This window comes from Spinacia oleracea, chromosome 3, assembly GCF_020520425.1.
Source record: "Spinacia oleracea cultivar Varoflay chromosome 3, BTI_SOV_V1, whole genome shotgun sequence".
Lineage (NCBI taxonomy): Eukaryota > Viridiplantae > Streptophyta > Magnoliopsida > Caryophyllales > Amaranthaceae > Spinacia > Spinacia oleracea.
Window position 1 is genome coordinate 56,227,156 of NC_079489.1, and position 72,089 is coordinate 56,299,244.

The following is a 72,089-nucleotide window of genomic DNA, read 5'->3' on the forward strand; positions in this document are numbered from 1 at the left end:
AGCACTCATACTCCCTATGTCCCCTTTTCTGACAATAGTTGCAGGTCACTAATTCTCCTTTGCAGTTCTTACCAGGGTGATTGTTACTGCACATCTTGCAATAATGCACTCTCTCAGATGGGTTCGAGTTGTTGTGGTGCCCCTGATTGTTTCCTCCTTGGAAATTTCCATTTCCATTCCCATTTCCGTTTCTATTCTTTTTAAAGTTTTCTTGGTTACCCCCAGCATTAAAATCTTTCCTCTTTTCCCCAATTACCACAGTTTTCTTTTCCCTTCTAGACTGCAGACCATAAATATGAGCAGCTCTCCCATACACTATGTCTAAGGAAGTAAAGGTTTCTCCACCTAATCCCAATTGAATTTCATCAGTCAGCCCTTGCTCAAACCTTTGAGCCTTTAGCTCCTCAGTAGCTACCACCTCAGGTGCAAACCTCGATAAAGCTATAAACTTGCTATAGTATTCAGCAATAGTCATATTCCCCATCCTAAGGTTGATAAACTCCTGCGCTTTCTGCTTTCTCATAAAAGGAGGATAAAACTTTCCCCTTAAGGCAACTATGAATGAATCCCAATTGAATCCCTCAACAGCACTTAGTCTATTTCCATTTTCTTTTCACCACAAATCGGCTTCATCTTTTAGATATAGGACAGCTTGACTTACTCTCATACTCTCAGGGCAACTCACAGCCTCAAACAATTTCTCAAACTCCCTAATCCAGTTTTCCAGGAAGGTAGGGTCTGCTTGTCCCTTGAAATACGGTGGCTTGACCTTAGAAAGTCTTTCAAACATTTCCCCTGCAGAATCGGGGCGCTCAGTTCTCTCCTGGGTTAGCTTTTCCGCCAAGAGGCGAATCGCAGCAGCTAGATCATTGTTGTTGGCCATTCTAGAACGCGACCTGCAATTAGTATACTCTATTTCAGGTTTGAAACACCACTTATACATTATCCCATACAATTTAATACTTGAATTGACCATAAAGATCGCCTCAACCAACAATGTTCACATTGATACACATCATTTACGAAGGCACGAAAATCGTTTATGAAGGTGCAACGATCGTCTACAAGAAGCAATAATCATTGGAAAATAATCATCCTCAATAATTCGCGAAAGACATTTACGCACTACACATAAGGCATAACATTTTGAATCATATTGGTCATGAGGGTCTAGATTGGCCCTCACTTCCTTTATGTACTCAAATCATTTAATATTTTTGTGGCAATTGAATTGATCCACAATTCACACTGAGTATGCAACCAATAAAGAATTAATCCATGACGTACTACCTAGAGGTTGGGGTATTATGGAATCCTCAAAATAGAATAAAGAACAATTCCTTGAAAACTTTAACTTTTATTGCTAACTCCATAAAGGTTTATTACATCCTTGAAAATAATAAAGAACATTTCAAACTTCAATAAAATTTAACCTTAAACTGTTGTAGCTTTGCTACTTATTCTTTAAAACATAAAGGAGCTAATAAACTATTTATGACTTCAAAATATTTGTGGCCTCTTGCCTATCCATTGCTCCTGAAACTTGCGGAGTGAAATTTAGATCTCAAGATCATCGAACTCTTCTTCAGGGTCTTCATCGGGGTCTTCCTCAGGGTTTGCATCTTCACCCATGTCTTCATTTTGATTAGGCTCACTTGTCATCTCCTGTTCACTTTCGAGCTCTGCATTCGAATCACTAGAGATCTCAATGGTTGGCTCATGAGCCGCTGAGTTAGGATTCTCTGTCTCAACACCTACATTCTCGTTCTCCACATCTACATCATTTTCCTCTAGGTTATTATTTACACTAATTCCCATAGGTTCTTCTGTAACTGAATCCCCAACATGACTCCCTACGATTTTACCGTCTCTAAACCCACTTTCTGCTGCTTCAATAATGGTGGTCAGAATTTCTGAATCATATTTCCATCTACCATCCCAAGTTCCATACTTAACCAAGTTTGGAGTTCCATTATCAGAATGCATGTCTTTAAACCTTTCCTTGAGTTCTAGGTATGGAAATTTGTTAGGTAAGCAATTAATGATAGTGGCTGCTATGATATCCTTTCTCATTAAGATAGGTTGCCCTTGAACCTTAGCATAATATTCACATCCAAACACAATTTTCTTCACATAAATATCTGGGGTTTCTATATCAAGTTTCTCGAAGGATCCTATATTGGTATACTTGGAAAGAAACATATTATCCCTGAAATAAAAAAATTCAAGGTCTCACTAACGATTTTCCAGCCAAAACATAAACAAGGTTCAGTAATCGATAAGTTTGGTGGAATCAAACAATTCTTTATGCACTTGTAAATGTAACACTTAAACAATTAGCACACGCGCGTACATAACAATCAATTTCTAATGCTAGCGTTGACTAGCCACTAATGCACATATAATTCTATCTTATATGCCCTTCTTATACTACCCATCTCTCATAAGCTAAAGCATTGAAATAATTTAAATAACAAGGTAAAAGGACGCTAATATAAGAAAATTATAACATAGAATAATAACATAAATAAAAATATAAAATAAATAAAGTAAAATAACTTAAGGAAATGCGTAGCGAATAAATTAGAAAATAAAGTTATTAATTCGAAAAAGATTTATATTTCCTAATGAACGAATTCTAAATCTTGAAACAACTTTAAAAAAAATTGAACTCCTTTTAAAAAAAAATGTATTCATATGATTTTTATTTATTTGTTTGAATAATAAATAATAAAAAATAAATGTCCAAAGTATCACTTTAACTTGGAAAAATAATTTGATTTCGAACGTAAATAAGGAATATCGTATATTTTCAAACAAGGTAAAATGAAATCGGCCCCCCAAAAAAAAAGTACCAATTTTTGAACACTATAATCCGTAGAAGCTCGATTTTTAAGAAATCTATTTTAAATAACTAGGTAGTTAGGCGCCTAAAAATTTATTAAAGTAAAACCTTAGCTTCTAGATACCACTTTGTAACACCCCGACAATTCTCTCTTTTCTAAAATAACCTTTTAATATAAAACATAGAGAATTATCAAGGCGTTATCGCCCGTGTGAAAACGTAACGGCTTATTCAGAATTTTGCAGCGGAAAACATAAAACTAACTTTAGGTTTATAAATAATCGATTACAGGTTTAGTCTCAAAAATCAACCAACGAAAATAAGGAAATATAAATAGTATGACAAGTTTAAAGTCCATTTAAACAAACCCAAGTCAACTTAGCAAATCAAAACTAAATACAAGCTCTCTATTCCCGATCCCAATGATGCAACATCTTCAAACCTGCAGATGGACAATGCTTATTGATCCTTAGAGACTGCTCACCAAAGATTGGGTCATCACAGGATCAATAAGGCATAGCCATGATCAACATGCACAAGCAAAAGCACGTAATCAGCAAAGCTGAGTACTACATACTAAATCAATAATAATCCTAACATGATTCTATTAAACGAACAACCTAACATGGTACTCAATAAAACATAAGCAAGGATAATCAAGATATATTGACTTGAAAACTATATTTGACTGAACTAGACCTTTGTATCATTAACATTATTTTAATTGAAATAGTCAACGGACTGAGTTGTCTACTAGAAACTTCTTCTTCTTCACTAAGGAAGACGAGGTACGGGCGCGACTCCGTAAACCCCAATGACCTGCGATATCGAGGGACTTTTGAATAAAATAGAACCGGTGATCAATCCGGCCCCAGAAAAAGCCATAGGCGACCCATGACCCCAACTCCTGATTGTCCGACACTTTAGACGTGCACAGTCTAAAGCTATTGCTACTCATGTTCACTTTACATGACTTAACTTTTAATACTTGGTTATGACTCATCAAACATAAATATTATATTCAACAAGTAAACGCAACTTCTTTTATCTTTGAATTAAACAAGTGATCACAGAGACGTCACACAAGACTTATTCCAATTAATTCAACCTTTCCTTTAATACTGATAAACCCCTCTATATGGGTATAAGGTTTCAACTTACTAAACAAGGTCCTCGGCCCTTATAAAGTAGTGAAAAGCTAAAAGGGAACACTGAACAATCGATCTGAATCAACATATATGATAATTTAATGTTCCCAACCAACATGTTCGCATCAATCATCCATACCAACATGCTATAATTCTCATAACGAAATATATATGCTTAACATGTCCATCCAACAATATTAAACATGCACTTTCAACATAATCTAGTTCATCAACAATTTCAACATAACCAAGTTCCTTAATCATTTCAACATAACGAAGTTCATGAATCATTTCAACATGGTTTCCACAAATCACACTCATTCCAAGCACACAGGTATGTACGTACCTTGTGTAAACAAACTGATAGGCCACTTTAACGAATTCAAAAATCGCCCACAAAGAATTCTCCGCCTAAAAACAACCAATAAAATTCCCCAATCAATATCCAACAATTTACAGCAGTACTAAAGTATTCTAAATACATCCTAAACATATTTTGAACCATCCCAAATATCGAAACTTAACTAAATAACCTCCAAGCATAATAACTATTAAACTAATGATCCCAAAACGTTCTAAACTCCAATAAAACATCCCTTTTAAAATTTCCAGCAATATAGAATAATTTCAAACGTCCACAAAACATAATCAAACGTTCTTAAAATCATAAAAATAATAGCTTTAATAATATATAATCATTCTATTATGATTTTGGAATATTAAAACCTTAAAAATCCATGCTTTAATAATTAAAAAATCTTATTTCAATTCAATTATGTAATCTGAAAATTAAATTATTAATTAAGCATAATATATAATCTGAAAATCTAATTTAATCATAAAAACTTATAATTTCATTCAATAAACATGAATTGAATTAATAAAACTTCATTAAAACCCTAACTTAAACGTAGTTAATAAATCTGAAAATAATTAAATTAATTTCAACAACATATAATCTGAAAATAATTAAATTAATTTCAACAACATATAATCTGAAATTTCATAACTTAATCATAAAAATCATAAATTTAATTCAATTCAAGGAACATAAATTAAATTAATAAACTTAATTAAAACATTTAAATAACTTAGGGTTTAAGAAAATCAACCAAACTAAAGAGGAGAGGAGAGGCTGGGCGGTGGTGCACGGCGCGGCAGCAAGGGAGGTGGTCGCGGAGAACGGGCGACGCGGCTGGAGGTGGTGACTGCGGTGGGCGCACTTGGTTGTTGCGGGTGGTTGCAAGCAACGAAAGAGGAAGGAGAGAATTGGTGTGTGCAGTGCAGCAGCGGCGCTGCAGGTGGCGGCGCAGCGTGGAGGGAACGACGAAGGTGGTTGTGCGACTGGTGGTGGGTACGGTGGCGGGCTGCGGTGGTTGCTATGGTTGCTGCGAGAAACCGAAACAAGTAAGGCAAGAAAACGAAGGGGAAGGAGAACGAACGAGTGAGAGAATGAGATGTTACCGTGCGGCGACGGAGAGGGACTACGGCGGAGGAACAGGCGGCGGTCAGGCAGGGTGGTGGCGGCTGGGCAACAAGCAAGCAATGGAGGTTGAGGGTTGAGTTTTCCTTTTTACGTGAGGAAGGAAGGGGTTTTGGGTGAGGTTGGTTTCACGTGAATTAGAAAAGAGGGGTATGGGTTTTTTTTTTGTTTTTTTTTTTTTATTTTTTATTTTGGGCTTTTCCCATGTGGGCTAGGATTAAGATTTGGATTTTAGTGTTTGAGTCAAAACCGAATAGAATTGTTTTTTTTTTTCGAATTCAACGAGTTTTCCTAATTCAAATTATTTTCAACATAAAATTCTAAAATAAATCTTGATTGCGCAAACCGTTAAAATATTTGGAATATATTTAAAAGAATTTAAATATACATTAAATATATAAATATAATAAAGTTCAAAAATCGTTAAATATTTAGAACATACTTAAGATAAAATGAATATACGTTAATTATATATTCATTACTTAAAATTCATAAATTCTATTTAAATATAAATAATATACGTTAAAATATATTAATAAAAATTATAAATTTACGGGGGATTACAGTAGAAGCCACACAAACGACTCAATCTTTTCATCTCCTATGAATGCACAACCAAACATGCAATTGTTCCAGTGGTTGTTTATTCCAACTATTGGAGCACAAATCAGGTTATACCTGTTTGTTCTATAGGTTGTGTCAAAAACCACTATATCTCCAAAAATTCCATAATCTTCCATCATCATAGAGTCCCTCCAAAACAAACTCCTCAATTTGCCTTTTTCATCCAATCTAAATCTAAAAAACAAGTTTGGGTCACCTTCAAGCTCTAAATACATTATGTCAGTTACTGCTTGTGCATCATCTCCTTCTATTTGCTTCATTTTTAACCTCGTGCAGTAATTTAGATGGTCTTTCTTCGAGTGTCCTAAATTTTCTTCACCTCCAGCTTCAATTGCCATGTAGTTAAAAGAAGCCGTGGATGACAGACCTGTCAGTTGAGCATAAAAGAATGTAAATAAAATAATAGTTTAGGCAAAAGGTTTTATTTAACTTTACACAACTTTTACTTCTTCAGACCTGACTTTTAGTACAAAAAGGCTAACTTTAACTTTTAAAACTTTAATTGTCAATAACTTAACTTTAACACCTTATAGTTAATTTCTGTGTTAAAGTTGTTGTTATGTAGGTTAAAGTTAAGGAAATTGTTGTCAAAGTTAAAGACAGTCTTCATTCTACTCTAACCTAACTTTTACTTTAAAAAGCTTAACTTTAACTGAGATGAGTGTGACTTTTATATTTCCAACTTTTTTCATCTTAGAAGGTGATTGCAGTAACACAAGGATGAGTATCAAAACAATAACTTTTACACAGAACATAAATGTTTAACTATCAAAATGTAACTATTACCAGATTTTTGCATAGTTTCAATTGCCTCCCCCTTCTCTTCCATTATTTGCCTTTCAGATCTATGCAAGTAGTGCCATTGACTTCTAGTTAAATCATGTTGTGCATTATCACGTGATTAACAACCTCATATCTGCCTTCAGAATTCATTTTCACTCTCAAGCAAGCCCTACATCGAGTTCTCGTGATCGGAACTTGCCTTGGTTTTCTCTCTTTTTTGGGCACTACAGGAACAACTGTTTGCACTTTTTTCTTTTTGTTCTTTCCATTGTTTGTTACTCCTGCTGCTGAACAAAGATATGTCTTTTCAAGCACGATTCTTGTCCCAACTTTGAATCTCGTGTTTCCTTTCCTTATGGAAAATCCAACCGCACTAGCATGTTTTTCGTAGAAACCTAGAAGTTCCTCCACTGTTTCGGCAGTGTATCCCATCAGTGTTCCAACAATATTTTGATCCGGTTTTGTTATTGCAATTACTAAAAATCAGCAAAAAATTTTATCATTAAACCCTAACTTTTACGCATAATACTATAACTTTTATTAAAATAAGACCAACTTTTACTAAAACAAGTCTAACTTCTATGCATAGAACTTTAACTTTTACTAAAACAAGCCTAACTTTTACGCATTAAACTATAACTTTTACTAAAATAAGGGTAACTTTTACTAAAATAAGTGTAACTTTTATGGATAAAATTATAACTTTTACTAAAACAAGCCTTATATCTATTTAAACAAGGCTAACTTTTATGCATCAAACTATAACTTTTATGCATAAAACCACAACTGTAAATTCTTTATTAAAATCATGTTAAAAATCTAAGCAAATATTCTAAACTTTACATTTTACATACTTAACTTTTACTCTGAAAACCTCAACTTTAACTTTGATATATGTAACTTTTTCAAACACTAATTTTTCATCCAAACCAACACATTTACATAACTTTTACAGGAATATCTCTAACTTTTACATTCATAACTATAACTTTAACTTTGAACGTATAATTAATTTTTCCAATGCATAATTATTCATAACTTTAGAATCAGAAATAATATGAAAACAAGGCTAACTTTTTTTCATCAAACTATAACATTTACGCATCAAACTATAACTTTTATGCATAACTATAACTTTACATTTCACATACTTAACTTTTACTCTGAAAACCTCAACTTTAAGTTTGATATCTGTAACTTTTTCAAACACCAATATTTCAGCCAAACCAACACATTTACATAACTTTTACAGGAATATCTCTAACTTTTACATTCATAACCATAACTTTAACTTCAAACATATAATTAATATTTCTCATGCATAATTATTCATACCTTCAGAATCAGAAATAATATGTTGTTCTTTAGCTTCGATTTCGTTAGTTGCCTCTTCTTCTTCACGTTCCTGTGCCAAAGCATTGTTTTCTATACAATTGTTGAGAACGTCCTCCATTGTTGCATCTTGAATATCAGATTCAACCGGAACTTGAATCGTTTGAGTTGATTACACTTCGAATTAGGTTTTCCATTAGATATAGATTTCTCACAATTTTGATCTCATGCGATGTTAGAGATTTCGATCTCTCATGATTTCACTCGCAATTTCACAATTTCGATCTCCTTTCTGCGTTCTTCTTCCTTCTCTTCCGTTTCGATTTCGATTTCGATCGTTGTGTTCTTTCTCTCTCCTATTTCTGCGTTCTTCTTCCTTCTCTTCTCTTTCTGCGTTTTTTTCTCTCTCCTCTTTCTTCTTTCTGCGTTTTTTTCTCTCTCCTCTTTCTTCTTTCTGCGTTTTTTTCTCTCTCCTCTTTCTGCGACTTATTTTCTCTCTTGCTTTCCGTGCGAAATTTTTTGAGCATACCTGCTTTTTTCCACACGTGTGCAACTTGATGCACATTAATATTAATGTGCACCTGTTACACCCAAGACCTTTTAGTCCTTCAAATGGAGTTGATTTTCCTTTTTAAATACTGGTTCCACTTCGGCGTGATTAAATTTGAATTTGAATTTAAATAGTCAGCTCACCCAATTTTACAATTTGCAAAACCCAGAGAATTAACCCTAACAAATTAAGGAGAAGTAACAGCAGAACGGAAGAAATGATGCTGAGAACGCCACCACCTAGGAAACGACGGGCCGATTACCGGCCTCCAGACGACGGTTCTCCAGCCGGCCGCCTTGTCATCTACGAGGATCATTCTACGCCGCTACCCGAATCATCTCCTAATCCTTCCGATCATTTGCTTTGCACCTACCAATGCCGTCAAATGGTACTTTTTTTTTTTTGCCCATTTTTGTTTGTTTTGTCAAATTAAATGGTTCTATATTTGTTTGATTGTAATATTGAAGCAAAGTAAATCTACTGTTTATTCAAACAAATAATGCATGTTGGTTTTTCCAAGTTTGTGGCCAATTTATACTTAGTAAGTGCTAAGTAGTGTGTTTTCTAACTTTTACAATGATTTTTCCATGTCAGAATACGACATTGTTCATCATTGTCTTAGATTATTAAGAAAACAATTCTTGTGGTATGGAAATAATAGTTACATATATTTGTTTCAAAAGTCTGGGATAAATGATCACATTTCGTAACGTATGAATAGATTTCCAGACCTACTCGTACTCCCATGTAAGTAGATTGGTGGAGTGTTACTGTGTTAGGATGGAAACAACGCAATTATAACGAATGGTATGTTTAGTGAGACTATGTTGAATCTGGGGGTTGAGATAATGTGACTAATTGCATAATTGACTATTAGTTCTACACTTCTAGGAGGAGGGAGCAATATAAGAAGTCCGACTTTTCTGTCGCAGTTTTGTTTGTCTTGGTCTTATGCTTCTTAAATGTAACTGTTGAATCTGAGGTTACACTTTAAATCCAATACTTGTTACGATGCCTTGCAGGTCAAAGCAGAGCTTTTGGATAATTATGCTAGTATGGAGAAATCAGCTATTGAAAATCAGTCCGAAATAGAAGAATTGAATGAGAACCTTCTAAAAGCAGGTAGTTTTCTAAACAATTTGCTTGAGAAACATCTTTCATGTATTGCTCACTTTCCATCTGCTGAATGAAAGTTGAGCTTCACAGTAGCACTCCTTTTGCCTTTGATTTTATTTATGCATTACATTAGGGATTGGTTGTTTCTTTGGACCTTTTGACCTCTCCGTTCTCTCTTCCTTTGGGATCTTGATAATAGTAATAGAGATGAAGTTGATCAATGTTTCATTCAGTTGTGCTTATGTCTGTTCATATCATTTCAGAAGCCGAAGGGAAGAAATACCGAGATCAATTTCTGTATGCTGAGCAGGAGCTTGCTGCTGCTAGAGGACGTGAGCAGTCACTGCAGGAGAAGCTTTTGAAGGAGATCAAGGAATCTCAGGAGCGACTAATGAAGCAAATACAACAATGCAATGAGCTGGAGGTGAGTACTAGTTTGGTATTAGGGGTTGAGGTTTAATGTGTTTATCTTCTTGTTTTTACTTGTTTGAGATCTGTACACGACATCAAGATATATACATTACTTTAATATTATTAACTTAGTAGCTGTTTTTTTTTTTTTCAAATTATTTTTTTGGGGTTTGTGTTTCAGGCTAAGCTCAAAAGAGAAGAAAGCATGCGCAATAGTTCAGAATCTTCAGCAGCTGCTGCTGAAGAGAAAGCTAACCATCTAGAGCGGAAACTAAACCAGCTTTTAGACATTCCAGAGAGAGAAAAGAAGAACCTGCAAGATGAACTCAAGTATTTGAAAGAAGATTCAAAGCTTTCCATCTCTAGGTTAAGGGCTGATGTGAGTAATAATTACATTTTTTTTTCTTCTAAATCAATGTTTTTGTCATGTTTCATCCTAATTTGTTTTGATTATTGTTTTGCAGCTGGAAAGAGCGCAATGCCAATCTAGTAATGCTGTAAAGGAGTCAGAGCAATTAAAGGAGAAGCTGGAAGACATTAGCATACAGCTCCATAAGGTTGAAACTTTTCTTTCTGGTCATGTCATCCCAAAGATGCCTCTCTAGGTAAAAGGCACACACCACTTTTTTTTTTTTTGCCAGGTGGCCTTTTTGGCTATATGATGTTGCTTTATCCAGACAGGGGAAAAAAGGAATTTTTGTGAGTTAGAATTTTCTTTGGTTCTTTATGAATCAGGTGGTGCTTTTAGCTATTTGGGTGTTTAGTAAACCGTCAACCATGGAGGTAAGATCTTAGTTTTAAAAAGCGCGTATGCTTAAGGCGCTGGTGCCTAGCCTAGCCATGATAGTCGCAGGCTCCCTACAAAAGGCGTGCGCCTTATGCGCCTTTTCCAGGTCAAGGCGCAACGCCCTTATGGTATAAAGCTCCGGTTGCTGACAAGTAATGATTTTATTTTATATAAAAAGGCCAAAACCACTTAACTTTAATGGCTCCACAACCATTAGAATTTACTGCATTGAAAAGAGGAGAGAGGAAACCCCAATTTTCTCCAATTTGCTTGTCTCTTTCAGCCACAAACTCCTCATTTTTCTATTTTAAAGTAAATGTTTTAGGTAAGGTGTAGCGTACTTCTATTGAGAATCTAAATTAAGGGCCAATGACTAAAAATTTACTTGAACCTTCCTTAGTCCCGTTTTTGTTCTTTTTTCTTCAAAAAGGCTTTTAACTAAAATAGAAGCCCGTGCGATGCACAGATTAACATTATTACGCTATCAATAATTTTAAATTCTTTTTGGGGGAAAGATAGCCTAGGGATCAATAATTTTAATTAACTAACATGCACCGCATAGGATATAATTGTATCATTATCTTGGTAGTAGTTTTTATTATTATAGGAGTCTATATTTTAAGCTAATTTATTAAGGAACTACATTATCTTAATGAATAATGACGATCATAGTTTATCACCTTCAAAGTTAGGTCCTACTGATCTCCATTAATCCTTTTTGTTGATCTCCATTAATCCTTTTTGTTGATCTCCATTAATTCCTTTTTGTTGTAATTTGGTTTTTGCTTCCTATAACGTGTTTGGCTTTAGTTTGACAATAGTCCAATCAAGATTACCCCTTCTGATAAGGTAAAGTTGCTAATAATTGCGGAGTATTAGTTAGATATTCATCAGTTATGTTATTGTACTTTATTCCGATTGCAAGGTTTATATGACAAATTAGAGATTTTTTCTAAAAATATTTGTCAGGAAAATAGAATATGGTCATATGCTATGATCTTCACCTGTATTGATGCCCTTAATTCATATGAAGGTCGGTCACATATTCGAATTCCCCTTATTCATTCAAAAAAAAAGTACGCACCAAAATTACAAAAAAAATAAATGTACAGTCCTATGATAAAGAGTATTGCTACAAACCAACTACGATAATTTCAAAAGTTCAAGAACAATAATTAATAGCGTAGGGGAAAATTTTCATAAAACTCTATTGCAATACATTTTCGTAACCGCACAGCCACACACTAATATCAACATGATTTAACATAATTATAATACATAATTAAATAGTATTAAAAACAAATTTATACTCCAATATAATGTGCAAAAATAATGTACGTAATTATCTATAGAAATTAACATGGTTATATTTCTCTAATGACACAACATATTGTCAAATATAAAGCACATGTTAGAACGGTTTCAACATGAAGAAGATTATATGGACGACACTGATTTTTGTTAAAATGGGTTGATTATTACCCAACGTTGATTATAGACATTGATTATAGCCAGCTGAATTTATATGAGAATTATATACGCGTAGTCTTTTAATCACAATACATAACTTATCATATGATTGATTTGATAATATTTGTAATTCTATCTTATTTTTTTAAACGGGATAATTGTATCTTTTTCTCTTATTATCTTTTACTCATTACTGGTTTATCTTTTTTACTCCTAGCAAAATTTATCTCTTATTATCTTTTATCGGGTGCTTATTTATCTATTTTTATTTTAAAAATCTGAAATATATTAGGTATATATTTGGTGACGTGGAAATCCTACGTGGCACTCCGAATGCTCTCCAAAAAAATCCCATTTATATATATACATATATATATATAAGATTTTACTATAATTACTATTTTACCCCTTTCTGACACCAAGTAATACTAGTTTGAAATTTTTTGTTGAAAATAGATACCACAAAACATTATAAATATTGTGCGCCTTTGCATACGAAAGGCGCGCACGTCCGCCTTGCGCCTAGGCTCCAACGACTCTGCTCCTTGGTGCGACTCACGCCTTTTAAAACTAAGGGCAAGATGGATATCATGGTGGGAAAGGAGGGAAGGGAAGAAAAGGAAGAGGGTGGGTGGTGCTCTAAGAGAAGGGGATATTTTTTTTGTGGAAGTAAAAATAAAGGATACCGCGTGTAATAAAATAAAAATTTGTGTACTAACTTTAACATTTTAAAGTAGGTTACTAACATTTTAAAGTATTGAAAGTTCAATAACCAAGTATAGCAACCCTCCTCTTGCTTTACTAGTTTAGGTTCAGTAAAAGATAAATATTTTTGTATGAACTGCTGCTATTTTTTTTTTTGACAGCATAGAAAGATAATCAATTAAACAAAGCTATTCCCTTCTTCTAACTTTTTGGTTAGATTATGGGCTATAGCAACGGTCATACAACATTGAAATATAAATAACAAACAATTACTAACTTGAGCAATACATGCTCTTACAAGCTGCTTGATTAGAAGACATCTAACATTTGTAGTAAGGATCTTTTTGGAGGGACCTTGGTAGTTTGACGAACTCATTATTGGAACTTGAGCTTGCAACTTGAGGTTGGTAGAGGAGCATCTGCACAAGATTAACACAAACAAACGGGACCAATCTGATGATGGAAATTGTGGAAGGAGATAACTGGTAAGCAAGTCACAAACAAATGGGATTCTTGGCTCAAGATCAAACCAAGAGTCACTTTTCTTAGTGACTCGGTACCCTCACGAGTGGGTACACGCGGAAGCTCCTCATATTGAGAGCAACCGACCAAGATTGGAGAGCTATGAACCCCCGACCCTTTCAGTTGGGGAGCCTCCTTCGGATATGAGTTTTTTAACGCAACGATTTTCATCATTGCAGAACTAAAACTAGAAGTAACCAGAAACCTCCGATTACCAAAATCAAAGGCTTCAAACTGCATCTCCACACATTCATCTTCCATCTTCAAAGGTCTCATCACCCGAGCGAAAAATCTCATCAACCTGCCAAAGCTTACTACCTAAGCATTGACACCCTTCATCTACCCTCTTTTGACTTGGACAAGCGCACAACTGAAATAAAACACACCTAGCAGTTGAACAGACATACATAGGCCAACCAATAACAAACCAACTTTGCGAAACCCACAAGGAACTACAAAAACCAAAAATACCAAACAAGAGACTCCTAATAACAGCTAATACCACACTACCCACAAACAAACACCAAATAAGCCTAAGCATTAGGAAATTAATACTAAACAACAACACCAAACACCACAAGGAGAACAGCAGGACTAGCACACGACCAACATTTAGCACCAAAGCAGAATGCTAACTCCTTCAAATTTCGGCCAAAATTAAAACCAAACAGGAAGCCCTAACCTAATCTTTACCTTTACCGTCAAGATCGGTGATTCCCGAAACAACGAGACGGCAGCGACGAGGATAGCTTTGGAATTAAAAGAGACCGAAAACCTAACAGAACCCGAACAAACAACCTGTAATCTAGCACCCAACACCCGAATTAGAAACCCTTACCCTAAACTTCACCTTTACCGGCGAAATTATCGCCGGCGGCGTTTGGGGAAGCTCCGGAATAGGCGCCAAGATTGATGAGCAGATCTGAAGGGAAACTCCTTTCAACAAACACGGCTGACGATGTTAATTTCTACACTAGCCGCAGCTAATTCGTCCGGCGAGGAAATAGGAGCAGAAGAATACTTCCTACTCCTTGGAAAAATTGGCCGGCGAGAGACCTACACTTCGACCCGAGTCTTCCAACAAACGACTAGGGAAAAGAAGTTACTGACAAGATCTCAGAGAAGTGCACACCGGCGACCTGAGATGAACGACGGGACTCAGGTCGCCGGCGGCAGGGGAAGCACACTTAGGGTTAGGGTTTTATTTTAGGGAGTGGGGGGAGGTTTTCCGGGTCTACTACTGATTTGTTTACTGCTGCTATTGAAACACTCAATTTGCAGGTGTATAATAGAGATCAGGAATAGAGGACTACAAAGATCAAATTAGGAATATGGTTCTCATGTTCTCCTTTTTTCCTACTGTTAATATAGTCTCTTTTCCTATAAAACAAAAAGTCAATAGTTTATTTTAGGAGAGCGCTTCTTATGATATTTAAGAGTATGTTGCTGTAAGTTCAACCATAATCTAAAGAGTATAATATTCTTTTAAGAATTTTTATGTTATTTTATTTTAAAAAAGGCTCCTTCTTCTCTTCTTATCTTTTTGTTAAAAGTATGCTCTGTATTTGCAGTGTTGGCAAGAGAAGAATGAATTGGAAACAAAAATAACAAGCTTCACATTTCCGGAGGAGGGTTCTACTTCTTCTCAGAATGATGTCTTAGTGAAGCATTTGCAGGAGGAGCTAAGGAATTATGTAAGTGTACTGTATTTTAAGTCATTTCTTCTAAGGCATGTATAGGAATTAAAAAACCGAGGATTCTTTTTATCAAGAAAATTAGTGGTAGGAGCGGCAGGGATGCAGGGTAGTTTGGAAGATGTGCAACTTAGTTGATTAGCAAGGCATGGCCAATGTTGGTGCCCAACTGGGAAAGAAGTTAATTTGTATACGTCAACAACCTTCAAGGAATCAAATAGTTTAAGAGTTGGTAGGACTTCCATAACGCATGCTGATGATGCTGTAGTTAAATGGTTTGGGAATAGGTAGTTTGGTGGATTACATTGGTAAAATAATATTTTTGTGGGATTTGTGTAATCTAGTAGATTGTTTGTGCAAGAGAAATTAATGAGGCATTGCTAGAAGAAAGAAATAGATAGTGTTAAACTCTCAGTCCAGGTGTAGGTGTAGCTAACAGAACACTGGGTGTGTAGGTGTAGCTAACAGAACACTGGGACCACAGTGGGGGGAGGGGCAGCAGTGGGATCGGAGGGTGGGGGTGATTTTTTTTTTTTTCTTTTTCCGTTCAGTTTTTATAGATGTTAATGTAGCTTTTATATTCCCTAAACAGAAAATTGCAAGTGAAAAGAATGTACCGAGCGTAATGCATCAATTTTCTTTTGTACCAAATCTTGAACTTGTAAAAACATTTCTGTTAAAGTTAATGAGGTTTTAAGGTTGCCTCTGGAAGGTGTACTTAACGTGGGAATATTTTAGAAAGGGCTCTTAAAACACATGGTGACAGGGTTATATGGTTTACAAACCAAAATATTTTTGTTTACAGTTTTTGTTTACTTTTCTTTTAGTTTCGAATGAAGGGCTCCTTTGAATTGTTTTGCTCTCAAACTTTTGAAGATTATATATTGTGTTTAGTAAATATCTGTTTTTAACATCTTCTTATAACCACTTCAACATTAGTCCTACTTTGACAAATTGATTCTCTGAGATCTTCACACTTTCTCCTTAATCTTTGCTCAATAATTCCCTCCCAGAGTTTCGTAGTATGGCTCATTAGTTTGATTCCTCGATTCGTATAATTTTATTATTTCCTACAAAATAAAACAAGTTAGTCCCAAATAGTAAGTTTTAATATAGGACTCGCACATAATAATGGATTGTACCTACATTAAAAAAATGTCAATAGTCATAAAAATGCAATAAATACATAATTCGTGTATTAAATCATCACCTACAAAATAAATAAAGTTAGTACATAAAAGCCAAATTAATAGACGAATTACGTATGAATTCCACTTTCGAAAACCTACACAAAAGTGATATTAGTAATAATAATAATTACACCGTTTTGCACCTGCACCACGAACAAACGAATTAAAAGATTCAAACAATAATAGGTACAATTAAATAATTAGAACACTATTAATGAAATAAAATGAATTGATTTGTTAGGGTCCTAAGAAATTTTACTGACTTCTTTTAGGTCTTAGGGATGCACAAGCCTTAATTGGTAGGACACACTCACGTAAAGGACAAATTTTGATGAAATTGATGAACAAATTTTAATGAAACTTAAGCATGAAGGAAATGGATTAGAGAGAAAATGAAAGTGTTAGAATTCTGCCAAAAATGGATGACAATCCGGTTTAAAGAATTTGATGAAAACACCTCTATTTGTAGCAAAATGAGAAAAATTAGGACAGAAATGAGTCCGCCGCCAAAGTTGTGAATAATTTTTGAAAAAGGGAACAAAATATTGCCCTTTACGGAGCTCGTAGACTCGACTGTGGAAGAGCCAAGGCCCTAAAAGTACAAGAAAGGTTGGAATGCCAACAGCCTGCGCTCGGTCTCATTCCCAGCTTAAGAGTTCTGTTGGGTTTTCCACTTGGCAGTCCCCCAGGGGAAGGTGCGCTAATCAAGTTAGGGGCGATATTCTGTTATTCGGAGCAAAACACCAAGGTTTTTCGTTTTAAGCCAAGGCCTGGCGTATTACGCTAGCTTCAAAAAGATTTCGAATCTTTGAAGAGCGGGTGTTTGATTTTAGATAAATCCGTGCTTAATGAGGTAATTTTAGGGCTTGGGCCCAAAAGAATGTTTTATTAAAATAAGAGATGATTTGTTTGTCCAATTAGTGAGTGCGGGGCCGACATGCTTCTGGTTTGGGCCATTTAAACATATGGGTCAAGTACGATCATAGGACTTTGGTTGGGGAGTGCAAATTTTAGGTGTCTATAGTTGGCTACAACACATTGTAGCTTAGCCAAAGGTAAACATATAAAATAAGTTATATTATACACATGTCACATATACAATAACTTCTCTGAACAGAATGTTGTTTTTGAATGTTATTATGTTAATCAATAATTTTTGCACTTGAAGCCAAAATTTGTAGTAATTATGTGCATTTAGAGAAGCTCTCTCATGGACTACAATAAAGTTGAGGCTTCAGGCATTGGTCCCATTTTTTGCCTTTTGTGTTTCTTTTTCTGCTTGCTTTCTGTATACATGTTTGTTAATAATTCTGATCAATTCTCATTGTTCTTGGTTCTTAATATTTCAAGGAGTCTGAAGTTCTTGAGGCAAGGAAGCTGAAAGCATCTCATGAGAACATCGAGCTGTTGAAGGAGAAGTTCAATGAAGAAAAAAGGCGCAGGGAGAGGGTCGAGGCTGAGCTAGCTAAGTTACAAGAGATTCAGCGAAGTATGAATGTACTCGAGGATGAATTGACCTCTTGGAAGAAAGTCATTAAAGACATTCCTGGAGTTGAATCTTCTGATGATATCACCCTGAAGTTTGTTGCTCTGCAGAAGTATGTTTTTAAACTTCCTAAATAATTTTGGAATTTTTATCTGCTTGTCGACTACAGAAGTTTTGGAGTTAAAATCTTAAAACCCTTGGCATTCTGAAAAGGCCAAGTACACATGTTTTCTAGTAGCAAACAAGTGCCTTTCCTGCTATTTTGAGTAATGTTCTCAATAGTTCAGTAATCACAGGTGATGGATAAACTACATTAAGGCTTTATTGTTACTTATATGCTTGGAAAATAAGAAACTTGCTGGAAGTTAATATTGTGAAGAATATGAAACGTCAGAACATTGGATAGTTGTCATCATGAATTCATGATAATCCACTGTGTCATTAGGAAGTGCAAAAATTGGACGTACATCCATGGCCATAGAATGATCAGGAAAAACAATTTGTCTATTACTTTTGGAGTTTTAGGTTGTACCAATCTGTAAACTCTACCAAGAAGTCCCTTTGATTTCCATTCTGTTATGTTTATAATGTCCTTTCAGTGCATCTTAGCTTTCAACTGAAGAAATATCTGAGAGATTCCTTGTTATTTGACGTAATTTCATATTAGAATTTCAAGGTTTTGAAGATACATAAGTGGATGATCTCTGGCCACTGGATTTTGAAATTTCATCTCGTACCATAATGTAGCTTTTATTAGATGCTATATCTAATAGGGCACTGGTGGAATGTCAAGTGAAGAACTCCACTGTGAATTTTCTGAAAACCTAGTATATGCCTCTGAATGGTCTTGCACAAACTGGAGAAGGATTTACCATTACCGTTTTAGACAACAGCACCAATTGTTTTTGTTTAGAGGGTTCAATGGCACAATTTTGACACACTCATTTCCCTACCTTTCACTCTTTGTTCTCCTTGTCTTAGTCGTTCATCTTTCCCATTCTCCATATTTTTACTGTTACAGTTACATCCTTGCGTATCTTTTAACCCTTCGTCACCCTTCCTTTCTCTTATTGTTCTCATATTTTAAGTCTAAATTCCACAATACATTTTGTTCTACTTTTTCTGTCAGTTAAACAAAAAGTTGATGTAAAAGGGCTGGGAAAAGTGTGCTCTGTCAGGTCTCATGTTCCTTATATTGGAAATTTTGGAGCGCTACCTGATTATATAATCTTTGGAAAGGGGAAATACATTTATGTGGTCAGGCTGCTAATTTTTGCTCAAAATGTAGGATTCTTTCCTGGACACTGTCTTTTATCACCAACTCTCTATTCCTCTAAATCTTGCTCTTTATGATCAGTTAGCCAACATTGTTATCCACGCCTTCAGAAAATCAATTTCAGCCTTTTTCACAGTTGAATTTGGCATGTATCATGTTGATTAAAATACACTGATGGTGGTGTTGATGGATTGCAAATAGGTGGCAAAAAACTACCCTGTTTAAAGTTTGTCGAAAATAAAATTTGAATATCTGACTAGAGTATTACGGTTACCTCTATGTTTTTGGCATGAGATGATCAATTTCTTTTTAGTTTAGATGAGAGATTTATATTATCTCATGGTAGTAGCATTGCTTTTTAACAACAAGCACTTGAAGATAGCTTATCCTGGAAGGATATTGTGAGTTTTTTTTTTCATCCCAAAACCAGTGTATTTGGTATAAACATATTTGAAAATTTGAAATTTCACGAAGAAATAAAAACTAATATCATTGTTGGAAATCATAATTTCCTACTTTACTTGTGGTCCATCTTAGTAGTTAGTACCAAGAGTATCAATTCTGTTTCACAAGTCCAATATAAACTGGTCCATTATTTATCTGAAGCGTTGGAGTTTGGTACGAAAGTTAGGAAAGAGATTAAGGTAGTGTTTGGCCTAGCTTTGGAAAGTGTTTCTCACCTTGAGAAATAGAAGTTGGCCAAACACTATGTTTTCAAGAAATAGAAACACTTTTTCAAAGCCCAAAATGGTTTCTAAAGAGGGTAGAAGGAGAAGTTCCAATTTCAAGCTTCTCAAAATGAGTTTTTCGGGCAGCTGTTTTCAGGTTTAATGAAACTTTTAATAGAAAGAATTACCCTTGTACAACCATAAATTCCTGGATTGTTCCAACCCCCCCCCCCCCCCCCCCCTCCCCACCCCACCCACCCACCCAAGTGACACTTCTCCTTCATTCTGTTGTCCCCAGTCACTCACCTCTCATCTTTTAGACCAGTAGACTCCGGCAGCCCGACTCCATTCACTCGTTGCTCCCAGCCCCCGGTAAATTTCAAACTTTTGTACTTTAATTTTTTGAGGGTAGTTGTCAAGGTCTTCCTACGATCTTTTTTTCCGGAGGAGGTTGTGGAAGTGGTGGAGACGAGTGGGGTTTGATGGAAGGAGGTGGGCGGAAGGAGGAGATCGAAGGTGATGAAGGGAGAGGGTGTTGAGGGGATGTAGATGGAGACATAGATTCTAGATCTCGTTGATGGCGATGGGAAGTGAAGAACTTATCCTTTTTCTTTTTTCTGTTCGTCATCGTATTTATTTAATTTTATCTTTTGGGAGGAATTTCAAGCTTATCTATAATCATAACTTGTAAGCAAAATACATACAAGTACATTACATATACTTCCAGTTCATTGTCGTTACTTTTGTTCTATATGTACGGGAAAAAGTATAACACTTCAGTTTTAAAGGTACATGAGTTTCGGTAAATATTTTTATTTAAGTGTAATTAAAAATATGGTTCGAAAAACTTGAAAATTAAACAATGGGCCAAGCAGTGCAAACTTTTTCTACTTCTCAGAAGCACTTATAGATTTATGTGGCCAAACAATTCTAATTCTCGACAGTGTTTCTCTAGAAACCGTTTCTGGAAAACTACTTCTAAGAAACATATGCTGTTTTCTTCTAGAAGCTTGGCCAAACAGACCTAAGTTGTGTTACAGCATATGAATCCTTTTTTATACAATTCTTACCATTGGTATTGGAGGATGCTGTAAAGAGTAATTTTCGTGGATGCATCCCATGCTGAATGCTTCCATGAATTTCTTGATATTTATAAATTTCAAAATGTTATGTTCGGTAAACTTCAGTATCATACTATTTTAGGGCCGGTGCAATTCAATAGTAACTAAATAAAAGACTTGTGATGTTTGGAAAACGTGAAAATGAAAAAGATATATGAAAAATTATAAATTCAAAGTTGTGTAAAAAATTATTCAAATGAACTAAATTTGTATATTACAATACAAATTTAGGGATTATAGTTGTGTACTTGTATTGAACTTTGTTTGTAGGTCGATCTAACAAACTTAACCAATCCCGAATGACCGACCCAAGACTAATTTTCGAAAAGATCCGAGTATAACCGAGTCAGTAAAATGCAACATAGTTTGAATTGAGTACAATTAAATGGACTTCTATTGTTAAAAAAATAATACTTCTCCGTCCCAAATTAGTTGTTACACTTTCCTTTTCCATCCGTCCCAGATTAGTTGTTACGCTTCTAAATTAGGAATGACCCCACAATTATTATATTGTCTCTCTTTTCACTAAATTTTTTTTGTCCCCACACCCTCTCTCATTCAATTAAAAAAATACCCCACTAACTCCTATCACATCTACTTTTTTAATAAAATAACAATTGATAATCAAACAACCACTTATCACCTAAAAATTTGTGCAAAGGTAAGTGTAACGACTATTCTGGGACGGAGGGAGTATTGATTCATCTTTCCTCCAATAATATATTATATAGTAACAATTATGGTAATTTAATTTATATTATTATTTCATTTTTTTATCTTAGTTTCCTAAAAAAGCTAATGTAGTTTTTTTTTCCTAAAATGAAACAAATGTTATGGCGGGAAAAAACTGCATCAGGAAGTGACACGTGTCATTCATGGTGTCAGTTTTAGTACTTCCTCCATTTTTTTTAATTGCACCATCTGGGATTTCACGCTTGCCAATGCACTATTTTAACTAATAATATCTCTCATTATACATTTTAAAAAATTATAAAAATTCGATAATTTGAAAGTATATTTCGAGACGAATCTAACAAGATCCCACATGAGTATATTTTTCCTTACATATAAATCGCAAAAAATAACTATATAAGAATAAGCGAATAGTGCTAAAACCAAGATGGTGCAATTATAAAAAAATGGAGGAAGTATAATGTAATAGATTCCTCATATGGTTGTAACGTGCTCAATACTTATATCATATTTTTTTTATATCCATGATATGCTCATTTCCCTGTGTAATAGTATAATGTAATAGTATAATCTTTCCGTTGTATTTATGGAATGGCTAATGGCCCTATGCATGACAACTACTGCAGAGATGATAGGAAACTATGGAAATGGAACTCATGTATATAATACTATATAGACTCAATAAATGTAGCTATCACACCACAGAAAAAGATCAAAATTAAATCCCTTGCACAATTCTTCATAATGAAGAATAATGAATCATTTCATACTAATATGATGTCTACTAGATAGCCAATAAATTGGCAATAATTATAACTTAAGGAAACTACCTAGAAGGTTGATTCTAGCTAAGCCAATTCTGTAATCCCTAGATCGTGTGATGCACTCTTGCACATCCGGTGGCAAGTGTGCAAGCCTTGTTTGAAACAAGGACACTCGATAGTGGAGGTCGAGGGGCGTTCTGGGTTTGTGTGTGAATAGCACGCGTAATCGAAGCCAAATGACTAGAACGAGAGTTACAAGGGTCATAAGGGTCATGGGGGATCACACACAGTCAGTATCAACACACCCATTACAGTGTAAAAGAGGCTTCATTTGAAAGTTCCATAAAGTTCAATGAGCATTGGTTTGAGAAAGATAATAATATAATCTAAAGCCTAATTTTTTTAAAAGAAAGGTAGCAAAAAGCATAAATGAAAGCACAAGGAGAGGAAAGTTTGATTCTAACATGGAGCCTCTTCTTTTGGAAGGATGTAACTTACCTATTGAACCCTAGGAATGACTCTTGAATGAGAAAATGGATCTAGAGAAGGGACAAGGGGTATCTTGTTTAGCGACAAGGCTGTTCACTTGGTGGTAGGGTCCAAGCTAAAGGTTGTGGAAGATAGTAAAGTGCAAAACTTAACTTCAAGATTCACCTACTTTACCTTTTTCCTTTATGGAAAACAAATGCCTTGCAAGTAAACAAAAGCGGCTAATGTTCCCAAAATATATGTCAAAAGACAAAGCCAACCAACATCCAAAATTTATGTCAAAAGACAAAGCCAACCAACATCCAAAATTTATGTCAAAAGACAAAGCCAACCCACATCACCTACTTTACCTTTTTCCTTTATGGAAAACAAATGCCTTGCAAGTAAAGAAAAGCAGCTAATGTTCCCAAAAATATATGTCAAAAGACAAAGCCAACCCACATCCAAACTCATGATGAAAATACGCGTTGCTTGTGTCAACCATGTTGGACACGCTACGATGATGTAGTGTTATGGGGCATGAGAGGCACATGTTTCTTGTGTTGCACATCCGTGTTGGACATGCTGATATTGTGAGTGGTATTGCAGAACCACTTGTTGTTTGTGTTGCACAACCGTGTTTGACATGCTATAATCGAGTAGTGGTATGGCAATGGGAGTAAATGCACGACTGCTTGTTAACTTATCTCGTTCTTCAGCCATGCTTCCACCTTTTTCTTACCTGTTTCTGAAGCAAAAGGATAAGCATCAAGCTGTAAAATGCCTCAATGATGCAACAACCAACTACAATTATGATCATTCATCATTATCATTATCATTACCCCATTGCCTCAAAGAGGCTCCCGTAAGAAGCGGGGTAAGGGGGGGTCGGGTGTACGCAACCTTACCCCTGCAATTGCAGAGAAGTCGTTTCCAATTGACCCAAAAGCTATAACGGGACGACAACGGGACGACCATCTTCTACTTCATGGAAAGGAAGCGAAGATCTATTAAGAGACATTTTGATTTAGTCCATTACATCCCACAGCCAAAAGAACAAATGAATCTTTTGCTCCATCGGAAATGGACACTCTACAATTATGATATTGAGTCAAAAACATACTTGAAAGAGCCACGGAACACAGTCTAGGAAATTGCTTCAAGAAACGTCAACAATGCGTCAATCACAACCCACATTAAGATGTAGGAAAATCAAAGGAGAGACCAATATAGGAAGACACTTCTAAATAGGAGCATGGCATAGCCTAATTGGTTATAATTTTGCAGCATGTCAAAGAAATTATTTCTTGAATCTAATGCCAAGGAAAGCTTAACGTTGAGAGGCGAAATGTGCTGTGCAATCTTTACTTTTATAAAAGAGACATTATGTCATTCATTTATTTTTGTGGTGATGCCAGAAATTTATTGTTGATGTTATTCTAAGCAGAGGGTAAATAATTATTGACTTTTAAACATTTGATGTGCTCTACTATTGTCAATTTATATTCTTTGTTCTGTCTACTTATTAAGAAATAGTGTTGTTGCTTTTTTAAGGAGCTTTAATGAATACGCCTGGAACTCTGGGAATGTGCTGTATATGTATGGAATTAAATCAAGGCTGTCTTGTTATTTGAAGTCCTTTATGGAACAGATTTTAAGCTGCTGTTTCGCAGAGACTCGCTCTGTCACATATGTTTATTGAAAACACTGCTACACCTGTCATTAAAACACATGCGGCGGAAAGCGTTTTTGAATATAAATAATGTTTGCACTCATATTTGCACTATAATTGTTGAAAACATTACTTATGTTACTGCTATATGATATTAAAAGTTTGAAACCACTGCTTAAATTGATGCCATTAAAATGCATATAACTGTATAATTGCACTCATATTTTAGGCGCTATAAGTATTGAGAACCTCTTTTAAAAAAACAAAAAAAAAAAAACATGACAATAACTATGATCTGAAAAGTATGTTCCAAACTTCTTTGGTAAATAAAGTGGAATTTCTCCAAGCTGTCAATTCGTTGCACAATGGCAGTGAAGTGGGTTTTTACACCAGTGGGATGCTACTTCTAATAATTCATCACGCAAGTGGTCGTCCCTTCATTATAGTCACGAGAACAATTTCCGATGAAGCTGTACTTTTGAGATGTTCCTCTCATAGTCTCATATGTCTTTTTGCTATTCTCTTTCCATTTGTGTCGAAAAGTATGCTACAATATATTTTGATTTCATGCTAAGTGTTTTTTTCGGGGCGACACAGGGAAGTGATTGGCAGCATGGCAAAGCTAGGAGAGGCAAATGCACGCTTGAAACAACTAGAGGTAGCTCTGGAGGGTGCTCAGCTTGATAGGAAGAATGTTGAATCTGAAACAGCATTAGCTAAGGAGAAGGAAGAATCCTTCAAGTTAGATATCAAGGAACTCAATTTGAAAGTAGGTATTATTGCAATTTTATTCACCAATTTGATTTCAACTACAACATAGGAGGATGTAGACTTATATAGGTTGGCCATTGTCAGTTAGTTGGTTTTTCAACAATCGGTGCATTTCAGTATTCTGGGAGGTTTGGTTAGATTTTGTGTTTTCCCCAGATTTAGAGGAATCTGTAAGTTTTCAATGGTTGATTGGTCTTTTGATGAAGAACTTCACGTGGTATAAAGTAAGATGTGATTTTGAGCAAGAAGAGTAAAAGAACAATCCTCAAATCCATTACAAATTAGTTGAGTTGCTGTGCATTTCGAAAATTGAATGAAACTTTAAAACTCTTGCTAGCAAGTAGCCACTCCCTCCGTCTTTTTATGTAACCAATTAACGTAGACGTTTGTTTCTAGGAGAGGTGAGTGGGTGTAAGAAAAGGGTGGAAAAAGTAGGAGAGAGGTAGTAAAATGGAGTGTGAGTCTAAGAAAAAGGTGGGTGAAGTAGGAGAAAGATAGTAAAAATATGTAATTATTGTGAGGAAAAGGTTAACATGGTAAAATATGTTTTCAAAGAATAGAATCAAGTAGAAGTTGGTAGAACAAAGAACACCCCTTTTTGGAAAGTAGGTACATATAAAAAAATAGAGGGACTATATAGGTTATCATATCTCAGTAGTTTCACAGCAAATCACATGCTTAGGCAGATTCTAAATAGATGCTCAAGTTTGTGCTATCAACTTCTCTCATAAAAGCATTGTGGCACACCAACTTCCCCTCCTTAGACATTCTGGACCCACGATCCGGAACAATAAATAGGCAAGCTGAAGACTCCTAAAGAGTAAAGCCCCATGCACATGGCACTTGAACATGATAACAAATATGCAAACAGGATTTCATTGTTAAGACTTTTTCAGTTCAACTTGAAGTAGTGTCTGGCCATAGGGCACACTGATAGTATATACGTCACTCGGACTTGATCCTCTAGTCTGAGAAACAGAGAACCCTATTTAGTCCAATGCAGTATTTGACATCAAATGAGGTGTGACATTGGTATCCTTGTTGGCAAGTCACATAGTATTTAACTGGAAAAGATATTTGTGTTTGAGGGATGTTGACATTTCCTATTTAGTTGAACTTCAAATATATTTTTCATGTTTCCTTTCTGTCTTATTTAACTTTCGGAGCCTCATCCCTATTTCTTCTTTTATTTAAAACATGCAGCTTTTGTCAGTTAATGAAGAAAGAGATCAATTAAGAACTGCTTTTGATGAATTGAAGCAGCAGACAAATATAGAACCTGGTAATGAAGTTGTCGGGAGAGCCTTAGTTCAGGTATTTTCAGTTTCTTCACCTATTTCTTTCTGCTGTGTATTTGCATGGTTGTCTAAGCCCTTTAAGGATTATTTTTATATTTTATATTTTGAAATGTAGGGGCTTGAATCATGTCTTGCCCAGAAAGATAACTATATCAAAGAGTTGGAGGTCAATCTTAGTGAACAAAAGGCTGCCAATGATCGACATCACAATGAAATTAGGATGCTGAATGAGAAGCTAAACGATGAAGCTAGAAGATTAAAGTCCTTGGAGAGAGAGGGGGATCAACTTCGTTCCGAGATTGCTCTGTTGGAGTCCAAAGTATGCTTGCTTATTAAGCTAAAATAATGGTTTTCTTGCTTTGAAAATTTCTTTATCTTCTCTACTTATCTTGAATATTAGCAAATTCATTTGTGTTTTCTTGAATATTCACAATGAGGTAAATGCAAATCATTTATTGCTGCGTTGTGGGTTGGTTATGTCCCTCTAGCATCTTCTGTTTGAGATTGTTGAGGGTAAAGTGTTTGTCTGCCATCTGTTTTGAAGCATTTGCGCGTGCTGGTTTAGGAAGATATGAGGGGCAACCATGTCTTTGGTGATCAACGTGCTTGAAAAATTTGGAGGTTTTGAGGCTATGAAGCAATGGTGGAAATTTGGGAAACCATTGTTTTTTTATATGATTAATATTGGGAAACAATACTTGACCTTGCCCCGGCTTGGTGACATTGTTTTCTAGGTTTTTTAGTCCGTCTGCTCACACCAATATTATGATTTGAAGATTGATGATAGATTGTAATGGCTGTAGTCAATTGGAGTTTTGGTAGTAGAAGGATGGTAATGAGGTTAATGATGTTCTAAAAAGACAAGTCGCCATGCATACATGAAGATCTTGAGAAGGTACCATCTTAAGAAGGCAAATCTATTATATAATTATTAAGTTAATCAAAGAGAACGTCCGAAGTTTTATAACCACATATTGCAAAGTGCCATTTGATTCTCATTCAACTTGATCCATTTTTTCTGTAAGCAATGTTCGAAGTTTCATATTTATATGCTTAGAATATTAGACCTTAGTTTAAAAAGGCGCACAAGGCTCATGGCGCCTAGGCGCAACCGCGCGCCTTTTGGATACGAGGCGCACATAATTTCCTAGTAAACCTTAAAATCCGGTATAGAACAAAATTAACACAATTTATACTCAAAACAACGTAATACTGTTGGAGTGTCATATTTTCTTGCTGGTTCATAAGCATCGCGTGATCTCGTTGATGGAGTGCCTGAATTAGAACCTTCCACGGTAATTACAAGTTGGGAAAATGAAAATTAACTCATATTATGCTACTGCTACTGCCACTGCCCAAAAAGCTTAGGTTGTAGAGATATGACCGTTGATAGGTCACATGGGGTGTGTTTATATCATTAAAAAAGAAAAAAAAAGTAAATAAAAGATCCACGTCAGCCTGCTGCCCCTGAAGATTGAGGCGCGTCATATTTACTTTTTTCTTCTTTTTTAATGACATAAACACATCCCATGTGTCCAATCAATGGTGATATCTCTACAACCTAATCTTTTTGGGCAGTAGCAGTAGCATAATAAGAGTTACTTTCCATATTTTTAGCTTGGAATTACCATGGAAGGTTCTAATTCTGGCACTCCATCGACGGGATCACACGATGCTTATGAACCGGCAAGAAAATATGGCACTCGAATATATTATGTTGTTTTGAGTATACATTGTGTTAATCTTGTTCTATACCTAAATTATGTGCGCCTCGTATCCAAAAGGCGCGCGCCCGAGCCTTGCGCCTTTTTAAACTAAGGTGTGGGGATGGGGGGGGGGGTGTTCATTGCTTGGTGAATGTGTGCTACTCCCTCCGTTTTGATAGGTTATAATTTACCTTTTCATGCTTGCCAATGTTTGAACTCCAGTATCTTTAATTTTGTATTCATAAAACTTATAATAGGAAGAGAGGGGGGGAGGGGGATTAGAGGGAGTGGGATAGTTGGGGCCAAAGCATGCCATCCCCCCCCCCCCCCCCCCCCCCCCCCCCCCTTGTCCAGGTAACTCATTAGAAAAAGGCTGACAAGTTAAAATTATTTAGTTTTTTGTTGCCCTGCGCGGCTGCGCCCCCTAAGTCCACTTGCTATAATCGTCTTGCCCCCCTCAGTGATTAAGTCCGGTCCCTGATTAGAGGAGTGGGTGGGAAGGAAGCAGGTGTAGATATGAAGTTGCGGATTTCATTATTGTACCTTAATTGTGTGAATGCAAAGAGTTAACTGGAAGCAAAATAAAAATCTAGGCTAGATGGGGAAGAGCTTGTGACTTGATAAGGGATGGGTTGAGGTGTTTGCAATTGACAGAACTAGAAAGAAACCATAATACCAATACCATGCCTGCTAATTTAGTGATTCTTTTGTATGACAGCATTGTTGATTTGTTTGTTTTCTTCTCGGCAGTTAGGGCATGGTGATTTTTCCGCTGCTAATACAAAAGTTCTGCGAATGGTGAATGCTTTGGGGGTTGAAACTGAGGCTAGGCAAACTATAGATGCCTTACAATGTGAACTTCAGAAGGCCAATGAAAAACTTAAGGTTGTAGAAGAATTAAAGAAACAATCAGGTCCGAACTATTTTTACTTCTGCATCATGATTACTTTACTTTAATGCATTTGCTGTTTCTCTGAGTGAAGTTAGAGTTTACCTCTTTTAAAATAAAAAAATCTTGTCCCATCTTTCCTTTGGCTGTCATTACCGTTGCCTAAGGATACGGATGTCTCAACTTCGAAAGCATTAAGCTTTCTATTTAGCAAAGATATTCACCTATGAATAGTATGTGGGTCAAAGAAGTATGGGCCTTCTTTATCTGGTGAAAACGATTCATTTAACATCGACAAAACCATGTGAAAGATTTTTCCTCATGTCTCCCTTCCCATGGTAAATTATCTTTTCAATCTACAGGACAATAACAATGTAATGCTTTTAAGCTTAAATATTTTACACTTTCTAAGAATATATGATTTCCCTGTTCTGACCTGAAATACTTTTTCAGCCTTGGAAACAGCCATAACATACCATGCCATTTCTCTAACAAGATTCCTGGTACTCGTACTCCCCCCCGGGGAGGGGGGGGGGGGGATTGTTAGCATAAAGTCTGCAAAGATGCTCTTTCAATCTTTTCAAAAAAATGCAAATACTTTAATTACAAAGAGTTCTTAATAAACTGTTGATTGGGAGACAACTCCCTGACTTTATGATACACAAGAAGTTTGACCTAAAGGATGGATTTGTGAGATACTTGATTTAGTAAATTCTAATCGGTAGCCTGTCCTCATTGTTTATTCTCCTTCTTTCTTACTGCCAATATAGTATATTTTTTTATATAAAACAAGGTAAACTGTAACCGGTAACTAAAGTTTGATTCAGTGAGGTAGTGGAATTGTAATCCAGAGTATAGAGTTACATTTCAGAGACTTTCAATTTTGTTAACAAAGGTCTCCCTTAAGTCTTGGAAATGTCGACTTCATATGTAGCGTCAACTAAGAGCTGCCTGACACACTATCCGCTCCTTCAAGCACACACTGTGTTTTACAACCAGCTGGAGCTAGCCTACTCGTTTCATTTATCTAACAACCTTGTGTTTTTTGTGAACCAAATTTATTTGATGATCTGCATAATGCACCAATCATATGTAAACACGTCAAAGATTTAATCAGGAGTCAATTCTCTCCTGCTACCTTTTTGGTTCTTTTTAGAGATTTATCATCCACACTAGAAAACTTTGGTACTCATGCTAAAGGAATCTTGATTTCATAAATTCATAGTATTCACGAATCAAGACCATCTTGAATTGGAAACTTCACTTGTAAAGCTACTACATCTGTTATAAAGCCTTGTAACAAGTATATTTCAATGCCATGATTACAGTGCATTACTGGGAACTATCCCCAAATTCTAGTGTTTGCTTAATGAGCTCTGGGGATAAGGTTTTGTTCCTGGCTGGTCTTCTGGAGTTTGAGAGGCACTAATGTGAAATGTCTGGAAAAACTGTTTGATGATTGTATTTTTCAGCAACAATTAGAGAACTGAGTGTCCCCTCGTTTTTCTTACAGTTCATGGCTTCATGCTATCTATAAATGGCTTATGATAATGAGAATTGGGTATCTGCGGTTCTGCCAAGATTTGTTAGGTATAGAGTATTGATTTTTCCTCACGTGTCTAAACTCTTGCTTGCAAGGTCTTACTTTGAATGTTTCTGCCATATGTATAACATGATACTAATCTAACAACTTTTTGCACAATTGCATTGTGTTTTATACTTTTATATCTTAGTAAAATAATATGGTAAATGATAGTGGGTGAATATTGTGAAAGTTAAACTGTTTCAATTAATCTGAAACGAGAGAATAGTATTTTATTTACATGGATTCTTGATCCCCTCTCTCCATGATGATTTTAATTTTCTTATCTGGAAAACATCAAATACCTAGTAACTAGTACACCGTGAGAACTACTGAAATAGCTTTTAGTATGTTAACAACAAATTATCATTGTTGCTCCATGTGCCACAAGTCCCAAAAACAGCAACGTTTATACATCTTTTGAACATGTAAGTGTTTGACTGTAACTTCTTGATTGTCTGGTCCTTTGTAGAAAGAATGACGGTCCCTTACACGTCTTTCTTTTTTAATTGATTTCTTTTGTGACACCTTGTCCTCTATGGTGGAGCTTCTTGTGGAACAAAGAATCTTTGTTGATGGTGGAGCAACCAGCTTCCAACAGAAACTAACGGTATTTAATCTTACAGCTGATGCGGGGCAGCTAGTGGACTCATATATTTCTGGTAAAATAGTGCAGTTGAAAGAGCAAATAGCAACACTTGAAAAGCGTGAGGAAAGGTCAGGGCATAGTCGATATGCTGAATTATGTTATCACCAAATTGCCACATATTGACATGTAAATTATTGATGGACATGGAACCAGGTACAAGACTGTATTTGCTGAGAAAATCTCAGTGTTCAGGAGGGCATGCTGTGAACTTTTTGGGTACAAGGTATTTTTTTATTATCAACAAAAAGAACAAATTTATCAGTCTTTTTTCTTTTCTCATAGGTTTTTTCTTTGTTTTGAAAACTAGGATGATTACCTAGTTCACCCTTTCGAGTGATCCATCTTTCCGATGGAATACTTTTGCATTGGTCAAATACTCCCTCCGTTTTGCAATCATGAATCATTTGTCCTTTGGGCATTATTCATCTATCAACTTTGACAATCTTTATTTCACCATTATGTAAGAAAAAAACATAGTCAAGTGAGATCTTGTTAAATTCGTATGAATGAGAGAATTTCAAATATCATTTTTTTTAATTTTTTTTTACTTATATGCATTTAGAGATATTAATGTCCAACGCAAAAAGAAATGCTGCATGTATTGTGGAACGGAGGCCGTATTCTTTTAGGAAGTATACATAGTAATTGGAAATCTGAAATGGAAACAGTTCAATACCTTGGAGTGATTAAGTATCATTAATGGTCAATTTAAAACAATTGTGATGGCATAGTGTTTTTGAGGAAAGCTATGTGCCAAATTCAAAACAAAAGAATTGCATTTCGAATGCATATCACTATATTTCTCCGACTATTTAGTTTTGAGTCCTTCAAGAGCTAATTGTTTATTCTTTTTTTGAATGATCTTCTAAGAAGCTTGGAACTTGCTAATGGAACTTGACTTCTAATTCAATCTCTATCCTTCCCTAGATGTATTTTGGCGATGAGTTTTATAGTAATCACCTTGAATAACAAGAGAAAACTACACGATGGAGGGTATATGTATATCCCTAATTTTCTCCCCATTTTCTGTTGAGGATTTTCAAATAAGTTACAAAAGTCATTCCCGAAAGATCACCAACCCTAGACAGGAATTTTATCAACTAAACAGAGTAGCGGAATATATAGTCCGAAGCCCGAAGGGACATTTCTATTTGTGAAGTTATTAAATTTTTTGTGCTTGTGGATGTGCTTTGCTGGATATGATACTAATAAAGTTGCAAGAATGTGAAATATAATTAATAGTTATGACGTTAAGAATAGTAGTAGGGAGTCTAAGGGACTATATAATTATAAATTTTTTGATTATTATAAAATGAATTATTGTCGTAATAATAATTACTCCCTCGATCCCATATTACCCTTCACATTGGCCTTTTTCATATGTTCTAGAATCCTAACAACTTATGTACTAAAAATGTGTCATGGTAAGTGTCAAACTTATTCTGGGAGGGAGTGAGTATTATTAATACCACTCTTTCCGTCCCACATTAAATTGCACTATTGGGGTCGGAGATTAAAAGTAGTGGATTAGAAATAGTAACATAACTTGTTGGGTTGGAGAGAGAAATTAAGGGTTTGTTGGTTTGGAATGGAATTTGAATCATTCTAGTGTTCGGTTTGTCATTCTTGAAATGGAGTCTGAATCCGAGAAGTATCAATCTTCACCCAACCCCATAAAGTCTTATACCCATCTCCCCTTAGGATTCTTATCCATTCCTTCTAGACACAAATCCTACACACAAACCCTAGCTACCATTTCTCGATCTCCGGTATAAATTTTTGAAATACAATTTAGTTATATTTATATTTCTCATCTTTCTTTGCAATTCATTGATGATGTTATTGCAATAGGCGTAATTCCGCTTAGACCTTATACTTCATTTTGTCTTGAATTTGTGAGAGGGTTGAAAAGTCGGTAGAAACAGAATCTGGTGTTGGGTATTTATTTTTTGAACTTATGAAGTTCGTGATGAATATACGGTATAAGAAGGATTGTCTATGGATAACTCTTGTTGAATGGCACTACATTTTTTTGTTTTCTAAGGTGATTGTTCCTGTAAACAACAATTTGGAGTAATTATGTTTGCATTAGTATATGTGTTTACTTTATCAACATGTAAATCCCTTGTCAAATTACTTAGAATTGCTAAGCAAGAAATTGACATGATTAAATGAAGTGAAACTTCCAAGATTTGCAAAAGGGAGAAACAAACAAGCTTTTGATTGTTTTGAGTAAAGATTCATTTTGCTTTGCAGTCTTGTTCATATAGAAAGAACATATGAGGGAGCTAGCATGAGTTTGCATTATTAGGAAGACCAGGAAGAACAGTAAAGATTCTAAATTTATTCAACGATGTTCTTAATTTGTTCAACCATGTTCTAAAATTATTCAACAATGTTAGCTCCTAAAATTAGGTTCCAAGAAGGGAAGGTTCCTGTAGGAACACCTCCTTATGTGAGAACACCTACTTATACGAGAACACTTTAAAATTTAGAACATAACCACATCCTTTTAGAATATGAGAACCTAGTCAACACATATACATATATACATGTTCTAAAATTACAAACTCATGTTCTAAATTTATTCAAGCATGTTCTAAATTTATTCAACGATGTTCTAAATTTGTTCAACCATGTTCTAATATTGTTGAACAATGTTCAAAGTTTATTCAAGTATGTTCTAAATTTATTCAAGTATGTTCTAAATTTATTCAACAGTGTTATAAATTTATTCAAACATGTTCTAAAATTATTCAACATTTTCCTAAAATTATTCAACAATGTTCTAAATTTATGCAAGAATATTCTAAATCTATTCAACCATGTTCTAAATTTATTCAACATTTAGAACATAGTTGAATAAATTTAGAACATGGTTGAATAAATTTAGAACATGGTTGAATAATTTTAGAACATTTTTGAATAATTTTAGAACATGGTTGATCAAATTTAGAACATGCTTGAATTAATTTAGAACATGAGTTTGAAAATTTAGAATATGTATATGTGTTGATTAGGTTCTCATGTTCTAAATATAGAACATGGTTGAATAAATTTAGGACATGGTTAAATAAATTTAGAACATTGTTGAATAATTTTAGAACATGGTTGAACAAATTTAGAACATGCTTGAACAATTTTAGAACATGTTTGAATTATTTTAGAACATGAGCTTGAAAATTTAGAACATGTATATATGTATATGTGTTGATTAGGTTCTCATGTTCCAAAATTTTTGTGATTATGTTCTAAATTTTAAAGTGTTCTCGTATAAGTAGGTTTTCTCACATAAAGAGGTGTTCCTACGGGAATCCTCCCATATATATCATATATATATATTTGAAAATTTATTTATTAAGCATGAGAGTCTGTCTTTGTTCAGTTTTACATTTATCTACTTAAACATGATTTGGCAGATTGTAATGGATGATCAACAACGTCCAAATGGGATTCCTATAACCCGTTTCACACTTCAATCTATCTATGCTCAAAGTGATGACGAGAAGCTGGAATTCGAATATGAGTCGGGTAACACAAACATTTTGGTAAGGCCAAGTAATTAGTGGTTTGTATCTTCTAGAATTAGGATTTCTATGAAAAATTTCATGCAGCAAGTGGTTTGCTAAAAATCTGCTCTACAATGCCTCATGAATTCTTGGTTGATGGACTTGTTGGTCTATTCTCAGAACTAATAGGGTGTCTTGACATCATACTTCTGTATAACTTCTATGCTTCTGTCCACCGTATGACATGTTTTTATTGGATTGTTTTGTGATAAGCGTTTTCAAAGTAACAGGACTCCTGTATATGCTGGACAATTTTGTATAAGAACTTATCTATTTTAGGTATCTCTTTTGATGAGATATGGTTGAGTATTGAGTCAGAAGAGTTGCTAAAAGCTTAAAATCTGTGCTATACATGGTGGTTAGAGAAGCGATGATGGAAATTTCTTCATAATTTTCTGAGGATGATTGAAAGTGATATGAATTTATTGGGATTGTGGAAAATATGGCATTAGATAGGACAGGAAGTTAATATATGCCGAAAACTCAACATGACCTCTTTTTCTATTTTCCTTTGAAAACTCTATCTCTATCTCTGTTTTTTTTTTTTTTTTGTTTATGTTTTCCTATGAACGTCTTCATATCTCTTTTTAAACCCGACCTTGTTTTCTTGTTTCCTATTTTTGATTTGTCATTACCTTCACCTTCACTTTCTCAATTTTGCGTGTTTACTCTCCTTAATATAACCTTTAACTTTACTTGCTTCATGTTTCATGGACGTTTTTTTTATGACGGTTCATGGTAGCCGACCCCAAATCATTATGGGACTTTAAAAATGCTCATAATAAGGGAGTTAACATGAATAATGAATCCCTCGGTACGTGTCTTTGCGTGATATCACTACGTAATATACTCCTGTGTAAATGGAAAAAACATCACTATCTTCTACTGTTTTACTGGAGCCTTGTGACTTTAATCATCACATATTGTGTGTGTGCGTGTATGATTTATTGAAATGTGATACTTGGATTATGTAGGTTAATGACTACGCAAAGCAGCGTGACATATCACAACAGGTAGGTGACATTGTTGTCTAAACAACAGGATGAGGTATGTTTAGGTTTTCTCATGTGTTCATTCCCTTGAATTGAGACCCACATTTCTCATTTTGTAGGTTGAGATATTTGTCCAAAAGCTCAACTCAATTCCAGCCTTTACAGCCAACTTAACTGTAGAATCATTCAATAGGCGTACTTTGTCCTGATGTAAGCCAATTCTCTAAATTTTATATTTTACTCGTGATATGTGTAAAAAAAATGAGTGAATGCTCTGAATTCATCATAGTATTTGAAGCTCGTCTCACATTCTTTCTTTGGCTTATCCCTTTTATTGCCAAATCTTAAAAAGAAAGTTGCATTTACGGGTTGAAAAGGCAAGACGTATAACATTGGAATAAGGAACGTGATACGCTTCGGAGCTATGGTTGTGGATTCTGTTCAGTGAATGTAGTATATGGCAGAGTATCACAATAACAATACTGTGCAATTTTATTATGCTGTTGTATTGCTCCTCCTGCTAAGGAAATCTAATATGAAGAAGTCTGTGCATGTATAATTGTACAGAACATGTATCTTGACTTACCATTATGTAGTATTGTCCATATGTCGACCATATTCACATGCAATGTGAAAACCCCAATTTTACTAGACTTGTTTTCGTCACGAAGTAGGGGTTTGATATAAAGAGTGATTTTAGACCTCTCTGGAACCAAAAAAGGTTCAAGGAATTGCCAACTGAAATTTCCAAAAGATGGCAGTCATTACCAAACAAGGCTATAAACTTATCTTAGTTCAATACTTTTAGCCTGTTAATTTTTCCAAGTTTTTGTTTTTTTTTTTAATTTTAGAAGTTTTTTTTGGGTGCTTTTTTAATTGTAAAAGTTGATTGTTTGTTTATGGAATCTCAAAGCAACAATGATTGGAAAAATAGGAATTGAAATGAGAAACATTCGAAAGAGGATGAATTTGAATTTACGTTATTTTAGGATCTTATTGTTTCATTTTATACTTAATTAGATCAAATTAGAAAAACTAATCCCAAACCAGATCAAATCACAAAGGAGTGGAGACTCTCAATAAACTCCCCGGGCTTGTTCATGTTCGTTTATTTATTAAATGAATCGAGCGTGAACACCTTTTGAAGCTCGTTTAATAAACGAGTTTGAACTTGAACATATGTATGCTCGTTTGTTTAAGTTCATGAACAAATAGTTTATTTATGTTCATGAACAAGCTTGTTTATTTATGTTCATAATCAACTTTGTCATACATAATTGTTTTATTAGAGGTAAAAATCATATTTTGACTTTTAGCATCAAAAAATTTTCATAGGATAAAATATGTAAAATCTGATTTTAACTGATAAATTAGTGCACATCCAATATACGTTTTCAAATAGGTTAAACTCTAAAGCACAATGATCATTTATAAAACGCTTATATAAGAAAAAAAACTCGATTAATAAACGAGATGTTTATAAACCGTTCACGAATCTTGTAAACGAAAGAAACTTGGGTTCGGGATCGGGCCTGCCTAAATTAAATGAACATGAACAGGTTAGTACCCGCATTGGCTCGGCTCGGCTCGTTTGCACCTGTAGGTGTATAATGAGAAAGAAGTGGTTGCGCAGTGGTGAACTTGTTGGGAGAGGGGAGAGAGGGGTTACTGAATTAATTGGGGATTTGTAGTTTAATTATAGTTTGATGAGTGGTTATAGGATTAACTAGAGGTTAACATTTAACAGAGTTAGACTTCTGTTAGATGTCGGGTGTAATTTTTGAAATATATATTGGTGAATTTCTGAAACTTAGTGGGTATTTGGTAAAAAAGTTGAAATTTTGGAGGAATTTCATAAAAAAATTCGTATATTTTATTATTATGCTCACCCACATTTTTACACATTTTATCATATTTGTATTAATACTCATGTAAATAGTAGTAACTATGAAGATCATTATGAAACAGAGGTAGTAGTAGTTAAATCATGAGCAAAGTGACATCAATAATGTTTAATTTACGATTACAATATTATAAAATTCAAATGAAAATTATTTTAATTTATGAGTAATATTGATGACACTAATCTTTTAACCTATCAATCACATTTGTAGTTTTATTTAAGTCTTTGTTACGAAAATCAAATAAGTTCAGTTCAAAACAAATCTGAAAAAATAAGACCAGAACAGGTCAGAAATAGAGGTTCGTATTAGATCAGATAAGAAAAAATAAGGTGAACTAAATGAAGCCTAAACATGGTTGCAACTAACTGATATGTGAAACTAATGGATCATATTTTGTCTATTAAAGAGTTTAAATCATAAATACATCTAAAATACAACAAAGTACTCCATCCGTTCCTAAATAAGTGTCACATTTGGGCTCCGGCACGGTCATTAATAAAATTGTAAAGTGTGTAAGAGTTAATGATTGGGAATGTTTTTTTCTTGGGGAAAGGATAAAGTAAATAATTGTTTAATTGAATAAAGTACAAAAAGTAAAGTGAGAAAAGAGAGAGAAATCAGAAAATTAAAGACATTGCCATGTCATCATTTCACTACCCACAAAATCAACCAATCAAATTAAAAAAAAAACATCAACCAATAGAAATACAAGAGCAATAATCCACGGATTATCCAAAAAACTCAACCCAATCACCAAAAATTTTAAAAAATCGAACAAAAAATTCAAACAAATCCAGGATTAATTATCAAAAAAATTCGAACAACACTAAAATCTCAAAAAATCGAACAAACCTAAAATCATCAAAAAATTTGAACAAAACTCGAATTATCAAAAAATCGAACAAATCCCAGATTCACCCAAAATCGAACAAATCCTAAAACTCGAATTATAATAACATCGAACAAAAAATCGAACAAACCCATATTCACCAAAAATCGAACAACTAAAACTCGAATTATCAAAAAATCGAACAAAAATTGAACAAACCCTAAAACTCGAACGAACCCAGATTCACCAAAAATCAAACGAACCCTAAAAATCGAACATCAAAAGGTTCAACTAAAATTCGAACAAAACTAACAAAAAAATCATCAAAAACCTAAGATCCACCCTAAATTCGGAAAAAAAAAAAAATCAGAAAATCATAAAACCCAGACAAATAAAAAAATCAATAAAATCACAACAAATCATCAATAATTATCAACAACAAACCCAGAAATCGTCATTAAACTAAAATAAACTAAAAAATTATCAAAAACTCAACATACCTAACAATCCAAAGCCAAATTCGAGGTTTAAAAGGTCAAATTTGACCATGAAAACTTCAGATCTGGAATTTTCATGGTCAAATTTCACCATTTAAAACAAAGTCTTGAATTTTGTGGGTGAAATAAGAGAAGCACGAACGAAAATGAAGGGGAGAGAGTGAAGAGGGAAGAACAAAGAAGATGAAAATGAAGGAGAGAAGGAGAGAGAAGATGAAAATGGAAAATGAAGAAGAGAGAGAGGGGTGAACGTGTTCCCTCTGCTTTCTGTTCCCTTTTTCTAAATTTTTTTTTATTTTTTTTATTATTTTTTGGGCACATATTTTAATAAAAGGTAGGTATGGGGTGTAATTGTTGGGAAGTTAAGGGGTATATTGGTAAAGTGTACGTGTCCAAAAATAGAAATGTTTATAAGAGAACGCCAAAAAAGGAAATGTGACACTTATTTAGGAACGGAGGGAGTACTATGTATTCTTTTAACGATCAAAGTAGATCAGTAAGTTGTTACCATACTTGCACGGGGGTACACCCTTCTGCACGGGCTGTGTAATATATCTTTGCACGACCCTATGCTGAAAATTCCAGAAGCTACTGCCCGCACGGGGTGCTACCTCTGTGCACGGACTGTGCCAGTTGTATTACAATTAAATTTGTTAGTGTATTACAGTTAAATTAAATTAATTAATTTAGACCGAAATTATATTATAATCCATTTTAATTATTTAAGCTCACCCAAATTAAATATCAACCAAATACAATATGGGTCATAGGCATTTGAGCTAGTTCGTATTGTTAGCCAAAATAAACAAATCAAGCAGACAAGGTTAAAGATTTTCAAGTCACAAAATGGGCCTAAACCTATCAAGTCCAATAAACGAGTCTTTATCTCCTATAAATACTACTCTTCTACTTCAGTAGCGGAGATCAGAAATTCATTATTCTCAGGAGCTCATATAATTCTCTTGGAATTCTCTCTGAAAAGTAGTCAACAAGCACATCAAATTCGTGCCGGCTTCTCAGACACACTCAAATGCGTTCGAACGACACTCAGCCTTTATAAGCTCTTCTTCGAGTGTACTCAAACAAAACCTTCAAATTCAGGTTGACGTCGAAAAACGTCACCCTACATCAAACTCAGGCTGACGACATCACACGACTGTCACCCTACACTCAAATACAGGTGTCTCACACGTGTCATCATCAGCTGCAGAACATAATAAGTGGACTTAGTTTATTTCTTGTGAACTATCAAATACAGAGATTATACCAAACATTCAAATATCAATCAAATTACTTTGTTACTTTATTTTCTCTCATATTACCTGAACTAGAAAATTTGTGTAAACAAATTTTGGCACGCTCGATGGGACCATCGCTGCCTCTCATTGATATGTGTGTTTTATATAGAGTTTTAACCCCCGTCCCTTAGTATTTTTATGCATCAAATGAGCTCTTAGGAGCCGTTTTTAGTACTAGTCTGTGTTATTGATTGTGCCTTGATTTTCAGGATTACTTAGTGAGAAATTGGTCTTTTTAGACCCGTTTCATGGTGATTTAGGCCACTACACGAACCCGAGGGAGTTCGGGACCACTATCGCCGACTTTCGGGAGCCTTAGATGCTTACGGTTGGGCCCCGGGATATGGGCGAAGGATCATGACTTTTGCAAATCGCCCTTTGAGTTGAGGGCGAAACGAGAATATCGGGCGAAATAAAAGGAAATTGAAGTCGTCAACACGCGCCCGATCGGGCGGTCATTCTGGGCATTGCTGTGAACCTTTCGCAACCGCCTGATCGGGCGGAATTTGGCCCGATCGGGCCGACTATCGAGCAGTTCGCCCGATCGGGCGAAGCGCCGTCCGATCGGGCGACGCCAACCCCTGCTGCTTATGCGCGTGTTTTATTTCCGGTTTTTGGCTTGTATTTTGGGCAAACTATAAATACTAGCCCTTTTATTTTTAGTAGACATCTTTTATTCTAGTATTAGTACTTAGTTTTATTTTAGTTTTCTCCCTAAATTGTTCCAAATACTTATTTTTAATTTCAATCAAAGCTTCAATTTTTTAGTTCATCCTTTCGTTCTTCATTTAGGTATTGATTTCTATTTTGCTTTATTAATTGCTTTTGATCATGTTTTCTATTATATTGATTGCTTTGTTATTTGTTATCATGAGTGAGTAGTTTAATTTCTAGGGTTTAGGGGATCCACGAATGCATGATTGGGATTAATTGTGGACTTGATTAGTTGATTAATTAATTGTAATTTCTATAGCTTATTATTATTGCTCGTCAATTCTGTTCGGCCGGACTATTTTGATTTGAGTTTGATTAACCTTAAATTATGCGCCGAGAGGTATAAATATGATGTTTTTGGTCTGTGGCTATTAGATAGGAATTATTTCTAGTACATAGTGAGAGCCTGCTAGTTATATTATCCTAAGGAATTCATAAGATTCGAGAGATACATGTTTTTCTAGTTATGATTGTTAATTGATTGTTGTTGTCCGTTGTCCAATCCCGGTCTGCATTTGTGGTGAACCGCTGCCCTAGATTCCCGTAACATTGTTATTTTCCATTTTGATTATTGCCTTAGTTTTAATCTACAAACCAATCCAAACCTCTTGTCACCAATAGTCTAGACTAGTTAATTAATAGTAGAAAGAACTCCTGTTTCCCTGTGGATACGATCCCTACTTCCCTTACTATTTTGTTAGTGGACTTAGGTTTATTTTTGATAAGGTGATACGACTTTAGCCTGTCACTCATCTCTGTTTCCATGGCTCCAAAAAAAGTTATCTCTCAACCAGCTGGAGTGACAACTATCACAGTTCAGGAGCGAACTGTAGCATTGGCTGCAATGTTCCTAAACACTGGTATCATTACAAGAGGAATGAGGAAGAAGAATGTAATAGCCCAGGTTTTTGAACAGCTTTTAATCTGTTGTTAGATATAAATATTTTCTTAATGTTTCTCTTTCACCTTCTTTTCTAAACTAATTTCAGATTACGGTTTTGGAGTTTTAAAATAGTAAGTAATTCGAAAACATTATTATTATCACTTAATATAACTTTTTAAAATTTATATCTCGAATCCCGGCTCAGATAAATGATTTTGAAAGTTTATTAGTTTAATGATTTTAGATTTTTGTTATTCAAAACAATATATTTAAGTCCAAGTATAAACTCTAGTACAATATGAATCTATATATAATTCTATAAGTATATTGATTTAAATGAGTATTCTCCAAATTAATTGATAAAGCTTTATAAAATTTACCTTAAGCTAAGCATATTTTTACAATCTAAATTATCTAAAAATGCCAAAATTTCTTCCCATGTCTATGCCATGTGTTAGGGAATACACAATGACAACTTATTTCTTTGTCAAGGGTATTGAAGGACCAACTCATTCTTTTTCCAGAAAATTCTCGAGACCCTCTTCCTCACCTCCTTCTCTCACTCGATCTCCTCCCTCTCTTCCTCACTCCACCGCCACGCCGCCCCACCGTTGCTGCCCTACCTCAACTCACCGCCGCCATCACGCCGCTGCAGGTAGTCGCCCCTCCTCTCTTCTTTCTCTCCCCTTTTCTATTTAATGCAAAAAAAAAGAAAAAAAAAGAAAGAAAAAGAACCGCTGCTGCTATTCTGTCGCGCGACCATCGCTGCTGCCGGTGGCGTCAGGTTGCCGGTGGTGGTGGTGGCGGCAACCCCTTTCCCTTTTCTTCGTAGATTATGATTGTAAATTTCCTAAACATCAAACCCTAACTATTCAATTCGATTTATATTTTCTGATTTTTCCTAGTTTCAAAGTTCATAATCTAACTTTAATTAGTTGAATTGGAAATCAAAGTCTAGAATTATGAGTAGTTATTGATTTCAACTGTGATAGAATTCTATTGAAATACTTAAAGTTCATTATTCTTATTTACTTTGAATTATGAATATCTTGAAATTAATATGTTGTTTTATTGAAACATAATCAATGTTAATATTTAAATATATTTTACAATGAAGCTTTTATAAGTACTTTTAAGATTATTTTAGAATGTATCTTTTTTTTGTTTTTCTAAATTAAAGAAAATGTGGGTATCTTGATACTTTAAACATATATCCATGTATTTTAGTAAGTTTTTTATATTTTTAGATTTAAGTATACTCTTATTTTAGATTATTTGAATGTTATGGGTTATTTTTTAATTAACTAGTTTTGAATTTCTACACTTATGTTAGAAAGGAAATTACTTTGAACGTATAAATGATATCTATGAACTGAACTATTATGTAATTTGGTATTATAAATTAAAGAAGTACTCTTATTTCACACTTTTGGAAAAAGAGATTGAAATAAGCTAGTTAAGAATTTAGATGAAGCAAAATTTAGAATTTCAAGGAAGAGACTAACTATCCTTTCTATTCTTATGGATTTCGATTTAACTATGGAATAGAAGAACGAGTTGGGGAATAGAACATCCAAAATTGCGCTAAGAATTCACTCAAGGTAACCCCATGGACACCTCCTTCATTTATAACCTTTGAATCTATGTGCTAACGACTTAAATGCAAACCTATGAATATTCATTTTGCGATATTAAACAACCTCTCTTATAAAAGTTTTGAACTTTGGTTTTTCTAATGTTTTCAATATACATTTTGAATTATCAAAGATGTTTTACGAATTACTCTTAATAGATTTCTATAATAAAACCATCGTGTTTGTGATGTGAAAATGTGACTATTGCCTTGTTTGTTTTATTTACTATAGTGTGGATGTTTGATATGAGTAAATGAATTAGAGAATGATGATACTTTATGGGTTGGGTTAATGGCGAGTATCATGTTTTGTATTAGTGATCAAGTTATGGAATTGGAAGATTGAATGTGAGCTAATTAATTTCAATTACACTAGGAGAAACTTTTTGAGTGTTGGAGACTTGAGTTTAAGGTGATTGTGGGATTTAATGATTTTTGCCGTATGTGGCAATTCAGAATTAATTATCGCCGTATGTGGCAAGATGGTAAACCGTCCTCATCTCTGGTGTGACTGTTCAGGGGCTCCCGGGTCACGTAAAAGCTAGAGTTGGGGGGTGTGCACACTAGAGGTTATTGAATTAGTTGGCCAACGAAGAATGAATGTACTGTCAGGGGCTCCTGGGTACATCTCAAATAGACTGTCAGGGGCTCCCGGGTCTATCTATTGTCCAGTAGATTGTCAGGGGCTCCCGGATCTACTTAGAATGGAGAATTCAAGTAATTAGGAATATATGAGATAGGGTTTATACGATTAGAGAAGAACTCAAATGGAAAACCATTAGAAATCCTCAAATACTCATTTTGTTTTATATTTTATTATTCAAAATTATTTGAAAACGATGTCTAGAACTTTTGTATACTATTTAACTTGTTTATGCTTCTATGATTTCTTAAATAATTATTTTACTGAGTGGAGTGGTGGTTACCAGCTTTGCTGATTCTTTTTCTTTGTTTGTTGTTTGTTTTATTGTTCTCCCTTTTGGGATTGAACCTGCGACGACCCACTTAATTATGGTGAGCAGGAGATGCAGGTATTGGCTTTGAATTTTAGGTACACGTGAAGTAAAGTTGAGAGCTTAGTTGAAGTGTACTTCTATGGAAGACTTTAATAAGTGTGTATAAGTTAGTTGAATTCTTTTAGTTATGTAATATTATTAGTACTTATCTTTGCATCCACTTTATAAGTAGGTGTAGCAGTAACACCCTGATGGTGTATTGGGAAAGTTTTATATGTTGGAATGATGTAGTTGATGCAGGTTAAAGGAAATATGACGTAATATCCTAAATAATATTTTAGGTTGTCCATATTTAGGGGAAATGTTGTCGAAATTTTTAATAATTAGTTAAGGTTAAAATTTAATTAGTGTCTTTAAGATAAGCTTAAATATAGGGGTGTTACAAAAGAATACCGCTTCTGCCGTAGCAGACTGCATGCTTCCCTACCAAGGCACGCAAAGGCCATGCTTTTCCCTCAATTCCTAAGGTGTTTGTCACGCCTTCCTCCCAAAGGTCGCGTGAAATCCCTGTATTCAGTTCAACGTCTCCAGCTGAACCTGAACAACATCCTGTTGCTTCGCTTAAATTGAAGCAAAACTTTCTTGGGGATTCTGACAAGTTGGTCATCCACAGTAGCCCACTCTTCCACTTTTATGACGGAGAGAACAACACTGAAGCTGGTAGTATTTCCCCAACTACGACATTCAAAGAGGCACCTAATTTCAAAGAGCCCTTTGAATTCTCACATGCAGACACTGCGTCTGTAATGCTGATTAATGCGAAAACTGTGGAGGAGCAACTTGCTAAGATGAGGGTTCTTCTTGTACGTCTAAAGGCAGACAAAGAAGAAAAAGACGCTAAAATCAAGCACCTAACTAAGAAGCTTAGCAAACGTCGTACATACGTCTCTTCAAGTCACAGGAGTTCTGAGAGTGATGGTGATAGCTCTGACTCTATTAGTCACTCAGGTGGCTCTGTCAAGGCCAGTGCTCAAAAAATACAAGACATGATAGCCAAAGCTGTCAAAAGTGAACTCGGAGGAGGCTCTCACGGCAATCGCTACGTGAAACCGTATACAAAGAGAATTGACAAGTTGCGGATGTCAACAGGTTACCATCCACCAAAATTCAACTAATTTGATGGGAAGGGTAATCTTAAGCAGCATGTCGCACACTTCATAGGGACATACAACAATGGCGGTACAACAGATGAATTGCTCGTTAAGCAATTTATCCGTTCTCTAAAGGGGACTGCCTTTGATTGGTACACTGGTCTTCCTGCACAATCCATTGATAGTTGGGATCAAATGGAGACAAAATTTTATAAAAGGTTCTTCATCACTCAATGCATAGTTAGCATGATAGAGCTAACTCAAACTGAACCATAGAAGGATGAGACGGTCCTTGAGTACATCAACTGTTGGCGCACGTTGAGTCTGGAATGCAAAGATCGTCTAACTGAAACTTCTGCTATTGAGATATGCATCAATGGAATGGATTGGGATCTCCTTTTTAACTTACAAGGTATAAAGCCAAGATAATTTCAAGAGATGGAAACGAGGGCTCATGATATGGAGATTTCAATCAACAACAAGAAAAAGGGGACTTCTTCAAGAGCAAAGAGAGAGAAGAAGAAATACACTAAGGTTGAGAAACCTTTCAGATTAAAGTCTAACTAAGGAGACTATGTCAGTAACTACTAGTTCAATGCTTATCAAGATTTCCGGAAAGGCGAAGGAGGAATACAAAGCCTCATCTTCCAGGTTTGCCAAGAGCAACAAGCCTACCTTGAAAGAGTTGCAGGCTAAGAAATACCCCTTCACAGACTCCGACCTGTCTGGCATGTTAGATGACTTGCTTAAAAACAAGGTCATAGAACTTCCTGAGCCCAAGCGACCTAAACAAATGGGAAGAACTTCCGATCCTAAGTACTGCCCATATCATAGGTTTGTGAGTCATCTCATCGAAAAATTCATTACTCTTAAGGAGAAGATTATGCAACTTCCTAAGGATGGGAAGATTGTTCTTGATCTGGACGAGGGGGTGTGAGGGGGTCGAAAAACAGGACGGGCATTAAGAAAATGGCCTGAACGACTTTCCCCTCTGGATGTGGCAATCATATTAAGTAAATCGGAACAAACTGTGGGCGTTAGCTTCTTTTTACTAGTCTTTAGGAGTTGCCATTCAGTTTTAGAACGACATTGAAGAAAAGTGACAAAACCCGGTAATCGTGATATGCCCGGAGTGCAAACATATTTGACTCACAACGGCCATAGGTTCTCTTGTGATCCCTGTCATGGAGATCTCTCAACGTACATCCAGCGGAGTAGAGATTGAGAGTTCGGGGGACATTTACTAATACGGGGAGTGCCCAATATTAGCCCACGCGACGGTCCTTACTAGTTCAACGTGACGACGAAAGGGATATGCGTTATGCTACATTACTAATCTGAGTTGGTTTTAATGCACAAGCAATTAACTAAAACAACGTCAAAATAGCGATTTAGATTAATTCAAGGTTCTTAGCAATAAACAGGTTTGTCCAGAGATTATCTTATTTAGGCGTGATTAATAAAATAGATTATGTGAACATATGTATATGGTGAGGAAATCGGATAAAAAGGTAGATTTTAGGTTACAGTATAGCTTAGGCTATACTGCGGTTCTCAGGAACACTAACCACTTGACTTTGATAGCTTTCCTTTTAGATTTTGAACTTCCTGGTAACTGACTGATTATGGGGTGAGATTCTTCCAGAGTTTCTTATGTTTAGGCTAGGGATTTGGTCAGAACATCGGCGGTGATTGGACTGAATCGAGCGGTCGTGCGGGCAGAGTCTTCTTAATAGTGTGTTAATACGGAAGACGATCGCAAATACGGGACAAAGAGAAGCTTCGGTCAATACTCAAGCTTAGGGTATTATGTGGGGATTTTGTGCTGTTTTCCAGATTTCAGAGGGTCTATTTATAGTGTAACAGGCCAGAATAAGATAGATAGTGGAAGAGATAGAAGTTCACTGAAACGCAACTAGCAGCGCCAAAATATTCTAACGCTCTGATCAGGAGCGATATTATATTCTAGCGCTAGCAAAGGAAGCACCAGATCTGATTTGCGCTGAGTAGTTGACAGCTGTTTAAAACTTTATATTTGCCGTGGTTGGGTGAGAACCAAACTTTAGCGCCAGAATATTCTGGCGCTGACTTTGGTGCGCTGGAATTCTTTTGGCGCATGTGTGCCTAGCTCTAGAAAATTCTAGCGTTGGTGTTTTACTTCCACTTTTCAAGTTTTATCCGATTTTATCCGAATCTTATATCTCACTCATGGTTTTATCTCTTTTAAAGATATTGGTTGGAATGCAACTCTTATCTTTTCTTCAAGGATTAACTGTAATGCAATGCAATCACTTGAAAACTTATCTTATACAATTACTATTCTGGGCAGCGGTTAAGCATAGCAGTTACTATAAATAGCAGTACTAAAAATATGGAAATATGGTTTATTTGGGATTGGCAGTCAGTCACACGTTGTTCGTCGTATGTTCGGGAAAGCTTAATCAAGAAGTGTTTGGTTTCATCATCGAACACACCGCTTCGGACCTAGGGACAAATGTAGGCGTCTACAATGATGAATCTCATTTCGGCTCAAAAATTGAGACTCTAGACCCATTACTCAAACGGTTTAAATTTGCAATCTAATACTCTCTTAGGAAAAGTCAAGATTGCGGGAATCAATTTGCGCTTTAGGTGGTTGAAATAAGATCTATCCATTTGAGAACAATTTATGACTTTTAGATTCTTTAGTGAACCTAATTGATGATTCGATGCTTTGATTTTGTTTCTCTTGCACCTTAGATTAGTCTATTCTCTATATCCCTAATTCATGGATGCATCTTGATGATGGTTATGCTTTGAAAGCTTGTTTGAATTGACCATGTTTTGTGAACAATGCTTGATGAGATGACTTTGGGCGAAATGTGTTAATTGTGTTTAATAAGAGTCATGAGTTAATCTTGTAGGAAACCCTTGCAAGATATCACTAGCCCTCTTCAGTGATCTTGGTTTTAAAGATCTTATTGTATGTGCTTAAATGCAATCGTGATTCCTACGAAAATAAGTTAGTGTGTATTCTCATCCTTGATTTTCATTATTTTCGCTTTGTTTGAATAAATCTCATTCTCTCCCCGTTTTTCATCTTGTTTTGCTTGAGGACAAGCAAAAGCTTAGCTTGGGGGAGTTTGATGAGTGACATTTATGCCACTCCTAGGGGATATATTCTAGGTATTTTATACGTTACTTTCTTATATTTTAATCTATTTTTATCCCTTTTAGCCTATATTTCTTGTTTTATTATTTTATAGCTTAGCTAATATTTGCATCAGGTTTTATTAGTCTTTAGGCCTTAATTTTGTTATTTATTTGTTTTCTTTGTTTTTTTATTTATAATTTTGTAGTTTAAATAATTTAGTTTTATAATTTATTTCCATTTATATTATTATTATTATTATTATTATTATTATTTATTATTATTATTATTATTATTATTTATTATTATTATTATTATTATTATTATTATTATTATTATTATTATTATTTCTTTTCATTTTCTTTTTATTTCGTTATTCTCCCCTCGTATTTTTTCGTGTATAGGTGATCGAGCGTGAGGTACGAGCACGGGTTTAATAGTTTGTGTTTGACTTGCCAGAGAATGGAAGTTTATGGGCCTTGAATCCTCAAGTCCTCAACCATGCTACCAACATCTACAGCACAAAAACACACCAACATCTTATCCTGCACCACCCTCCTTCTCTATCCTACACCACACCCAGCGCCCCTCATTTTTTCCCTTTCCCTTTCCCTTGTTTTAATTTTCTTTTCTCTTTAGTTTTCTCTATTTTATTTCTTTTTTAGCTTAGAGTATAAATAACCATTTTTTGGGTTATGAACTTACCATGTACATAATTAGTTTTAGTTCTCTCTTCTTTAGGGTTTTAGCTTAGGTATTAGAGAGAGAGAAAAGTGAGAAATTATCAATGAAATTTGGGGTTTTGATAATCAAGGGTGATGAATTGTTGATGATTCATGTTTAGATTAGTTGTTATTATTGTTTACTATCATGTTTTTAGTTGTTAATTTCTTTAAATTTATTGTTTTTATGATTATGGAGGAGTGTATTGATTAGGGTTTGGGTGAAAACCCAACATTGATTGGTTTGGGTGTTTGTGATTGAAAATTAGGGATTTTCATGATTAAATTATTACATGTTTAAGCATTCTCAAAACTTGTAGCATTCAAATTAGCTACTTGGGTGTTACATGATTTCTTGGGGTAGTCTAGTTGGGTTGGAAAGGGATTAAAGCCCTAAACTTGACTATTTGGTTGAATTAGGACTTAGATTTACCCCGAGTATGATAGGGTAGAATGAGAGTTTATTCTTGATGCTTAGGAAAATTGCTCTTGCACCGGGATGTGGTTGGAGCTAATTGTTAGTTCAACGTTTGTCCATGTAGTGCTTGTGTTTCACCCCCTATGTTCAATCTTCTTGTGCTGAATCCATATATGTTGTTGTTTGACCCCATTCCCTAATATTCTTTATCTTTGATTTCTTAGTTTAGTTTAACTAGTTTTATTCGATTAGTCATTTTCTAAAACCCCATTCTGATCCAGCTTATCGATTGATTAGTATAAATTAGTGCACCTTAGTCCTTGTGGATTTCGACCCTTGCTTACCGCTTTACTTATGTTTAGTGGTTAGTTTAGGTAATTTTTTGATTAGGAGAGACTAGTAATGACCTAGTTTCCCCCCCGATCAATAGCCCCGTAAAAAGAAGTCAACGCTGACATCAAGTTCGGCCAAACCATGAAGGAGTTCGGCCGAACAGAAAGGTAAGTTCGGCCGAACCAATGGCAGGTTCGGCCGAACACAATAGGGATCATGAACTCTTTAGCACTTCAGTTCGCCCAAACTTGAGGGTATGTTCACCCGAACAACAGGTAGGTTCGGTCGAACTTAATGGAGTTCGACCGAACCATCAACGAAGATCAGGGAGTCCTCCAAAATTGAAGTTCGACCGAACTATTAGGTGGGTTCGGACGAACATGATCGAGTTCTTGGTTTCATGAATTATTCTTTGCTTTGAATCTTCCTTGGGATGATGTTGACTTCCGTTTACTTTCCCGTCCGCTTTACCTATTTTCCTACACATTAACCCACCTGTGAAAAGCAAAAGCTTGCCAAAAAGTTGAGGAAAAACAAGGAAAAGGGCGGTAAATGGGAGTAACCGAGTCAACCAAACAAGGAAAAAACGAGGGAGACTAAAACGAGCATAAAGGGTGAAAAAAAAAACGAATACAAGAAGAAAGGAATAAAAATACTACCCTAGGAGTGACATAAATGTCACTCATCAATTATCACACTCGGCCATCATGAAACCGAAAGGGGCCCATAAATCGGTTTTACCACCATCAATTTGTCCATGATCTAAGCGATCCCGCACTTCAAAACTCTCCACCTCAAAGCCACAAAGACCACCACCACAAACACATCAACCTCCACCACGTAACCGACCCCAACTTGATATTGTCCCGCCACAAACCTCCACCAGGCCAATCATAACAAATGTCAACACCTATGGCATTGATTTCAAGGGAAATTTGGATTTTGAGCGGAACTTCTTGAAGGTCCGTAAGGAGAGTATTGAGAACATGAAATTTTTTATAAGAAGGCTACCATGGATCTCGGCGTGTGGGAGGATGTTAAACAATTTTTCTGCAATTTGTGGTGGCTCAATGAAGATGACCAACCCGATTTTCTCGATATCCAAGAAAAGATAAACAACAGACCCAAGAAAAGATAAACAACAGACTCACCCTTGAGTTCCTCTCCACATACCAAAAGTTCTAAAGAGAGGTGGAAGGTGTAGAATGTAACTACGTCTCCTACCAACTCATGGACAAGATTTCGAGCATCCTCTTGAGCATTTTAATGACATCTTCTGATTTGCAAAGGTTGAGATACGTGGGGACCCACTAAGGATGACAACAAGACCCTCAAAAAGTTTTTGGAGGAAGGTGGGCAATGGATCCAGATTATGTGGCCGAACCTCAAAGGCCCCAATGATAGTCTCTCCTGCCTTGTGCCTTTGTGACCGGCCCCTTGTCATCTTCCCTGCTGCTAGACGGGCGAGCCCAGGTAATGTTACCACTCCCAACCTACACTTGGGCATCATGCTCGTTTTCTCCATAGTGCCTTCATCCAAGGTGCTAAGGTAACCACTCAGAAACACTTCACTCTTGGTGGTCTGATCACCCACCTTGCCAAGTTCCATGACTTCCTAGTGGATGACATAGAACATTACTGCACAAAGAAGGTTCCCCTAACTGACATGGCCACTATCAAATCTTATGGCTACTTGAAGAGTCCCGACCCTAGCTATCAATGGAAAGTACTTATGGATGGTCCGAGAATCACCACACATGTAATCCCCCGTAAATTTATAAATTTTATTAATATATTTTAACGTATAATTATTTGTATTTAAATAGAATTTACAAATTTTAGTAATAAATATATAAGTGTGAGGGGGTCGAAAAAGCACGAGGCTAATGCGTGACCTTGTCCCTCGTGGGTGTGACGTTTCTATTTGTCAAATCAAGTGTAATTGAATTTCCTGTGAGTTTACACCCAATTGACTAGTAATATAGGAGTCGCCATTCAGTTTTTAACGACAATGAGAAAAACTGACAAAACCCGGTTATCGTGATATAAAGGGAGTGCAATTATGTTTGACCACGACGGTCGTAGGTTCCCTTGTGATCCCTGGTGTGGGGATCTCTCAACATACACCCGCAAGGTAGAGATTGAGGGTTCGGGGGACTGTAACTACCGAGAGGAGTACTCGCTCTTCGATAACTCCAGAGGCAGGATATCCTTACTAGCTCAGCATAAATAATTGAAGGGACATGCGTTAACTATTAAACTAATCTGAGTTGATTTTAGCAATATGCAACATATAATACTAGATCGAGCGCGATTATCTGATTTAGATTGTATTAAGGGACCTAGCATGATAATCCAATTTCCCAAAAATATCATATTTATTAGGCGTGATAGAACAATCAGATTTAGTTAGTTTAACAGTTCATAAAAAGGGCGAGGAAAGCAATTAAATCATAGAAAAGGGACACATTACGACGCACCCTTGAGAGGCGCGTCACGGTTCTCAGAAAACTAACCACTTTGACTTTGCTATTTCTCCTTTTATTTAACGAATCTCAAATTATGGGACGGGATACGTTCTGTTCGATTTATGGATCGATTGCGACAGAACGTGTGATCAGTTTTGCAGCGTGAGGCTTAGGCTTAGGGGTTTAGAGTCAATACTCAGAATAATAATTGTGTGTTGTTCTGTGTTCTTTTTTCACGTCGAACTTGGGCTATATTTATAGAAAAGAGTTCGTGGAAAGATAGAATTGTAGAACTCTAATCCACGAGGAATTAGGAAAGAACACGTCCCAGGTAATTTCAGCGCCCAGGCCTGGGCGCCGAAGATTTCGGTGCCCAGAGCCAGGCGTTGAAAATAGGATCTGGGCTATTTTCTTAGTCAGATTCGGATTCCTTGAATCCGGAGTATTTGAGCCTTAATCGAGTCTTTTAGTGCGTATTAACCTTGTGACGGAATGCGTCTGGGCCCGTTACGAACTCTAGGCTCGTTAGGATTTTAATTAATACGTAACTCTTACTTTCGAATCATATTAGGAATGCAATTTCTATCTCATTTAGGATTTATGTTGGACTGCAACACCTAATTCTGACAGGTTTCTATCTTTTATGACTTGCCACTTTTAACAACTATCCATTACGGCTGTTACTATTTTAGCAGGGTTCCATAAATAGCAGGTTTCTATAAATAGCAGGTTTCGGGTGAAATGAAAAGGGGTGATCGAGATTCGTTATTTTATAGGAGATGCGTTGTCAAGTGGAGATTTATGCTTTCAGCATCGAACCTTCCCTTTCGGGAATGGGGACAAAAGTAGGTGTCTACAGTTAGCCCCCACTTTGACTGAGTCTTGGAGTAAGACGATGGTCAAAGTATTAGACGGAGTGCGCCACACAAGTCATGGTGACCTGCTTTTGCGAGGGTCTCACGAGCCCCCGAGTGATAACATTTGACTTAAGGGTCATCACTTGAAGTGTCGACATATCCCTCACGTGTCATTGGGATTTGTTAACGGATAGTATAGAAACTACCTCACTTTGTCATTGGAAGTATCTAAAGAAGCGTAGAAACTCCCTCACTTTGTCATTGGGAGTAGCTACAGATGTTTTCGAAATCAAAGCTATAAAGTGTAATTGGGCCTGGCCAAGCCCAACCACGAGGTAAAAATGTTTTTAAAGATTCTCATTTTCAGGGTTAGCTAAACGAGAATACCCCCTTGTTTTTATGGGACGTAAAACGAAGGAAAATCCAGCACATCGTTCTTTTTTGGAAAAAACGGAAAACCATTCTTTTAAATTAAAGAAAAAAGGGAAAGCTACTCACATCGTTCTTTTTTGGAAAAAAAGGAAAACCAATCTTTGGAAAAAGGGAAAGCTACTCACATCGTTCTTTTTTGGAAAAAAACGGAAAACCAAAAGCTACTCACATCGTTCTTGGGAAAAACGGAAAACCAAAAAAAAGTTATCGCTGCAGCGACTAAGGACCTGCGCGGTTAGTGGCGCAGACCCCGCCAGCTAATGATGGCGAGCCTGTAAACATATATTTTTTTGAAGATTCTTTTTCGAAAACTGAGGACCTGCGCGGTTAGTGACGCAGACCCCGCCCGCTGAAGGTGGGCGAGCCTGTTTTTGTTTTTTGAAGAACTTATTTTCTTTCGAGGGATGCTCGGATTTAGTTGCAACCTGAATGTGGGTTGACAACGTGCTTAGACGGACCATTGTCTTGTGGTCATCATCTTTCATGGTTTTGAGCTAGTCTTTACAGCTCAATTTTGCCACTACCTGGTTCCTTGATTAGGGGACCATGTATAAGTATCAACGGCGACCTTTGTCTTGAGGTCGTAAACCGGTTTTATCTTTTGAGACATCCAGACACGGGACTTCGTACAGCGTAGTCTGGAAATATATTTTCTTTCGAGCCCCCAAGCACTCGTGCTTGACGGTCATTTCTTGTCAAAGAGGTTCCTTGGGGATACGCATTCTGTAATGTCCTTGATCGTGTTTGGGATTGTGCTCGTAAGTGCGAGCGACCCTTGTAGTGGTGTGCTACTCTTAACAAAGCCGTGAGGTGCGACTTTCAGAAATCAGCAATTCTCGAGTCGAACGGATACGGCAGGGCCCTATAGAAGCCAGGGGCCTTTTTTTTGGGTATGGGATCATTAACGGCGCCCATGCCTGGGCGTTAATGATTTCGGCGCCCAGCTCTGGGCGCTGAAAATGATTTTTGGCGAGGTTTCTTGATGACACAGTTGGCCTCTTGTTCGTTCGTTCGTCTACTTCACTTGGAAATTCTACGTATTCTCTTCTTTTTTGTTTTTTCTTAATTTTTTGGAACGTAGAATTTTATTAGAGATTATAATGAGTTGAGTGATCGTGATGATTTGTCGAAAAGCCGTAGCCGATTGGTGGACTACGGTGTTTGTCGCTTTGGGGCGATTATTTAAAGGAACTTTCGCTCTTTAAGGTGTACAGTTATTGCGATAGTTGGGCGAGTCTATATGGCCCTGAGGAACATACCCTGAGGCGTAAGACTTTGACCGCTGTTGTTGTTGTATATTTTTCCTTTTGAACGCGTTCGTGAATGTTCGATACTTAGAATGATGATATGTATGTGCGAACGAGCGTTCATAGAATGGCCGTTGTGTGCGGTCCATTAATCAGTTTGCTTGAATCATTTTTTGAGCAATGACTGATTTTGAATAGTTTGCTTAGAAGCTTGATAGGGTTCAGGCCCATTCATGAAGTGGGCTCAAACATCGTGCCCTTTCGATTGTTCAAACATTTGCTTCGAGATTTTTTTTATTTTGCTATGGTTGTTTCGTAGCTTGGAGCCCCCAAGTATGCATGTTGGGATGCTTCCTTTTGGCGTACGATTTTTGTAGGTTCTTTCGAGAAAGATGCCTTGGGGTTCCGCTCGTGTAGGTGCGAGCTATCCCTTCCGTGGCAGGTAATATTTTGCTACCTTTAATCCTTAATGTAGAAGTCGTGTGGCTTGCATTTTGAATTTGGGCGATAAGTAGTCTTGGCCTCTTTTACACGTGCTCTTGGTCGTGCCTACATTAGTGCAATATGCCTTACTCTTTTTTAGACTTGTACTGTGGGATGGTTGAACTTATGGTGCGACGTAGGCTTGTGTGGCCTAACAACATGTATTAGAACATTTCTCCAGGTGTTGGGATATCATTATTATTTTTTGCATTGGAGTACTTCATCATGCCTTGTTCAGGTGCTTGAATAAGTGTGGCACCTTCTGCGTGGGTGTGCACGGCTTATTACTTCGTTCGATGCGAGGATTCATAGGTGTTTCTTTCTTATTTTTATATCTGGGCAAAATTTGGCTAGCAGAAAGAATCAGCGCCCAGGCTGGGGCGTTAAAGATATCGGCGCCCAGTTCTGGCGTTTTTGACAGTTCTTATCCTTGATTTTCTTCTTTCGCTTTTGCTTTGGAACGAGGTAGACTGTGTAACGGGCGCTTGTAGGGCGAGCATTATGTGCAGTAGTTTGATCGGAGTTTTGGTGACTCGCGATTTTCAGTTACCCTTGTTAGTGGGGTGAATTTATATATTCTAAGTAGCGCATAGAATTTGGGAGGGGTTGTAGCCATTCTAAGGTTCGTTTTACGCGATTAAAGCTTAGGATTGTGCCCCTATGACATATGTATAGCATTAGCGTCGAGAATTTGCGATGAAATCGTCATTTCGAGCATTTTTAGAGTGTTTTTCTCAAGCCTCCAACTGTAGCTACGGGATTGGCTTGGTGCTATAATGCCTTGCATACGTTTTTATGCATTCATGGTGACACGGATCATGAATAGTTTGAACCAGACTCGTTTAGTGCGAGGTATGTTCGAGTAGTGATTTGCTACTTCTCTTGTAAATGTCGTATTGTGCGACATTGCCATGGTCAAGGTAGTCACATGTTGAAGTGTGCCTTGACCAAAAGCTAGGTGCCTTTCTTTACCCATAATCATATTTAGAAATCCTTTTGACTCACTTGCAACATCGAGATAAACGCATACTTAGCTTAAACCAACGACACCTTATTATGTTCGAAGAAGTCTTTGAAAATTATTTGAAAATTATTTAAAATCCGAGTCCTACTGTGTACAATCCGAAGTGTCCTAAGTAAGTTTGACTTGTAGAAGGGTTCGTACAGGATTAGATGAGTGAATCAAAATACTGTTACGATTTTTGGAATGCTGTCTAAGGATTTGCTGGAAGCCAGGGTGCAGGTGTCAAGATATACTTGTGCCCGTTTGGCATATGCTTTAGGCTTTTAGGGCCATCTTTTCCAGAATTGCGGGAATATAAACCGTTTTTCAAATTGACTTAGATTTACTTGGTGTATGTCTGCACAAAAGGTCAAGGTATACTTAGTTCTTTCCCTAGCTCTTTTATTTCAATTTTTAGCCCCTAGTTGCTGTTATGTCTTCCCATTAATGATGCTTTCAGATTTCGATTTTAGATGCCTGTGTCATATGTCTGAGTAGGGTGAGCTTTGGTTAAGTGCCAAGTCCTATTGACAATGTCTGTTTTTTTTTCAAAGGGGATTCGCAAGCATTTGAATTATCATGAACGGGTGCCCTGAGTTCGAAGGAACGATGGGGCAACGCCGTAGAACAATCCTCTTTATTGCAAGCTTACTGCCTTTATCACTTGTTGGCGATTATGACTGTGGAAGGTCTTTAAACGAACGACTATGTCTAGTGGTGAAAGAAGGTCTTTAAGCGAACGACTACGTCTAGTGGTGAAAGAAGGTCTTTAAGTGAGTTAGTTCGCTTTAGGGAGGGTCAAGTCGAGTACTTTAGAGGTCATGGACGCTTGCGCTAGCCCCCATTCAATTGAGGCAAAGCGGTCCTTTGAATCTTGGCTAAGTGTCTAGGAGTGTGAGTGCTCCTTCTTGGCAAGGGTACGTGCCCTTATTTTTTTCGATGTGTGCTCGTTTTGGCATCTTGATGACTTGGATTCTTTCTTTGACTTAAGTTTTTCTTTCGACTTGGATTGCAAGTGATTAAATTTCAATAAGGGACTTTATTTTTTATTCTTGTTATTCTACAGGCTTTAATATTTTTGCGAATTGGTTGGACCGAATCATGGATTGCCTACGTATCCGCCTTAAATAGATATAATTTGGAATAAGGTCTTGCGTAGTTCTTAGCCTAGAAAATGGTTTCTTCGAATGCCGAATTCGATAAGTATGTTCTGAGGTGGAAACATATTATTTGAAACGGTAGAATAAGTGAAGTTTATTATTATTTTAATCTGCTGCCTTGCCGTAAGCAAAAAATTTGTTTTATATTTTTTTGAGTACATGTATTTTTTGGTGGTACGTATATCTGAATACGTGCTGTACCCCTCCAAGTGTTCGTTATTTTTCCGTGTATGTGCGGATAAAATGACGAGCACTTCTGGACAAAATTTTGCGAGCAGAGAGATTCGGCGCCCACGCTGGGGCGTTAAAGATTTCGACGCCCAGCTCTGGGCGCTGAAAATTATTTCTGGGCGGATCATTTTTGGTGCGCTAAATGCTTCTTTTTCTTTTTAGACGAACTTTAAAGGCGCTTTGCAAAGTATTTTTTTATTATTATTTTTGTTAAGCATTAAGTGTAGAATGTACTTTTCATTTGTCTTCTTTTTTATTCGTGACTCAAGACGGCTTGAAAGATGGGTTGAATGAGTTGTATAGGTATTAGTCAAGCACGAGGATTACGTCAACCAAGGCCAATGAATAGCACAGGGACGGCTCAAGGGTATATCAACAGGATGTATTCAAACAAGTTATATGGTCATTATGCTAATGGTGATGTAAGAGCAGGTTTTGGAAATAATGGGTATGACGCACGTGTCAATGGCCGTACGTGGTTTGCAGTTGATAACAAGTTCAAGAACAAGAGTCGAGGCAATGGTTTCTCGGGTTATGGTAATGAGAACACGGATGGGTTAAATGAGCTGAACAGCGGCCCCAGAGCGAAGGCGTCTAAGAACATAAGGTTTGGAAAGGGTAGACATCGTAGAATTTTATGATTTGGATTGGTTGACTCAATTATTTTCCTTCGTTTACTTGGGTAAATTTCGCACTTTGGGAGGTACGGGCTAACTCAATTCTTTCCCTTCGTTTTACTTGACAAGAGTTTTTTTTTGCTACTTATTTTTTATGCGCGGGCACCAAGGCTGCTGTGCCTGACAAAAAGGCCAGGCAGCAACATCAGCGCCCAGTGGTGGGCGTGAGAAATATTGGCGCCCAGCCAGGGGCGCTGAAAATGCGTCCCTGACTGGTGCTCGTTTTCTGTTTTCGTCTACTTTTGTTTTTGCGACTTTAATTTTGCGTGCTTGCCTTATAACGCCCTTTACGCGTTGTGCAGCGTTTGTGGGATTCGTTACGGCCATCCCGAGCGTCGCTTATTTTTGTGGCGATCGTTCGGGCTTGCGGAACACGTATTTTGGTATAACTCTTTGGCCAATTGGTTTATGAATGTTTGGGCAATTTTTAAGGTCGTTGGCTTTCTAACGTTATTTGTCACACACAATCACATATTTCGCTACACATAACTAACATTACATCATGAGGCAATAATAATATGTCATGTAGTTTATGATAGGCTTCTATGGGTAGTATTTGCGCCTGGCTTGGTACCGCTTCTATCGCAGATCCAACACATGCCCCGGTCGAGGTAGTGCCTTCAACAGACGAATTTCGCCCAAGAGGCCAATCACGATGTAAGCCAAGGGGGGATGCACCAATGAGAGGGACCTAATGGGCGAGCGATTGGGTGTGGGACGGGTGTACTACTATCGAAAGTGCCGAGTGGACAACATTCGAAGCGTATGCACCCCCCGGTTGGCGATGGGTATCCTTAGTCCCAACTCCCGAGATGAAACACCAAGGGAGCCAAGATTCGTTATGCGGTTCTGTCCGTTCACATTAATATGCTGATTTTCAGGTCGTCCCAACTTGATGGGGAAATAAACGCGGGGTAGGATCGTTTCACCCTTCGGCTATTTTGATTACCTACGAGCACGAGTATTTCCTTCACTATCCCCAGTGGAGTCGCCACTGTGAGGGGGTCGAAAAAGGACGAGGCTAATGCGTGACCTTGTCCCTCGTGGGTGTGACGTTTCTTTTTGTCAAATCAAGTGTAATTGGATTTCCTGTGAGTTTACACCCAATTGACTAGTAATATAGGAGTCCCCATTCAGTTTTTAACGACAATGAGAAAAACTGACAAAACCCGGTTATCGTGACATAAAGGGAGTGCAATTATGTTTGACCACGACGACCGTAGGTTCCCTTGTGATGCCTGGTGTGGGGATCTCTCAACATACACCCGCAAGGTAGAGATTGAGGGTTCGGGGGACTGTAACTACCGAGAGGAGTACTCGCTCTTCGATAACTCCAGAGGCAGGATATCCTTACTAGCTCAGCATAAATAATTGAAGGGACATGTGTTAACTATTAAACTAATCTGAGTTGATTTTAACAATATGCAACATATAATACTAGATCGAGCACGATTATCTGATTTAGATTGTATTAAGGGACCTAGCATGATAATCCAATTTCCCAAAAATATCATATTTATTAGGCGTGATAGAACAATCAGATTTAGTTAGTTTAACAATTCATAAAAAGGGCGAGGAAAGCAATTAAATCATAGAAAAGGGACACATTACGACGCACCCTTGAGAGGTGCTTCACGGTTCTCAGAAAACTAACCACTTTGACTTTGCTATTTCTCCTTTTATTTAACGAATCTCAAATTATGGGACGGGATACGTTCTGTTCGATTTATGGATCGATTGCGACAGAACGCGTGATCAGTTTTGCAGCGTGAGGCTTAGGCTTAGGGGTTTAGAGTCAATACTCAGAATAATAATTGTGTGTTGTTCTGTGTTCTTTTTTCACGTCGATATATTTATAGAAAAGAGTTCGTGGAAAGATAGAATTGTAGAACTCTAATCCACGAGGAATTAGGAAAGAACACGTCCCAGGTAATTTCATCGCCCAGGCCTGGGCGCCGAAGATTTCGGCGCCCAGAGCCAGGCGTTGAAAATAGGATCTGGGCTATTTTCTTAGTCAGATTCGGATTCCTAGAATCTGGAGTATTTGAGACTTAATCGAGTCTTTTAGTGCGTATTAACCTTGTGACGGAATGCGTCTGGGCCCGTTACGAACTCTAGGCTCGTTAGGATTTTAATTAATACGCAACTCTTACTTTCGAATCATATTAGGAAAAGGATTCTCTCGTAATTTCTGAGTATTGACTCTAAACCCTAAGCTAGGAATACATTACGAGAGAAACCCCTAAGCCTAAGCTAGGAATACATTACACACAATTATATTCTAAGTATTGACTCTAAACCCCTAAGCCTAAGCCTCATGCTGCAAAAATGATCACGCGTTCTGTCGCAATCGATCCATAAATCGAACAGAACGTATCCTGTCCCATAATTTGAGATTTGTTAAATAAAAAGGAGAAATAGCAAAGTCAAAGTGGTTAGTTTTCTGAGAACCGTGACGCACCTCTCAAGGGTGCGTCGTAATGTGCCCCTTCTCGATGATTTAATTGCTTTCCTCGCCCTTTTTATGAACTGTTAAACTAACTAAATTCGTCTGTTGAAAGCACTACCCCGACCGGGGCATGTGGTGGATCTGCGATAGAAGCGGTACCAAGCCAGGCGCAAATAACTACCCATAGAAGCCTATCATAAACTACATGACATATTATTATTGCCTCATGATGGAATGTTAGTTATGTGTAGCGAAATATATGATTGTGTGTGAAAAACTATCCTAGAAAAACCAACGACCCTAAAAATTGCCCAAACATTCATAAACCAATTTGCCAAAGAGTTATACCGAAATACGTGTTCCGCAAACCCGAACGATCGCCACAAAAATAAGCGACGCTCGGGATGGCCTGTAACGAATCCCACAAACGCTGCACAACGCGTAAAGGACGTTATTAGGAAAGCACGCAAAATCAAAGTCGCATAAACAAAAAAGTAGACGCAAACAGAAAACGAGAACCAGCCAGGGACGCATTTTCAGCGCCCCTGGCTGGGCGCCAATATTTCTCACGCCCTTCTTTGGGCGCTGAAGTTGCTGCCTGGCCTTTTGGTCAGGCACAGCAGCCTCGGTGCCCACGCATGAAGAAAATACGTAGCAAAAAAAAACTTTTCGAAAAAAAAAAAATTGCTACGAGGGCGTATGAAAAAGCACTCGATTCTAAAAGCGACTTATAAAAAAATAAATAACTCTTTGTGTCGTTGTTAGGCCTCCTATGACGACGATGTTCGGCACCAAAACCGAGCATGCTAATTTAAAAAATTTTGAATGTCACATGGGCAAAGAATTCAAAAAATGATGTTCGAATAAAGTCTTCAAGAAAAAAAAAATGTTCAAATAAAATAAATAAATCCGAGTCTAGACTAGGCTATGCCAAAGTACAATCTAAATCCTAAGTCTTAGTTGTCTTATCCATAGAATCGGTCCTAATGCTTGGTGTCGTTCTGCAAGTTAAAAGGTTAAACCATATTGAGTCTCCCTTCCTAACATTTAAATCAATAAGCACCCATTTGTAATTGTCATCCCTTGCTAAGAATCCACGGCCTCAATACTCTCTCTCACCAATAAAAAGAATATATTATAGTATTTGCAAAATGGAAACGGTCACATTCCGAAAATCATTCCCCCATAGTCGCACAACCCCCAAAGTGAGCCTAAGGTGTCAATACCATTAGCAAAAATTAATGGCCTCAAGGCTTATGATCACATTGGGTCACGACTATCATAGTCCTCTCGAGCCACGTACTCACTCCTTGAAATACTACTAAGTACGGACTAAAAGATTTTCCATGAATGCAACATGACCAACCATGAAAATACCCAAATCGATATACCATAAGACTACCATTGGGGTAAAGCAATACACACTAAGAGGGAAGCCGCACTAATGATTCTAGTCTTGGAAAAATAAAAATTCGATCTCCCCAACTAACTACCTTGCCAACATTAAGCAAAATGGCGCATGACAAATGAACACCCAAGGGTTAAAATCTAAAGTGTCAACCAACGAAAGTTATGGTCCAATTAGCCTAAGTCTGAGAGTCGCTTGGTCAAGTATTATAGGCTTACGCCACGACATTATTTTGAGTCTAAGCCACCTCCTTGTATTCATACACGGGTTATAATCAGAAAGATTAATGAAAGTTCGAGTCTAAATCACAACTTCCAATTAAATCCCAGAAACTGGAATCTGAAAAGAAACAAAAAATTATTTTCGATGTAATTCTTTCGTTAAATTTCAATAAGGTAAAAATAACATTTTGAATCTACGCTATTTGCACATTTTAAGAAACGACTAAATACGCTTGCAAAGTAAGACAATTAAAAGGTCCACCCTAGGCCTATTAAAGCTAAAGGTCCACCCTAGGCCTACTAAAGTTAAAGGTCCACTATAGGCCTACCAAACGAGGCTCACTCAGTCTCGCCTCGTGACTCAAAAACCACAACCATCTACCTTTTAGCCCAAATAAAAAATTTTATGTTGGGGAGAAATCCCAAGCAAAAGAGAAAATAGAAAGAGAAAAGGGGAGAGCGAAAAGAGCGAGCCATGAAGTACTTAGCCCGTACCTTCCAAAGTGCGAAATTAACCCAAGTAAACAAAGGGAAAGAATTGAGTTAGCCCGTACCTCCCAAAGTGCAGAATTTACCCAAGCAAACGAAGGAAAAGAATTGAGTCAACCAATCCAGATCATAAAATTCTACGATGTCTACCCTTTCCAATCCTTATGCTCTTAGACGCCTTCGCTCTGAGGTCCCTGTTCAGCTCATTTAACCCATCCATGTTCTCATTGCCATAACCCAAGAAACCATTACCTCAACTCTCGTTTTTGAACTTGTTATCAACCGCAAACCACATACGGCCATTGACACGTGTGTCATACCCATTATTTTCAAAACCTGCTCTTACACCACCATTAGCATAATGACCATATAACTTGTGTGGATACATCCTGTTGATATACCCTTGAGCCGTCCCCATGCTACTCATTGGCCTTGGTTGATGTAAACTCGTGACACTAAGCACGAAGCTGCAAATTGTGAGCCCTAGCAGATGTAATCCTCATGCTTGACTAATACCTATACAAATTATCCCAACTCATTCAACCCATCTTTCAAGCCGTCTTGAGTCACAAATAAAAAAGGAAGACAAATGAAAAGTGCAAAAAAATAATAAAATGTGAATAAATAAAAGAGAAACATTGCAAAAGCGCCTCTAAAGTTAGTTTTAAAAAAAATCAGAAGCATTCAGCGCACCAAAAATGATCCGCCCAGAAGTCATTTTCAGCGCCCATAGCTGGGCGCTGTAGACACCTACTTTTGTCCCCATTCCCGAAAGGGAAAGGTTCGATGATGAAAGCATAAATCTCCACTTGACAACGCATCTCCTATAAAATAAACGAATCTCAATTCCCCTTTTTATTTCACCCGAAACCTGATATTTATAAAAAACTGCTATTTATGGAAACCTGCTAAAAATAGTAACTGCCGTAAAAGGTAGCTTCTAAAAGTGGCAAATCATAAAGGATAGAAACCTGTCAGAATTAGGTGTTGCATTCCAACATAAATCCTAAATGAGATAGAAAACTGCGAGAATCCTATTCCTAATATGATTCGGAAATAAGAGTTACGTATTAATTAAAATCCTAACGAGCCTAGAGTTCGTAACGGGCCCAGACGCATCCCGTCGCAAGGTTAGTACGCACTAAAAGACTCGATTAAGTCTCAAACTCTACGGATTTCAGGAATCCAAATCTGACTAAAGAAAACAGCCCAGACCCTATTTTCAACGCCTGGCTCTGGGCGCCGAAATCTTCAGCGCCCAGGCCTGGGCGCTGAAAATACCTGGGTACGTGTTTTTTCCTAATTCTTTATGGTTTAGAACTCTGCAATTCTATCTTTCCACGAACTCTTCCCTATAAATACAGCCCTAAATTCGACGTGAAAAGGACACACACACAACACACAATTCATATTCTGAGTATTGACTCCAACCCTTAGCCTAAGCCTCACGCTGCAAAATTGTTCACGCGTTCTGTCGCAATCGATCCATAAATCGAACAGAACGTATCCTGTCACATAATTTGAGATTCGTTAAATAAAAAGGAGAAATAGCAAAGTCAAAGTGGTTAGTTTTCTGAGAACCGTGACGCACCTCTCAAGGGTGCGTCGTAATGTGCCCCTTCTCGATGATTTAATTGCTTTCCTCGCCCTTTTTATAAACTGTTAAACTAACTAAATCTGATTGTTCTACCACGCCTAACAAATATAACATTTTTGGGAAATTGGATTATCATGCTAGGTCCCTTAATACTATTTAAATCAGATAATCACGATCGATCTAGTATTATTTGTTGCATATTGCTAAAATCAACTCAGATTAGTTTAATAGTTAACGCATGTCCCTTCAATTATTTATGCTGAGCTAGTAAGGATATCCTGCCTCTGGAGTTAACAATGAGCGAAGTACTCCTCTCGGTAGTTACAGTCCCCCGAACCCTCAATCTCTACCTTGCGGGTGTATGTTGAGAGATCCCCACACCAGGGATCACAAGGGAACCTACGGCCGTCGTGGTCAAACATAATTGCACTCCCTTTATGTCACGATAACCAGGTTTTGTCAGTTTTTCTCATTGTCGTTAAAAACTGAATGGCGACTCCTATATTACTAGTCAATTGGGTGTAAACTCACAGGAAATCCAATTACACTTGATTGAATAAAAAAGAATCGTCACACCCACGAGGGACGAGGTCACGCATTATCCTCGTGCTTTTTCGACCCCCTCACAGTGGCGACTCCACTGGGGATAGTGAAGGAAATACTCGTGCTTGTAGGTAATCAAAATAGCCGAAGGGTGAAACGATCCTACCCCGCGTTTATTTCCCCATCAAGTTGGGACGACCTGAAAATCAGCATATTAATGTGAACGGGCAGAACCGCATAACGAATCTCGACTCCCTCGGGAGTTGGGACTAAGGATACCTTTTTCCGCCAATAGGGGGGTGCATACGCCGCGCATGTTGCCCACTCGGTACTTGTGCAGGTAGTACACCTATCCCGAACCCAATCGCTCGCTCATTAGGTCCCTCTCGCCTGCATGCCCCCTTGGCTTGCACTTGCGGGTTGGTCTCTTGAGCGAAATTCGTCTGTTGAAGACACTACCTCGACCGGGGCATGTGTTGGATCTACGATAGAAGCGGTACCAAGCCAGGCGCAAATAAACTACCCATAGAAGCCTATCATAAACTATGTGGCATATTTAATTTTCAAATCCATGTTTGTAATGTAGTTATGTGTAGCGAAATATGTGATTGTGTGTGACGAACTATCCTAGAAAACCAACGACCTTAAAAATTGCCCAAACATTCATAGACTAATTTGCCAAAGAGTTATACCGAAACACGTGTTCCGCAAACCCGAATGATCGCCACAAGAATAAGCGACGCTCGGGATGGCCTGTAACGAATCCCACAAACGCTGCTACGCGTAAAGGACGTTATTAGGCAAGCACGCAAATCGAAGTCGCATAAACAGAAGTAGACGCAAACAGAAAACGAGAACCAGCCAGGGACGCATTTTCAACGCCCCTGGCTGGGTGCCAGAATTTCTCACGCCCCTCGCTGGGCGCTGAAGTTACTGCTTGGCCTTCTGGTCAGGCGCAGCAGCCTCGGTGCCCGCGCAAAAAGAAAATACGTAGCACAAAAAAATGTTCGTAAAAAGAATTGCTACGACGGCGTAAGAAAATCACTCGATTTCAAAAGCGACTCGTAAAAAAAAAATAAAAAAAATAAAAACTCTTTGTGTCGTTGTTAGGCCTCCTACGACGACAATGCTCGGCATCAAAACCGAACATGCTAATAATTATGAATGTCACGTGGGAAAAGTATTCAAAAATAATGTTCAAATGAAGTTTTTTTAAGGAAAAATAATGTTCGAATAAAAAGTAAATCCGAGTCTAGACTAGGCTATGCCAAAGTACAATCTAAATCCTAAGTCTTAGTTGTCTTATCCATAGAATCGGTCCTAATGCTTGGTGTCGTTCTGCAAGTAAAAAGGTTAAATCATATTGAGTCTCCCTTCCTGACATTTAAATCAATAAGCACCCATATGTAATTGTCATCCCTTGCTAAGAGTCTACGGCCTCAATACTTTCTCTCACCAATAAAAATAATATATTATAGTATTTGCGAAATGGAAACGGTCACATTCTGGAAATCATTCCCCCATAGTCGCACAACCCCCAAAGTGAACCTAAGGTGTTAATACCATTGGCAAAGAAAAAATTGATGGCCCCCAAGGCTCATAATCACATTGGATCACGACTATCATAGTCCTCTCGAGTCACTCGCTCCTTGAAGTACCCCTAAGTACGAACTAAAAGATTTTCGATGAATGCAACGTGACCAACCATGAAAATACCCAAATCGGCATTCCATAAGACTACCATTGGGGTAAAAGCAATACACACTAAGAGAGAAGCCGCACTAATGATTCTAGTCTTGCAAAAATAAAAATTCGATCTCCCCAATTAACTACCTTGCCAACATTAAGCAAAATGGCGCATGACAAATGAACACCCAAGGGTTAAAATCTAAAGTGTCAACCAACGAAAGTTATGGTCCAATTAACCTAAGTCTGAGAGTCGCTTGGTCAAGTATTATAGGCTTACGCCACGTCATCATTTTGAGTGTAGGCCACCTCCTTGTATTCATACACGGGTTATAATCGGAAAGATTAATGAAAGTTCGAGTCTAAATCACAACTTCCAATTAAATCCCGAAAACAAGAATCTGAAAAGAAATAAAAAAAAAAAAAAAAAAATATTTTCGATGTAATTCTTTCGTTAAATTTCAATAAGGTAAAAATAACATTTTGAATCTACACTATTTGCACATTTTAAGAAACGACTAAATAAGCTTGCAAAGTAAGACAATTTAAAGGTCCACCCTAGGCCTACTAAAATTAAAGGTCCACTATAGGCCTACCAAACGAGGCTCACTCAGTCTCGCCTCGTGACTCAAAAACCACAACCATCTACCTTTTAGCCCAAATGAAAAATTTGAAGGATTTATGTTGGGGAGAAATCCCATGCAAAAAGAAAAAATAGAAAGAGAAAAGGGAGAGCGAAAAGAGCGAGCCATGAAATACTTAGCCCGTACCTCCCAAAGTGCAAAATTTACCCAAGAAGACGAAGGAAAAGAATTGAGTCAACCAATCCAAATCATGCCACAAAGACTACATAAAGTTCTACGATGTCTACCCTTTCCAATCCTTATGTTCTTAGACGCCTTCGCTCTGGGGCCCCTGTTCAGCTCATCTAACCCATCCATGTTCTCATTGCCATAACCCAAGAAACCATTACCTCGACTCTTGTTCTTGAACTTATTGTCAACCGCAAACCACGCACGACCATTGACACGTGCGTCATACCCATTATTTCCAAAGCCCAAACCTGCTCTTACACCACCATTAGCATAATGACCATATAACTTGTTTGGATGCATATTGTTGATATACCCTTGAGCCGTCCCCATGCTACTCATCGGCCTTGGTTGATGTAAACTCGTGACACAAGCACGAAGCTGCAAATTGTGAGCCCTAGCAGATGTAATCCTCATGCTTGACTAATACCTATACAAATTATCCTATCTCATTCGACCCGTCTTTCAAACCGTCTTGAGTCACGAATAAAAAAGAAGACAAGTGAAAAGTACATTCTACACTCAACATAAGAAAAAAATGAAAAATAAAATGTGAATAATAAAAAAAGAACTTTGCAAAGCGCCTCTAAAGTTAGCCTAAAAAGAAAAAGAAGCATTTAGCGCACCAAAAAAGATCCGCCCATAAAACATTTTCAGCGCCCACCGCTGGGCGCCGAAATCTTTAGCGCCCCAGCCTGGGCGCTGAATCTCCCTGCTTGCTAAATTTTGTCCAGAAGTGCTCGTCATTTTATCCGCACATGCACGGAAAAATAACGAACACTTGGAGGGGTACAACACGTATTCAGATATACGTACCACCAAAAAATACATGTACTCAAAAAAAAATATAAAACAAATTTTTGGCTTACGGCAAAGCAACAGATTAAAATAATAAAAAAACTTCACTTATTCTACAGTTTCAAATAATATGTTTCCATCTCAGAACATACTTATCGAATTCGGCATTCTAAGAAACCATTTTCTAGGCTAAGGACTACGCAAGACCTGATTCCAAATTAAATCTATTAAGGCGGATACGTAGGCAATCCATGATTCGGTCCAACCAATTTGCAAAAATATTAAAGCCTATAGAAAAACAAGAATAAAGAATAGAAGTCCCTTATTGAAATTTAATTACTTGCAACCCAAGTCGAAACAAAAATTTAAGTTAAAGCAAGAATCCAAGCCATCAAGATGCCAAAATAAGCACACATCGAAAAATAATAAGGGCACGTACCCTTCCCAGAAGGAGCACTCACACTCCTAGGCACTTAGCCAAGACTCAAAAAAATCGCTTTGCCTCAATTGAATGGGGGCTAGCGGAAGCATCCATGACCTCTAAAGTACTCGACTTGACCCTCCCTAAAGCGAACTAACTCACTTAAAGACCTTCTTTTACCACTAGACATAGTCGTTCGCTTAAAGACCTTCTTTCACCACTAGACACAGTTATAGTCGCCAACAAGTAGTAAATGCAGTAAGCTTGCAATGAAGAGGATTGTTTACGGCATCACCCCATCATTCCTTCGAACTCAGGGCACCCGTTCATGGTAATTCGAATGCTTGCTAATCCCCTTGAATAAAAAAATCAGACATTGTCAATAGGACTTGGCACCTAACCAAGGCTCACCCTACTCAGACATATGACACGGGCATCTAAAATCGAAATCTGAAAGCATCATTAATGGGGAGACATAACAACGACTGGGGGCTAAAAATTGAAATGAAAGAGCTAGGGAAAGAACTAAGTATACCTTGACCTTTTGTGCAGACATACACCAAGTAAATCTAAGTCTATTTGAAAACGGTTTATATTCCCGCAATTTTGGAAAGGATGGCCCTAAAAGCCTAAAGCATATGCTGCACGGGCACAAGTAAAATCTTGGCGCCTGCACCCTGGCTTCCAACAAATCCTTAGACAGCATTCCAAAAATCGTAACAGTATTTTGATACACCCATGTAATCCTGTACGAACCCTTCTATGAGTCAAACTTACTTAGGACACCTCGGATTGTACACAGTAGGACTCGGATTTCAAATAATTTTCAAAGACTTCTTCGAACGTGATAAAGTGTCGTTGGTTTAAGCTAAGTATGCGTTTATCTCAATTTTGCAAGTGAGTCAAAAGATTTCCAAATATGATTATGGGTAAAGAAAGGCACCTAGCTTTTGGAGAAGGCACACTTCAACATGTGACTACCTTGACCATGGCAATGTCGCACAATACGACATTTACAAGAGAAGCAGCAAAATCACTACTCCAACGTACCTCGTACTAAACGAGTCTGGTTCAAACTATTCATGATCCATGTCACCATGAATGCATAAAAACGTATGCAAAGCATTATAGCACCAAGCCAATCCCGTAGCTACAATTGGGGGGCTTGAGAAAAACACTCTAAAAATGCTCGAAATGACGATTTTATCGCAAATTCTCGACGCTAATGCTATACATATGTTATTGGGGCACAATCCTAAGCTTTAATCGTGTAAAACGAACCTTAGAACGGCTACCACCCCTCCCAAATTCTAAAGCACTACTTAGAATATATAAAGTCACCCCACTAACAAGGGTAACTGAAAATCGCGAGCCACCAAAACTCCGATCAAACTACTGCACATAACGCTCGTCCTACAAGCGTCCGTTACACAGTTTATGTCGTTCCAAAGCAAAAGCAAAAGAAAAATCATGGATAAAAATAAAAAAATATAAAAAACTGTCTGCCCAGAAATCATTTTCAACGCCCAGAGCTGGGCGCCGATATCTTTAACGCCCCAGTCTGGGCGCTGAATCTTTCTGCTAGCCATGTTTTGCCCAGATATAAAATAAGAAAGAAACACCTATGAATCCTCGCATCGAACGAAGTAATAATCCATGCAAACCCACGCAGAAGGTGCTACACTTGTTCGAGCACCTGAACGAGGCGTGATGAAGTACTCCAATGCAAAAAATAATGATGATATCCCAACACCTGGAGAAATGTTCTAATACATGCGGTTAGGCCACACAAGCCTACGTCGCACCGTAAGTTCAACCATCCCACGGTACAAGCCTAAAAAAGAGTAAGGCACATTGCACTAATGTGAGCACGATCAAGAGTAAGAGGCAAAGACTACTTATTGCCCAAATTCCAAAAGGCAAGCCACACGACTTCTACATTAAGGATTAATGGTAGCAAAATATTACCTACCACGGAAGGGATAGCTCGCACCTACACGAGCGGAACCCCAAGGCATCTTTCTCAAAAGAACCTACAAAAATCGTACGCTAGAAGGAAAGCATCCCAACATGCATACTTGGGGGCTCCAAGCTACGAAACAACCATAGCAAAATAAAAAAAATCTCGAAGCAAATGTTTGAACAATCGAAAGGGCACGATGTTTGAGCCCGCCTCGTGAATGGGCCTGAACCCTATCAAGCTTCTAAGCAAACTATTCACAATCAGTCATTGCTCAAAAAATAAAATGATTCAAGCAAACTGATTAATCGATCGCACACAACGGCCATTCTATGAACACTCGTTTGCACATACATGTCATCATTCACGAACGCATTCAAAAAAAAAATATATATACAAGAGCGATCAAAGTCTT

General features: G+C 37.0%; 2 protein-coding genes and 1 long non-coding RNA gene across 5 annotated transcripts; 1 reads left to right on the top strand and 2 right to left on the bottom strand.

Moving 5' to 3' along the window:
- Nucleotides 1–3,092: 3,092 nt before the first annotated feature.
- On the bottom strand, nucleotides 3,093–5,970 carry LOC130469029 (uncharacterized). Its single transcript, XR_008929399.1, has 4 exons — nucleotides 5,458–5,970; nucleotides 5,106–5,381; nucleotides 4,340–4,404; nucleotides 3,093–3,321 (listed from the first exon to the last, which is right to left on the bottom strand). It is a non-coding gene; the product is annotated as an uncharacterized lncRNA (long non-coding RNA).
- Nucleotides 5,971–6,036: 66 nt separating this feature from the next.
- LOC110803573 (protein FAR1-RELATED SEQUENCE 5-like) lies at nucleotides 6,037–8,336 on the bottom strand. The gene is made up of 4 exons (XM_056839140.1): nucleotides 8,219–8,336; nucleotides 7,083–7,359; nucleotides 6,887–6,969; nucleotides 6,037–6,467 (listed from the first exon to the last, which is right to left on the bottom strand). The coding sequence occupies exons 1-4, from the start codon at nucleotides 8,334–8,336 to the stop codon at nucleotides 6,037–6,039; spliced, it is 909 nt and encodes a 302-aa protein (XP_056695118.1).
- A 567-nt stretch (nucleotides 8,337–8,903) lies between these two features.
- On the top strand, nucleotides 8,904–36,917 carry LOC110803577 (mitotic spindle checkpoint protein MAD1). Of its 3 annotated transcripts, none has more exons than XM_022009104.2 (17): nucleotides 8,904–9,153; nucleotides 9,788–9,887; nucleotides 10,145–10,305; nucleotides 10,474–10,671; nucleotides 10,757–10,849; nucleotides 15,348–15,470; nucleotides 18,011–18,258; nucleotides 25,406–25,577; nucleotides 26,783–26,893; nucleotides 26,993–27,196; nucleotides 29,334–29,496; nucleotides 31,681–31,771; nucleotides 31,857–31,926; nucleotides 35,123–35,251; nucleotides 36,247–36,285; nucleotides 36,384–36,474; nucleotides 36,617–36,917. In XM_022009104.2, the coding sequence occupies exons 1-16, from the start codon at nucleotides 8,983–8,985 to the stop codon at nucleotides 36,471–36,473; spliced, it is 2,163 nt and encodes a 720-aa protein (XP_021864796.2). In that variant the 5' UTR covers nucleotides 8,904–8,982; the 3' UTR covers nucleotide 36,474; nucleotides 36,617–36,917. The 3 variants fall into 3 exon arrangements, with proteins under 3 accessions (XP_021864796.2, XP_021864797.2, XP_056696311.1); XM_022009105.2 differs by having other exon boundaries at nucleotides 36,621–36,917; XM_056840333.1 differs by having other exon boundaries at nucleotides 36,384–36,917.
- Nucleotides 36,918–72,089: the final 35,172 nt, after the last annotated feature.

Excerpts from the sequence above, each read along its gene's own strand:
- LOC110803573 (XM_056839140.1), bottom strand. The coding sequence starts at position 8,336 with ATGGAGGACGTTCTCAACAATTGTATAGAAAACAATGCTTTGGCACAG. Across the intron at positions 6,970-7,082 it reads AAAAAAGAGAGAAAACCAAG|AAGTCAATGGCACTACTTGC; the intron begins GCAAGTTCCGAT and ends TGATTTAACTAG. Across the intron at positions 6,468-6,886 it reads TGAAACTATGCAAAAATCTG|GTCTGTCATCCACGGCTTCT; the intron begins GTAATAGTTACA and ends CTCAACTGACAG.
- LOC110803577 (XM_056840333.1), top strand. The coding sequence starts at position 8,983 with ATGATGCTGAGAACGCCACCACCTAGGAAACGACGGGCCGATTACCGG. Across the intron at positions 15,471-18,010 it reads AGGAGGAGCTAAGGAATTAT|GAGTCTGAAGTTCTTGAGGC; the intron begins GTAAGTGTACTG and ends TAATATTTCAAG. Across the intron at positions 36,286-36,383 it reads AGCGTGACATATCACAACAG|GTTGAGATATTTGTCCAAAA; the intron begins GTAGGTGACATT and ends CTCATTTTGTAG.